General features: G+C 45.6%; 1 protein-coding gene across 1 annotated transcript; it reads left to right on the top strand.

The window, feature by feature from the left end:
* The first annotated feature begins 16,160 nt into the window (after positions 1 to 16,160).
* SLC25A36 (solute carrier family 25 member 36) lies at positions 16,161 to 62,887 on the top strand. The gene is made up of 7 exons (XM_044289234.1): positions 16,161 to 16,547; positions 35,862 to 36,032; positions 41,411 to 41,488; positions 43,789 to 43,889; positions 54,747 to 54,813; positions 57,204 to 57,493; positions 60,172 to 62,887. The coding sequence occupies exons 1-7, from the start codon at positions 16,507 to 16,509 to the stop codon at positions 60,363 to 60,365; spliced, it is 942 nt and encodes a 313-aa protein (XP_044145169.1). The 5' UTR covers positions 16,161 to 16,506; the 3' UTR covers positions 60,366 to 62,887.
* The last annotated feature ends 9,202 nt before the right edge of the window (positions 62,888 to 72,089 follow it).

Raw genomic sequence — 72,089 nt, 5'->3', positions numbered from 1 at the left:
CTCCTGCTCCTAATGATTTATAAGATCCTGTGAGACCTGGAATGTACTATATTGGGCCTCATGCAAACGACCGTATGTATTTTGCGTTCCACAAAAAATACGGATGGCGTAAACAGTTTGGCCATAATAGAACAGTACTATCCTTGCCCGTAATGTGGACAAGAATAGGACATGTTCTATTTTTTTGTGGAAAGGAAATACGGACACGGAATGCACACGGAGTAACTTCAGGTTTTTTTTTGTGAACCCATTGAAATGAATGGTTCCGTATGCAGTCCGCCAAAAAAGAACGGACACCATGTGCATTTGAGGTCTAGTTGTTATTTATAGAACACCGGCCAACAAATACAGAGGCTCTGTGGTGAAATAAAAAACATCAAAAAAAAATATATATAAAAATGAAAAGTGACCCTATTTTAGAAACCACGTCCCTCAGAGAAATTACCAAGGGGAGTAATGGGTATTTATAATACCCCACAAGTGTTTTGCAAAAATAAATGCACGGCAGATGGTGCTAAGTAAAAATTACAATATATAATTTCAGTGCCCAATATGTGTATGCCACATGTGAAAATATCGAGGTACCCTCTTATCAACACCTCAGATCAATAGATTGTCGGCAACACCCTCTAATTCATATGCGTCACATCCAAATACTAGTGCCTCCTATATCATCCATTCCACACCCGTCATGTGTAATGCATAACTAATTAACAGAAACTGATAAGAAAAATAAAGCAAGACATCACATGTTCACCCAGTAAATAAATAACTGATGTCTCTCATGTCTCCTAAGAACAGGCGAGGATAGTCTTGCTCACAAATACGGTAGGTAACTATCTGGCACCTCCATATTGCATGTTCATAGTGGTCACAGAAAAAACGGGGTACATATATTTACCGTCTCAGATATAGACTAATTCACTGAAAGGAATCAACTGTTTAACCACTTCAACCCCCCTAGCTGAAACACCCTTAATGACCAGGCCACTTTTTACACTTCTGCACTACACTACTTTCACAGTTTATTGCTCGGTCATGCAACTTACCACCCAAATGAATTTTACCTCCTTTTCTTCTCACTAATAGAGCTTTCATTTGGTGGTATTTCATTGCTGCTGACATTTTCACTTTTTTTGTTATTAATCGAAATGTAAAGATTTTAAAAAAAAAAGACATTTTTCACTTTCAGTTGTAAAATTTTGCAAAAAAAAAACGACATCCATATATTAATTTTTCGCTAAATTTATTGTTCTACATGTCTTTGATAAAAAAAAAAAAAATGTTTGGGTAAAAAAAAAAAAAATATGGTTTGGGTAATAGTTATAGCGTTTACAAACTATGGTACAAAAATGTGAGTTTCCGCTTTTTGAAGCAGCTCTGACTTTCTGAGCACCTGTCATGATTCCTGAGGTTCTACAATGCCCAGACAGTACAAACACCCCACAATTGACCCCATTTCGGAAAGTAGACACCCTAAGGTATTCACTGATGGGCATAGTGAGTTCATAGAACTTTCTATTTTTTGTCACAAGTTAGCGGAAAATGATGATTTTTTATTTTTTTTTCTTACAAAGTCTCATATTCCACTAACTTGTGACAAAAAATAAAAACTTCCATGAACTCACTATGCCAATCACAAAATACCTTGGGGCGTCTTCTTTCCAAAATTGGGTCACTTGTGGGGTAGTTATACTGCCCTGGCATTCTAGGGGCCCTAATGTGTGGTAAGTAGTTTGAAATCAAAACGTGTAAAAAATGACCTGTGAAATCCTAAAGGTGCTCTTTGGAATGTGTGCCCCTTTGCCCACCTAGGCGGCAAAAAAGTGTCACACATGTGGTATCGCCATACTCAGGAGAAGTTGGGGAATGTGTTTTGGGGTGTCATTTTACATATACCCATGCTGGATGAGAGAAATATCTTGGCAAAAGACAACTTTTCCAATTTTTTTATACAAAGTTGGCATTTGACCAAGATATTTATCTCACCCAGCATGGGTATATGCAAGATGACACCCCAAAACACATTGCCCAACTTCTCCTGAGTACGGCGATACCACATGTGACACTTTTTTGCAGCCTAGATGCGCAAAGCGCCCCCAAATTACTTTTAGGAGGGCATTTTTAGACATTTGGATCCCAGACTTCTTCTCACGCTTTCGGGCCCCTAAAATGCCAGGGCAGTATAAATACCCCACATGTGACCCCATTTTGGAAAGAAGACACCCCAAGGTATTCAATGAGGGGCATGGCGAGTTCATAGAATTTTTTTTTTTGGGCACAAGTTAGTGGAAATTGTTTTTTTTTTTTTTTTTTTCTCAGTCTCCCTTTCCGCTAACTTGGGACAAAAATTTCAATCTTTCATGGACTCAATATGCCCCTCACGGAATACCTTGGGGTGTCTTCTTTACGAAATGGGGTCACATGTGGGGTATTTATACTGCCCTGGCATTTTAGGGGCCCTAAAGAGTGAGAAGAAGTCTGGAATATAAATGTCTAAAAAATGTTACGCATTTGGATTCCATGAGGGGTATGGTGAGTTCATGTGAGATTTTATTTTTTGACACAAGTTAGTGGAATATGAGACTTTGTAAGAAAAATAAAATAAAAATAAAATATATTTCCGCTAACTTGTGCCCCAAAAAATGTCTAAATGGAGCCTTACAGGGGGTGATCAATGACAGGGGGGTGATCAGGGAGTCTATATGGGGTGATCATGGGTTCATAAGGGGTTAATAAGTGACAGGGGGGGTGTAGTGTAGTGTAGTGGTGTTTTGTGGTACTTTAATGAGCTACCTGTGTCCTCTGGTGGTCGATCCAAACAAAAAGGGACCACCAGAGGACCAGGTATATTAGACGCTGTTATCAAAACAGCATCTAATATACCTGTTAGGGGTTAAAAAAAAAAAATAATAAAAAAAAAAATAATAAAAAAAAAAATCGCATCTCCAGCCTGCCAGCGAACGATCACCGCTGGCAGACTGGAGATCCTGTGTCTTACCTTCTGTTCCTGTGAACGCGCGCGCCTATGTGCGCGCGTTCACAAGAAGTCTCGGCTCTCGTGAGATGACGCGACGATGCGTCACTCTGCGCAGAACTGCCGCCTCCGGACCGCGGATCTGCGTTAGGTGGTCCGGAGGCGGTTAAAAAGTAAAAACAACTAAAAACTTTATGTATATTGCTAGTTAAAATCTATTAGTCCCTTGATAGAAATAAATATAAAAGGCTCTGGCGGTGAGGTTTTGTTACTGTGGATACGCTCTGGCTTACTAGATATAGTACAAACAGCCAGCTGACTGTCCACTTAAACTGTGGGGGAGAATTTTCAAACCCCCCCCCCATCATTTGATACACACTCACCAGAGCCTTTTATATTCATTTCTATCAAGGGACTAATAGACTTTAACCCTTTAAGGACCCATGACGTAGCTGTACGTTATGGGTCCGGTCTCTAAACATGGCGCCCGCTCGTGCAGTGGGCGCCTAAGCTGCGTGGTCTCTGCTATTTTAAATAGCAGAGACCCACGGCACATGTATGCCAGGCTGATCACATACATCTTACCTTTCAGATGCCGTGGTCAAATGTGACCACGGCATCTGCGCAGACCGGAATCGGAAGCCGCACGTTTCCGATTCGGCAACGGCGCTCCCTGGCATTGATCGGGTAGCCTGTTACCCTGCGCTAATTGACCAGAGCATCAAGCAGGCTTCCGTGTCAATTAGATGTATGTACCAATAGAGGCCACCAGGTGGCAGGCTTGTATTGGTATAGTGCAAAATAAGTCTTTACTGATGAATATTTACTATCAATAAAGACAATGGGCAATCAAATGATTGCCAGTCATTGACACCCAATGTGACTTAAAAAAAAAAAAAAAGTCTTCACAAATATAAAAAAGATATAAAATAAAAATAAAAAAGTTCAAATCAGCCCCCTTTCCTTAAAATAAAAATACTTAACCAATAAAAAAAATATAAACATCATGGGCATTGCAGAGTGCGAAAACGCCCATACTAATAAAATGTAACTATATTAGTGGCATACGGCAAATGGCGTAGCGGGGAAAAAAAATAAAAACAGCCAATTTGCCATTTTTTTGTCACTTAACTACCCAATAATTTTTTACTAAAAAGTTATCAAAAAGTCACACACACTTAAAATTGGTATCACTGAAAAGAACAGATCGTCCCTCAAAAAATGAGCCCTCACACAGCCCCGTACACAAATACAAAAAAGCTACAGGGGTCAGAATCTGGTTATGAAAATATTTTTTCCTCAAAAAAGGTTTTAATTATTTTTTTACAGTATTAAAACGCAAGAAAAATTATACAAGTGTGGTATCGTTGGAACCGTATTTATTTGTACAGTGTAAACAAATAAATAAGTGTTTTTTTCCCAATTCTACCTCATTTGGAATTTTTTTACAGCTTCCTACATGGTATGCAACCGTAAATGGTGCCATTAGAAAGTACAACTTGTCCCGCAAAAAATAAGCCCTCATAAGGCTATATGAATGAAAAAAAAAAAAAAAAAGAAGAAGGACTACGGGAAAGAAAAAACGAAACCGCAAAAACGGAAAATCCCAGGGTCCTTAAGAGGTTAACCAGCAATATTGTAATGCTCCAACGGGTGTGGACCCGCTGTGCCACTTACCGGTTTGGCTTTGGGCCAAACTTGGGAGCGGAATCTAACCCTTTACACCGCTCCAAGATGCAGAAGCTAGTCTTAGCTGCAGGGGAGACACCAGGTCGCTAACGCAAGAGTGGTCCCGGTTAAGTGGCAGCTGGCGGAGCAGTACACTTGAGAGCAGCGAGGTACAGGAGGATTAGGCAAAGACGAGGTCAGGATACAGGCTAAGGTCGGAAACAGGATAACAACACAGGAACAACAAGCTGGAACCTTCGCTGTAGAATACTACAATATTGCTCAGGCATCACAGGAAGGGCGAAGCACCCTTATAAAAGGTGGTGCCTGGCCGGGATTGGAGAGAAGGCGTAATCAGGGGCGTGCACAAACCCTTAAAGAAACAGGACTTGTGCGGCTCCTACAAGGTGCAACTGAAGCTGTCGCCGCCCGTGACAGTGCAGAAAAGTGGGACCTCTGCAATTCGACTGGGCATGCTCTCAATCAACTTCTGGGCCAATTCCTGACTGATAGCAACCCATTCTTTCATAATCACTTTTTGGAGTTTGTCAGAATTAGTGGGTTTTCGTTGTCCACCCGCCTCTTGAGGATTGACCACAAGTTCTCAATGGGATTAAGATCTGGGGAGTTTCCAGGCCATGGACCCAAAATGTCAACGTTTTGGTCCCCGAGCCACTTAGTTATCACTTTTGCCTTATGGCACGGTGCTCCATCGTGCTGGAAAATGCATTGTTCTTCACCAAACTGTTGTTGGATTGTTGGAAGAAGTTGCTGTTGGTGGGCGTTTTGGTACCATTCTTAATTCATGGCTGTTTTCTTCGGCAAAATTGTGAGTAAGCCCACTCCCTTGGATGAGAAGCAACCCCACACATGAATGGTCTCAGGATGCTTTACTGTTGGCATGACACAGGACTGATGGTAGCGCTCACCTTTTCTTCTCTGGACAAGCCTTTTTTCTGATGCCCCAAACAATCGTATAGAGGCTTCATCGGAGAATATGACTATGCGCTAGTCCTCAGCAGTCCATTAACCATATTTTCTGCAGTAGATCAATCTGTCCCTGATGTTTTTTTTGGAGAGAAGTGGCTTCTTTGCTGCCCTTCTTGACACCAGGCCATCTTCCAAAAGTCTTCGCCTCCCTGTGCGTGCAGATGCGCTCACACCTGCCTGCTGCCATTCCTGAGCAAGCTCTGTACTGGTGGCACTCCGATCCCGCAGCTGAATCCTCTTTAGAAGACGATCCTGGCGCTTGCTGGACTTTCTTGGACGCCCTGAAGCCTTCTTAACAAGAATTGAACCTCTTTCCTTGAAGTTCTTGATGATCCTATAAATTGTTGATTGAGGTGCAATCTTAGTAGCCACAATATCCTTGCCTGTGAAGCCATTTTTATGCAATGCAATGATGGCTGCACGCGTTTCTTTGCAGGTCACCATGGTTAACAATGGAAGAACAATGATTTCAAGCATCACCCACCTTTTAACAGGTCAAGTCTGCCATTTTAACACAATCAGCCTGACATAATGATCTCCAGCCTTGTGCTCGTCAACATTCTCACCTGAGTTTTCAAGACAATTACTGAAATGATCTCAGCAGGTCCTTTAATGACAGCAATGAAATGCAGTGGAAAGTTTTTTTGGGGATTAAGTTAATTTTCATGGCAAAGAAGGACTATGCAATTCACCTGATCACTATTCATAACATTCTGGAGTATATGCAAATTGCTATTATAAAAACTTAAGCAGCAAGTTTTCCAATATTTATGTAATTCTCAAAACTTTTGGCCACGACTGTAGATATGTCAGATTCTTGTGGTCACCACAGGATGCAGAGACCCCTTTCAAAAGGTATCTCCATTCTTCCACTAGCCATCTTGATAGCCAGCAGCTCTCTATCGCCGATGGAATAGTTTATTTCCGCAGAAGAGAAGAGCTTGGAGAAGAAACCACACGTGACAAATCTCCCTTTGGAGTTCTTCTGTAGCAGAACGGCACCTGCTCCAAGAGAGCACGGAGACCTTGAGGACGAGGCCAATTCAGGACGGCTGAGACCTTGTCTGGGTCCATTTGCAGACCACAGCAGGGAACAATGTATCCCAGGAAGGGTAAGGTGGACTGCTTAACCCCTTAGGGACACAGCCTTATTTCACCTTAAGGACCAGGCAATTTTTTGCAAATCTGACCACTGTCACTTTAAGTGCTGATAACTTTAAAACGCTTTGACTTATCTAGGCCGTTCGGAGATTGTTTTTTCGTCACATATTGTACTTCATGACACTGGTAAAATGAAGTCAAAACTTTTTTTTTCTTGCACAAAATAATACCTAATTTACCATAAATTTGGAAAAATTAGCAATTTTCAAAGTTTCAGTTTCTCTACTTCTGTAATACATAGTAATACCCCCCAAAAGTGTGACGATTATACATTCCCCATATGTCTACTTCATGTTTGAATTATTTTGGGAATGATATTTTATTTTTTGGGGATGTTATAAGGCTTAGAAGCAAATCTTGAAATTTTTCAGAAATCCAAATTTTTAGGGACCACTACAGGTCTGAAGTCACTTTGCAAGGCTTACATAATAGAAACCACCCAAAAATGACCCCATTCTATAAACTACACCCCTCAAGGTATTCAAAACTGATTTTACAAACTTCACAGTTATACAACAGGTCCCGGAAGAGATCGTTCACAAATTCTTGAAAAACCGCAGGAGCGTTGTATAGGCCGAACGACATGACCAGGTACTCATAGTGGCCATCACGGGTATTGAACGCCGTCTTCCACTCGACGCCTTCATGGATTCGGATCAGGTTATATGCACCACGCAGATCCAACTTAGAAAATATCTGGGCGCTTCGGATACGGTCGAACTGTTGAAAAATCAGAGGCAGAGGGTACCTGTTGATCTTATTCAGCCCAAGATAATCTATGCATGGACGGAGTGACCCATCTTTCTTGGCCACGAAGAAGAAACAGTCTCCCGCAGGAGAGGTAGACTTTCGGATAAACCCCCTCTGGAGGTTTTCCTTAACATACTCGGCCATAGCCTGAGTTTCTGGCAGAGATATGGATATGGATAAACCCTTCCGCGAGGTGGAGAAGTCTCAGTAAGAAGATCGACCGGGCAGTCATAAGACCGATGAGGTGGTAAGGTCTCAGCCTTCTTCTTACAGAAAACGTCCTCATATGCCACATATTGCGGAGGCAGACCAGACAGTTTCATAGGGACCGGACGAGGACACATTGGGTGAACCACCGACAGGAAGAATGGTACTGAGGACCCCAGCGGAGAATATCCCCGTAAGCCAGTCTAAGATGGGAAAATGCTGCTGTAGCCAGGGCAATCCCGGAATCACTGGGTCCGTGGAATCCGGCAGGACATAGAAAGATATTTCTTCAGAATGAAGCACCCCGATTTAGAGTTTAACAGGAGCCGTGATGAACTGAATAGGTCTGGGCAGGGGTTGTCCATTAACAATAGTTGCCACCAGAGTCTTCGCCAGACGAGTGGTGGATAACTGGCACTGAGTCACCAGGGCTTGATTAACAAAATTTCCAGCAGTGCCGGAATCCAGGAAGGCAGGTACAGATATACTGGATTTCCCAGAGGACAAGAGAACAGGAACAAGAAGTTTGGGAGAATTGTATCTTTCACCTAGGGTCACTTCTCCCATAGAGCCTAGGCGCAGAAGTTTTCTGCCTTCTGGGAATAGGTACGAACAACGTGACCCTTTCCGCCACAGTAGAGGCACAAGTCTTCTGCCTGTCTCCGCTGGCACTCCTGTTCAGAGAGTTTCAGGCGTTCCACCTGCATAGGCTCTTCAGGCGGAACTGCAGCCGGAGTCTGAACAGTCCTCTGGAAGACAGGTGCGAGTTTAGATGTCCGTTTCACCCTTGTGGCTTGAGAGAAACATTCTCGAAATCGCACGTCAATACGTGTGGCCAATTTGACCAGAGCGTCCAGAGACAGAAAGATCCCTTCCCGCAAGTTCATCTTTAATACGGTCACCAAGACCCTCCCAGAATACGGCTTGTTGGGCTTCATCATTCCAGGACAGTTCTGCGGACAGAGTAGGGAACTGAATTGCGTATTGTCCCACTGTCATTGCACCTTGACGCAGACGAAGGAGCGCAGAGGCTGCAGACAAGGCACGACCTGGTTCCTCAAAGACCGTACGGAAAACAGGAAGGTCTGGAGGTTTGCAGTCTCAGGCTGCTTTGCTCCCATATAGGATTAGCCCAGGCTAGAGCCTCTCCAGTGAGCAGAGAGACTATAAAAGCTACTTTCACTCAGTCAGACTGGAACTTGTCTCCAAGTAGCTCAAAGTGGATCAAGCACTGATTCAGGGCAGACTTTCGGATCGCCACTGTAGCGTGAAGGCAAAGGCAGCTGGATAGCAGTTGTGCCATGGTGTGAATACAACGCAACAGGATTTGCAGTAGTTTCTGGGACTTGTGGTACGGCAGGAGCAGGTATAGATAGCGCGTCCAGACGGGCAGATATCGTGTTCAGACACTGCAGCAGAACATCTTGGCGTTCGCTCTGGCATTGTAGCTCTTGGTATAAATCTAGCAACACAGGTTTGGGCTTGCCAGCGAGGTCCATGGCCTGAGCAAACTGCAACGCTCCAACGGGTGTGGACCCGCTGTGCCACTTACTGGTTTGGCTTTGGGCCAAACTTGGGAGCGGAATCTAAGTGTTCCCCTGGTTTTCACCCCTTATCCCGCTCCAAGATGCGGAAGCTGGTCTTAGCTGTAGGGGAGACACCAGGTCGCTAACGCAAGAGTGGTCCCGGTTAAGTGGCAGCTGGCCGAGCAGGCCAGAATGCCCCAGTGCAAACACTGGGGATACAGGCAGGTGAAGCGAGCGGTCACTGGATGGAAGGAGCGCAGCAGCAGAGTCAAATGAAGCAGAGCCGAGTTGGTGATTTAGCAGAGCTGGAGCTGTTAGAACAGCTCAGCTGAATAGCTCAGGTGCAGCAGGAGTAACAAGCTGAACAGCAGACAGAGGCGTTGTCGACAATCCGAATCATACACTTGAGAGCAGCGAGGAACAGGAGGATCAGGCAAAGACGAGGTCAGGATACAGGCTAAGGTCGGAAGCAGGATATCAACACAGGAACAAGCTGGAGCCTTTGCTGTAGAAAACTACAATATTGCTCAAGCATCACAGGAAGGGGGAAGCCCCCTTTAAAGGTGGTGCTTGGCCGGGATTGGAGAGAAGGCGGAATCAGGGGCGTGCACGAACCCTTAAAGAAACAGGACGCGTGCGGCTCCTACAAGGTGCAACTGAAGCTGTCGCCGCCCGCGACAGTGCAGGAAAACAGGGTCCGGAGCCTGCAGAGGAGAGGAGGAGCCTTGTGTGCAGTTCGACTGAGGTACATAGCAGGCTGCCAGCTGCCATTGGTACAAATATAAATAAAGTTTTGTTGTTTTTGCTTTTTAAACAGGCGATTCCTTTCAGTGATCATGTTCATAGTGGACAAGATATTTCTCCTGTATGCACCCTAAGAAAGCAACTAACCTACTGAGAATCCATCTTAAATGTATAAGGATCCCACAAGGAGAAGTAAATAATCTACATGGCATAATGGATATTCCTGTAGTTTTTTAGTTTTGGATGCTTCTTGCATTACTGACTAGTTAAAGACTCACAATTACTGAAGACTGAAGCATATAGTCTAAAAAAATAAAATAAAAATAACTAATCAAGACTAAGGCTGAGTTCACACGGGCGTGTCCGGATTAGGTCCGGATGCGTCCCGGTGTATTGCGGCAAACCCGCGCGATTGGGTACGCAATTGCAGTCAGTTTTGACTGCGATTGCGTTCCGATGTTCAGTGTTTATCACGCGGGTGCAATGTGTTTTGCACTCGCGTGATAAAAAACCGACTGTGGTACCCAGACCCGAACTTCTTCACAGAAGTTCAGGTTTGGGTTAGTTGTAGTGTAGATTGTATTATGTGATGTACCATGTGATTGGAGCATGTGATCTGACGTCACCAAAGGTCCTTTAGCCGACAGCTCATCAGAAGAGACCGGGAACTGCGCGATGAAGAGGACAAGGTGAGTTAATTTATTTTTTATTTTTTTAACCCTCAATTGCCCTTGTACTAAGCATTCTGTATTCAGAATGCTATTATTTTCCCTTATAACCATGTTATAAGAGAAAATAATACAGTGAATAGACTGTCACCTAGCAACCATGAGTGAAAATCGCACCGCATCCGCACTTGCTTGCGGATGCTTGCGATTTTCACTCAGCCCCATTCATTTCTATGGGGCCTGTCCTGCGTTACAAACGCAGAATATAGAGCATGCTGCGATTTTAAAGCATTGCAGAAGTGATGCGTGAAAAAAATCGCTCATGTGCACAGCCCCATAGAAATGAATGGTGCCGGATTCAGTGCGGGTGCAATACGTTCACCTACCGCATTGCACCCGCGCGGAAATCTCGCCCGTGTGAACTCAGCCTAACTAAAACATCTAAAGATCAGTCTCTCATTCAGTCCCCAGTCGGGGATTGCGATCTAAACCTATGAATCCATTCAGATTCCTTCTGAAGGATTTTTTGGTCCCAATCCCCTTTTCTTGGCGATGGGGGAATTACTTCCAAAACTGAAAATTTAAGGACCCCGAGGGTCACCTGCATGTTTCTCAATCACATGGTTAGCTACAGGAGTAGTATTATTTTTATAGATATCAATAATGTGTTCACATATCCTTCTTCTCAACTCCCTAATTGTCTTCCCAACATAGGGCCAGATTTATCATTAGCTCAAATCAGAATAATGGAGTGCAAAAGTCGCAAATTTTAGTGCAATCGCTAAAACCACATTTATTACAGTCTTAAAGGGCCGATCATAAATCTGACTTGGCTAAAACTGACTTTAGCCATATCTGAAAGTGGAGTGAGCTGTCAGAGTAATGATAAATCTGGCCCATAGTCTTTTGGACAGGAACATGGACAGATATAAACACCTCTACTCTTGCAGTTTATAAAGTCACGTATTGCAAAAGTACGCTTTGTTGCAGAGCATGTGATTGTTTTTAACACGGATATAAACTCACACGCTTTGCATACCCCGCAGCGAAACATGCCCACCGGTCTGCAATCCAGTCATGTGCCAATGCCACCTGGGGACACATAATGGCTAAGTACTAGGCGGTCTCGTAGACTTCTCCCCCTAAGATAAGTGATGCTTGGATAGGGGGGAGACAGAATTTGACTAATCGGGGTCCCTTAAAAGAATAGGCCAGTATTTATTCAAGATTGTTTTGATCTCCACATTAGCAACATCATATGTGGAGATCAGACGAATAAGTGCCTGTCCCTGTTCCGGTGGTCTTTTAGGGGTGAGAAGTGCAGTCCTGTCCTGTGTCACGGCATGTTTGAAAGCATTCAGCAGGATTGTTTGCGGATATCCTCCATCTACAAATCTCTTATAAAGCTTTCTGGCCTCTAGATGAAATTCCTCAGGATTTGAGTAATTCCTACGAACTCTTAGGTATTGCCCCCTTGGAATGCCTCTTTTTAAGGCCGAGGGATGGTAGCTATCCTAGTGCAGGATGGAGTTTGTCGCTCTTTCCTTCCTGAAGATTGGAGTTGTTAGTCTCTCCTTGTTTACATACTTTCACATCAATGAATGTGATACATTTGTCTTGAATCTCATAGGAAAACTTGAGACCAATCTAATTCATATTAAGGGTGTCCACCAAAACCACAGAAATAAGACAATAATGCACTTAGTAAAGTAGATGCAAGCACTATATATGGACAAAGTCCTCACTCTGATATGATAATATCTGAGACACTTAGTCAATATATTTTGATCCAAACACATCTAAGCCCGCCTACCGAACGCCAAGGTGGTCTCAGGTCAGGCGGGTCCTACGCTAAACCTACCTAAGCCGTTGGGCTTCTATGTCCACCATGCTGACAAACTCCCCCCCTACTTCTGTTCCACAGTACAAAAATATCATCAATGCATCTTGTCCAGAATTATATTTTTTCACCCCACCTAGACGTCCTAGACGTGGTGATCAGCATTGATCACAGCATATAAGAGGTAAATACACCAGCACTGGAGTTCTCAGCTGGCGGATACAGCAGTGGCATGTCAGTAATGGCTAGGCCCCTGTCCCTGATTGAGTGAGCACAGTTCGTGTGCCCGCCCGATCAGTGTGCCACACATGTCGGGAAGGTGTTAAATACATGTTTTATGGATGCCAGACAACCCCTTTAATATTTTGAACTGAATTCGGTGGACAATGGGCAGTGAGTTAAAGAACTGATAGATGGGAGAGGCGGATTAATCGGGCAGCAGAGTTGAGGATAGATTGGAAGTTGTTGCATAAGGCTTGTTTCACATTTGCTGATCCCGCAGGCCGGGAGCAGCCTTCCGGATCCGGCATTGCCAGAAGCTACCAGAATGCCATACAGCCCCATCTATACTAATAAAAACCCTGTGTGCGTACTCAGGACTGGTGTCCGTGCCGATAATTGAAGTGCACATGCACGGCGTCCATTCACAGCCACGCCGCCCACACCTCTTCTCTCGACTTTGCCCCAAGTCACCCCCTCGCTCTCAGCCCCACAGACTCCGCGGTCACATGACCCCGCACTTACCCCTCAGCAGGCAGCTCAGGCTGCAGACCAGCAGTCACTTCAGCATGGCACCCATGTCTGCGTGTGGCCCCTGTACATCACGAGCATGTGCCTCAAAGCTCAGAGCTCTCCCGGCCCTAGCTGACGCTCAGGACCCTCCATGCTGCGTCACATTACCTTAACAATGCATTAACAAAAAAATCGCAGCTATCCCATGTGGGGTACTGCACCAGCACGTTTCTATGATGTAGGCAGCGCGATGACCGTTCAGAAGAGGCCAGGATGCCATTGGTGCATCGTGGGACTGACAGCACGTGAGTATATGCGAGTATGCTGACTGCACTAAATGCGGAGCCACTACACTCAGGGGGCACAGACAAGGTGGCATTATATATAAGGGGGAATAGACAAGGTGGCATTATATACAGTATAAGGGGCATAGACAAGATGGTATTATATATAAGGGGACAGCACAAGGTAGCATTATATATAAGGAGCATAGACAAGGTGGTATTAGATATGAGGGAATAGACAAGGTGGCGTTATATATACAAGGGGACACACAAGTGCCAGCCGTCTCAGCCACAGCCACCAGTCAGTGGCAGCAGTCTCAGCCACAGCCACCAGTCAGTGGCAGCAGTCTCAGCCACAGCCACCAGTCTCAGCCACAGCCACCAGTCAGTGCCAGCAGTCTCAGCTACAGCTACCAGTCAGTGCCAGCAATCTCAGCCAAAAGCCGCAGCCAGCAGTCCAGCCAGCAGTCTCAGCCACTATTCACTGCCACCAGTCATAGCCAATGTGGTCAAGTTCCCTTGCCATTTAATATAGACTGTTCCTACTAATGTTTATGCACTACTGTTCTAGCACCCGTTATTGTAACGGGCTTAATGTCTAGTAGTTAACTATAATAGGGTCCGGCAGTGAACTGGCAAATATGCTGAGAATCGTCTGGACAAATACCGTTGCATTCAGTGGTTTTTTTAGCTGGCCGATTCCCAGCATTCTATGCCAGAACAGCCTGCCAGCAGTATGAGACAAGCTTTAGTTATGCTGTAGTTTTTGACTTCTGGACCAGGGGTTAGCAGATTCCGGCACTCCAGCTGTTGTGAAACTACAACTCCCATAATGCTCCATTCACCCCTGTGGTTGTTCTGAGGACAGCCAAGCAAAGTAGCAAGCAGGAAGTTTTACAAAAGCTGGAGTGCCTGAGGTTACGGACCAACACTGCATAATAACAGGTTGAACTAGAAGGACTTCCCACTAGAATCTGTCACCTCCCTGGAGCACTATTAGGTGCAGTATTAAAATAACATTACTGCTCCTGCTGAGTCAGGGTCACAAATTCTCATTTCCCCCGTTTGTGCACCTACAACGCCCCGCTGTAATGCACTGGGAGCTCTCATAAGCGGCACTTACATAATGGAGACCTTTAATTACTGTATATTACAGCAGCGCACTGCCGGGGAACATGACGGATGAACATAAAATGAAGTACTGCTCCTGAGGCTGCAGTGTGACATGTCACATTCGTGCCACTTGTCTGCAGCACTTTTATCGCTGTGATCTGGCTGTAAAAGCACAAGCAAGAACTGTCACAGGCAACGTGCTCTACGATAGCAAAGTCTCCTGACTAAGGCCTCATGCACACGGCCATTGCCATATTGCGGCCCACAATATGCGGGAACTGGCCGTGTGCAATACACAGCTGTGGTGCGGAACCCCACGGAGTGCTTCTGTGGGGTTTGTCAGTGCCTCCGCACCGCAAAAACACAGGACATGTTCAATTTTTTTGACATGCAGACAGATCACGGACCCATTCAAGTTGAATAGGTCTTGATCTGTCCCGGCCACCGCACTGACGTTGCCCGTGCATTGGGGACCGAAGGAACGGCCACGTGCATGAGGCCTAAAGCTTCTTTCACATTTGCGTTTTCCGATCCGGCAGGCTGTTCTGACTGAGAGCAGCCTGACGGATCCCGCATTGAGGGACACAACCGGAGTGCCGTCCAGCCCCATTAACTATAATGGGGTCCGGTGGTGATCCAGCAAACATGTTGAGAATCGCTGGACAAATACCGCTGCACGCAGCGTTCTTGTCTGGCCGACTCCCAGCAGTGTGAATTAAGTCTAAAATTCAAACAGAGATGGATCTTCTGCAGTTATCGCGCCAGGCTCACCGGGACACCACTGACCACCATGAGATGCAATGTCTCCGGGTAGCCCAAGCCTAATGGCGCTCCGGGGAGCGGAGGTTCCCTATAACCTCCTACGCAACGTGAGACAAGTTACACAACCCTCAGAAATGCTCAGTAGTAAACCGACGTCCTCCCTGAACCCGGCCGTGGGAGCAGACATTACCCAGTGTAACCAGTCATCAGCACGTGTCCCAGTGCTCTGTAGTAACTGGTTTATCAGTATGACTGGCATCGGGCCAGAACAGAAACCCCAATCACTGGAGGTGCAGCAATTCCCAATACATGACTGTACAAGCCTGCCCCCCATTCTAGGTAACCCCACTGATCAGACACTGGTGGCCTGTCTGTGTAACACAATGGTATGAGGTCTCCCAGGAGAAGGGTAGCATGGGGCAGCCATTCTTCACGCTGGCTCCTCACAGTGCACACGCACAGTAGCTGTCGTAGTGTCTTCTCCAGAGCTGGCCAGCACATAGAACGCACGACCTGTGAACTTCCAACACGGCGGCCAATCTGCCGCTCTGCCTGGCCACGCCCAGGGCTTGGCAATGCATGCTGGGATCTGTAGTCACTCAGTCCCTGTGACTGGTATAACGAACATTCCTCACACATCTATCCCTGCGGGAGCCAAGTCACGTGGGTCGCAGCTGCGCCGCGACGTCACTTCCGCCGCAGCTCCCAGCCAATCAGCTTGTGTTTATGTCGGTCTGCTGAATATTCATGAGGCAGAGAGGGAGCAGGCGGTAGAGGGGAGCGGTGAATGCAGGGGACGGTGTGATCCTGGCAGGACCCTGGGAGGCAGGCTCTGTGTGTGAGGTCAGGACAGGGGGCTCGCTACAGCCTGTGTAGGCGCCATTCTGCTTTATATACACTGAGCGGTCTGCTGGTGCGGAGCCTCCAGAGCTGCTGTTTGGTGGCATGCCAGCGGGCCTACATCTCCGGGCTGTGGGCTGACGTACGGGACATTGCTTCCATCCGCGGTCACCAGAGACGGGCAGAAGACTCCCCCGGGACCCTGCTCCCTCCTTCTGTCTGCAGGGGAGAAGAATGAGAGAGAATGAGCCAGAGAGACACCCTGGTGCATCTGTTTGCTGGAGGGTAGGTACCTGCTTGTCACTTACCTTGACAGGTGGAGGGCCAGGCGCCCATGACATCAAGGTGACATGTACTGATGTCTGTGCTACTCACCGCTCCGATCGTCTTCCAGCTTCTCCGCCATCGGCGGCTCCAGCTTTTCCATTAAGGCCTTTCGCACAAACTTGTCACTGAAAAGTCGACCGTTTCCCCTCAGTTTTGCTTCCGAGTCTTCCACTAATCCGTAAGCTTTTTTCCCCCCGTGTTTTTCACGCACCTGAAGGGTAAGCCGCCACCACCGTATCTTTAATCCGCGTGCTATCGTTTGTGCAGGTAATGCATTGACCTATTAATTTCTATGGGGCCATGCGCACATCCGTTTTTTTTTTGTTTGTTTTTTTGCAGGCGCTGTGCTTCCATTGGATTGCAGACGAGAATAGTCCTCTCTATTGATGGGAGTGAGGAACACGCTGCACCCGGAAGGTGTCCGTATCTTGCCGATCTTTTGGTTTTCGGACCCGGCCGTGTGCACGAAGCCTAACGCACGGCATCTCCTAGTTAGTGCAGAGCAGACGGTCCGCGCGCTGTCCCTTATTTTTCACTGGCCCCTCGAATTGAACGGACTATAAAGGCAGATGGTTATGATATTATAGATTTCAATGGCTCTTAGTATTGCGAGAACCCCTTAGCATGTTTGGGCTATATGGAATTATGACACAAAAATGTAGGTACACTCAAAATGCACCTCTCACCCAGAGGAACTGGGAGAGTCCAAACTTGGCAGCTCTGGGGTCTTCCCAGACTGGGAAACGCTATTGATGTTATTTATGGATGAATATCCCCATCATCCGTATCATTGGAGTAGTCGGCTGATTGTGTATTTTCTGTTTTACATTTAGTTGCTCTTCTCTTTATTCGTAGTATGCATTCGCACCATGAGCTAGCAACACTTCTAGGTCCATAACGACGCGGCAGTAGTGCAGCGCTGGTCTCTTCCCGCCCTTACGGACATACAGTAGACTGTTGGGGGTCTGCAGGTTAAATCTGATACAGAGGACTCGTCAAGGGCCACAGCTGTGCAACCGACCAGTGTCCTACATGAGTCCTGTAAGGACTGAGCCCGTCACGTTGGAGCAGGTAACGGACAACGAACAGGGCTGATGTATATGGTCGGTTCTTAAAGCTTGGGAGAAGGTCCAGAGCTCTGACTGGTACCAGGTGGAGGCCGTAGCCCTTACTGCCCTTGTGCCGATCCCCATTATAGCTGCTGGCCTTCTATCTAGTACAGCGATTTACCAAAACTGGTGCAGAGGAAAGTGTAGTCACCAATCGGATCCTAGCTCTTATGTTTAAGAGATTCTTTAGGAAATGAAATGACTGGTTGCCGTGGGTAATGCTACTTTCACACTTGCGTTTGGTGCGGATCCGTCTTGTATCTGCACAGACTGATCCGCACCAATAATGCAACCGCTTGTATCATTTCATAACGCATCCGTTTGCATTATTCATTCATATTGTGTCAGTCAAAAACTGATCCGTCCCCATTGATTTACGATGTAAGTCAAGACAGTTAGGCTTTGCATAGTCAGATGGTCACCAAAACGCTGCAAGCTGACCATCTAAAAAACGCAACGGAGACCAAACGCAGCCAAGCTTATGCATTCTGTACGGACCTGTATCCATTCAGAATGCATTGGGGCTGAACTGATCCGGATCTCACAAGCGGACCCAGAAATGCCAGTATGAAAGTAGCCTTACTTCTAAGGTTCCTGTGCCCTTCTTTTAGTAAAGTGACGCTCCACCTTGGTACATTAGGGGTACTTAGTGACTTGCACTGAAGTGCCCTCTGTTGTCCTGGAGAACTTGGATTAGGCGGCAGCAGCATAGCGAGGGTATTGGCAGCCGTACAGCAGCACGAGGGCAGTGCCCTGTCAAGTGTTGTAATAGCGCTGAATCAAACCACATTGTTACAGAATACTGCTCAGTGTGTGCCAGGATTTGTCCTGCAGATACGTCTCCGCTTAGGACTTCAGGACTGATGGTTAAAACCTCCAGTACAGAGAAGACCCTAGAAGTCCTCTGGTCTTCCTCTCCGTGAAGCTGTAACATGTTCTTTTCAGCTGTTTCTTCATGAATAGGTGAATGGGAAATCTCTTTGTTATGTGGCCATACAGCTGCTGTCACTACCTAGCTGGAGAGGACGGGGCTTCAGGGCTCTACGAAAGCTGACCACATATGCAGGAGCTGTTCTGGTGGGCCGTTGGTTCCCTAAAACCGATGGATTTAAAGTCTGTTTCACGTGGCCACAATCTGGTAACGTTTTAGTATCCGTAGTACTACCACTATACTGAACTTTGAAAACCACATGAGGTCCCCGTGTTATGGCGTAACCCAGACATTAGAATTTGACCACATAAAACTGGCATACGGAATGGTGAGGCAGGAATTTAAATAACTTAAAGGGGTTTTCCAAGATTTTGATTCTAATGACCTATCCTCAGGATAGGTAATAAGTATCTGATCGGTGGGGGTCCGACATTGGGGACCCCCGCTGATCAGCTGTTTGAGAAGGCACCGGCACTCCTGTGAGCTTACCAAGCACAGCGCCATACATTGTATAGTGGTTGTGCTTGGTATCACAGCACAGTCTCATTCACTTCTATGGAGCTGAGCATGATACCAAGCATAGCCTCCATACAATGTATGGCGCTGTGCTTGGTATGCACGGAGAAGGGCTCGACGTGCCTTCATAAAACAGCTGATCAGCGGGTGTCGGACCCCCCACCGATCAGATACTGATGACCTGTCTTGAGAATAGGTCATCAATATAAAAATCTCGGAGAACCCCTTTAATTAATGCTCTTTTGTTAAAGGGGTTGTCCGGGCGTTTACTTTTTTGTAATCGTACTCCCCTTACCGATTCCAACTCTCGTTAACATGTTGCTTTGTCTTTTGCTGATTTCTGGTCCCTCCTGACACGCAGGTAATGGCCACTCGGGTTGAGAGGGACCAGGAGGTAGAGACCTACGAGTAGAAGTGAGTATTAATATTATTACTTCACAGCCAAACTGCACCTTTTTAAAATATGAAGAAGTTTAAGGACTTCGACAAGAGCAGGATGTAATAGCAAGCACCGCCACTACAGCGTTGTCCGTGCTCTGCATCTCCGGCGCCGACTTCAGTCTCACTGATCAGCAGGGTGTCAGACCCCCACCCATCACCTAGTGATTTCCGGTCCTCAGGACAATAAAAACCCCTTTAAGGGAGTCTGTCACCTTGGACAAGCCGTATCAAGTATGGCACACCAGCCCCAGGCTCCATATCTCTAGTTTCTGGCTCTGTGTGCCCCTATACCATGAGGTTTGTGGGCGCACAGGTCACGTCCACAAATGGGCTCAGTGCTGAGGACTTGCCACCCTGGATTTTTGTGTGACAGATCGGCAGCGTCGTACATTACCAGCAACGTGACTGAGCTTTTAGCAATTCTTATTCACATGCTGCAGCCAAATAATGTCGGTAATTTAAATTAACCCCTGGTGCAAGTTTTTACTCTGCGAATCAATTTTTACTGCAAATTTTCAGTGTGGATTTCAAAGTATAAACTGGAAAACAGTATACTTTAAAGTGTGCGTAAAAGTATAGATAAAGTTTATTGAAACCTACTGGAAATGTGATTACATAAATTTTTCTAATGTGCTTTCTTTTTTTTTTATTTTCCTGATGCAATAGGTGCCTGAACCATTGTGCTTTAGAAGCCTGTACACCACTGTGCATGGAAGTACGGACTGAGCGAGGCATTGCTGCTCCACTAAAGCCTGACCTAGCGCGCACAGGTGAGGGAGCAATGAGCGCTGCGCTCGCTCTGCTAAATCCCTGCAGGCCAGCGGTGCAGAGTTTGAGCTCCTGAGCTTGCTCTGCTGAAGCCTGACATAGCCCATCTGTGCCAAGCTTTAGTGGAGCAAGTTTATCTTACCCGTGCCGTGGTAGTGCGCTTGCACTGAGGCGCACACCCCCGAAAGTCACGAGGGTTAAGGCATTTTCCCGAAGTAAGGATTTGTGTTAGAACACCGGCCTTTACAGCGCCCAGTGTGGCAAGGGGAGTAGGTAGTGTGGGAGTGCGGGTTCTAAAGCACAGTACACACCTGAACTTCAGGCAGCTATTTCCCTAGGAAAAGTAAAAAGTAAAATAATTAAAGCGTATTAGAAAAAATGAATGTAATCCCATTTAATACAGTTTATAGGTTTAGGTACACCTTAACTTGTGGTGGGTGCTTCAGATGTAGACAATATCTCTCGGGGAATGACTATGGAAGCCTGTCCCCTGTGATGTGGGAGTGGAAGCTGTATGGCTTTTGGCAGACTATTGGCTACATCTACACGACGACATGAGTCGCGCGACAGTTATGGCACAACTACCCTGCAATATTTGTAGCGCGAATCTCGAATGGATTTTTTGCGACTGTAGCAGTGCAACACCATAGACTATCATTATAAAAAATTGTTGCTCGACATTAGTGCGACAAAATGTTGCGCACAACAAATGTCGTCGTGTAGACCTAGCCTTATTCCACAAGGGGAACACGGCTGTTGTCAGATGTTACCTGGAAGTGTTGAGATTTATATATGTAGTTGTTCTGTGTCATGGGAGATCCAACCCTTATAGAACTGATTCTCTTTGGATAGTCTGCAGACCCCCCCCCCCCCACAGAATGATGCTGCCACAGCTATGCTTCACTGTAGAGATGTATTGGGCAGGTGATGGACACTGCCTGGTTTCATCCAGACTGACACTTAGAATTGCTGCAAAAATGTTCAATCTTAGTTTCATCAGACCACAGAATCTTGTTTTTCACAATATGAGAGTCTTTTAGGTGCTTTTTTGCAAACTCCAGGTGGGCTTTTATTGTCTTTTACAGAGTAGAGGCTTCTTTTCTGGCCACCCTGCCATGAAGCCCAGATTGGTGTGCTACCTTCTGGAAGTTTCTCCCATATGCACACAAGATATTTGGAGCTCAGCCAGAGTGACCATTTCATGCTTGGTCACCCCTCGTTCTGAGGCCCTTCTCCCCGGATTACCTTGGCTACTTTCACACTGGCAATTTGGCTTTCTGTTTGTGAGATCCGTTCAGGGCTCTCACAATCGATCAGTTTTGTCCTAGTGCATTCTGAATGGATAAGGATCCGCTCAGAATGCATCAGTTTGCCTCCGATCAGTCACCATTCCGCTCTGGAAGCGGACACCAAAACACTGCCTGCAGCGTTTTGGTGTCCGTCTGACGAAACTGAGCCAAACTGATCCGTCCTGACACACATTGTAAGTTAATGGGGACAGATCAGTTTTCTCTGCCACAATCTGGCACAATAGAAAACGGATCCGTCCTCCATTGACTTTTGATGATGTTCATGACTGATATGTCTTGGCTATGTTAAAGATAATACAAACGGATCCATTCTGAACGGATGCAGACGGTTGTATTATCTGAACGGATCCGTCTGTGCAGATCCATGACGGATCCGCACCAAATGCGAGTGTGAAAGCAGCCTTAGTATGGTGCGGCAGCCAGCTCTAGGAAGACTCCTGGTTGCTCTAAACGTCTTTCATTTGATAATTATGAAGGCCCCTGCGCTCTTGGGATCTTTCAGTGCAGCAAAAAAATGTTTTTGTACCCTTCTTGAGAGCTGTGCCTCCACACAATCCTGTCTCTGAGCACTACAGGCAGTTCTTTCCTTCTCATGGCTTGATTTTTGCTCTGATATGCATTGTCATCTGTGAGATCTTATATAGACAGGGCTGTGTCTTTCAAAATCATATCCAATCGGCTGGATTTACCACAGGTGGAGTAGAAAGATCTCAAAGATGATGAAGAGAAACGGGACGCCCCCAGAGCTAGATTTCTAGTTTCATTGCAAAGGAACTATGTATCTCCATTTTTCCTTTATAATAAATTAGCGAACATTTCTAAAATTCTGTTTTTACTTTCACTTTCATTTTGTTTTCATTATGGGGTACTGAGTGCAGAATGACGGGGGTCAACTTCTCAATTCTGGTATTATTTTAGCACAAGGCCGCAACATAACAAAATGTGAAAAAAAGTGAAAGGGTCTGAAGACTTTCTGAATGCACAGAGATAGTCTGCCCTACTGCAGCATTTGTAGAGTGTCTCTATCATCACTTGCATGGAAAGACCTGGGGCATCCTTGGAAATCATCAGGATTAGGCCTCATGCACACGACCATTGTTCTGGTCCGCATCCGAGCCGCAGTTTTTGTGGCTCGGGTGCGGACCCATTCACTACAATTGGGCAGTAAAAGATGCGGACAGCACTCCGTGTGCTGTCAGCATCCGTTGCTCCGTAACATGTCCTACTCTTGTCCGTTTTGTGGACAAGAATAGGCATTTCTACAATGGGCCGCCTGTTCCGTTCCGCAAATTGCAGTCAGTCTGGCTACTACCCGTTAGGGGTGTGTCCCTGCACAGTCTGCCTCTGGTAGTACTGATTGGATAGAGTGAGACTGTGCAGGGACACATCCCAGCTGATAACCCCCAGTTGTACATTTATTCTTGGGAATAACAGAGGAATTACATAGCGTATTCATAAGAATAGATGCTGCAGAACAGTCATTCCATGTGGAATACAATTATGTAGTACAGAGATGTCCAGCTGTTACAAAACTACAAATCCCAGCATTCACGGACAGCCTACAGATATCGGAGCCTGTTGGGAGTTGTAGTTTTGCAACAGCTGGAGGGCCGTAGGTTGGGCATCCCTGATGTAGTAAAACAAAGATTAAGGAGTGGTGACAAGACTTTAAAGGGGCTTTCCAAGATTAATATCCATATCAGATCAGCGGGGGTCCAACGCCGGGCACCCCCCACTAATCGGCTTTTTGAGAAGGTTTCAGCGTTGAATCTGATATTGATGACTTGGGGCTCTTTCACACTTGCGTTGTCCGGATCCGGCGTGTACTCCACTTCTTGGAATTACACGCCAGATCCGGAAAAACGCAAGTGAACTGAAAGCATTTGAAAAAGGATCCGTCTTCAAAATGCTTTCAGTGTTACTATGGCACCCAGGACGCTATTAAAGTCCTGGTTGCCATAGTAGTAGTGGGGAGCGGGGGAGCAGTATACTTGCCGTCCGTGCGGCTCCCGGGGCGCTCCAGATTGACGTCAGAGCGCCCCATGCGCATGGATGACTTGTCCATGCGATCACGTCATCCATGCGCGTGGGGCGCCCTGACGTCACTCTGAAGCGCCCCGGGAGCCGCACGGATGGTAAGTATGCTGCTCCCGCTCCCCACTACACTTTACCATGGCTGCCAGGACTTTAGCGTCCCGGCAGCCATGGTAACCATTCAGAAAAAGCTAAACGTCAGATCCGGCAATGCGCCGAAACGACGTTTAGCTTAAGGCCGGATCCGGATCAATGCCTTTCAATGGGCATTAATTCCGGATCCGGCCTTGCGGCAAGTCTTCAGGATTTTTGGCCGGAGCAAAAAGCGCAGCATGCTGCGGTATTTTCTCCGGCCAAAAAACGTTCCGGTCCGGAACTGAAGACATCCTGATGCATCCTGAACGGATTTCACTCCATTCAGAATGCATTAGGATAAAACTGATCAGGATTCTTCCGGCATAGAGCCCCGACGACGGAACTCTATGCCGGAAGAAAAGAACGCAAGTGTGAAAGAGCCCTTAGGCCTCATACACATGACAATCGGTGCCCCGTGCCCGTATTGCGGGGCGCAAACAGCGGGTCCTCAGTATACAGGCACCAACCTTGTGCAGCTCAGGCTGGATGATAAATTTAGTGCATGGCTAGACACTTTTGTCTAATGTTGCACAGCTTTTACCCAAATTTTGGTGCAAAACTGCATCTTGGTGCTTTTTGTAGCACAACTGATTGATTGTAATTGGTGAGTAAGTTGCTGCATCCACAAGATCATCCCTTTAGCGTGCCTTCACACGTTGCAGACTTCTCCGCGACAAAATCCACAGTTGTTTGTTGCGGATTTTGTGTGTGAATAACTTTAGGGATTTCTGTACAGACAACAGCTACATTGAGATGAATGGAGACATTTGGCTACAGGAAATCCTCGACAAAACTTTACTTGCGTTCTGTTTCGCTGCGGATTGTTAAGTCTGCAACAGAACGGAGGTATTGACACTTATCATCCCCATAGGCTGACATGGTGGATGTCTTTATGGTGCGTATTTTGTTGTGGAAAATTCCACATGTGAAGGCACCCTTCATACGGCGGCTTTTTAAGCGGAATTTAAACTCAGACAGCCACACCAAAACCCTCTGACGGCCCCGTCCTCTCTGTCTCCCATACATCTCAGGAAGGCAGATAGGATGTGACTGTTGGTGGGTGGGCTCTTAGCTAAATTTCTGCGGCTGACCATGCTTAAATTCTGCTTAAAAAGACGCTATGTGAATGTCCCCTTGCACTGCACCTGTAGTTCAATGGTTAAAATCAATCGGTCATGCTACAAAAAGTCGTGCCAGTATGGGGTTCATTTATTAAGGGACTTGCAAATATTTCATTAAATGAAATTTGACCGGCCGTGCGGGTATCTGGTTGCACAGCCGGTTTCATGGCATGTTTGGGGCCAGGCAAATTTACTAACATGTACACATGACTTGCCTTAGATTTACCTAATTTATGATGAGGCGTGCACCTTGTCATGAGTTAGCTGAATCTTACGCAGCGCAGGAGGGAATCTAAGGCCGAACGCTAATATGTAGCTAGCCTTAGTAAGTGTGCTTCTTTTTTTCTTTTTTTTTGTATTTGCTACGTGCGTCTTTTAATTGAGGAAGAATTAATGACTTCAGTCAGATATCGCAGTAATAAATAGCGCTGGACTATCTGAAAGGGATCTGCTGTCACTGGTGGCTAGGAAGCCGTACTTGCTATGGCACTGCCATCCTGCCTTTAACCACAGGTCTGTTTTTTGTTGGAGAGCTGTTCCTCACGTGTTTGAGGGTAAATATCTCCTGCGGCTGGTTGTGTTGTCACATTGCTCCATAGTAGGGGAAAGGTCACAGAGCAGGAGATCTCAGAAGGAAGAGGAATGACTTGTAGACGCAGCTTAGTCCCGTCAATGGCCGTGCAGCACGGGCGGTCAGATTTAATGGCCAGCCTGACGTTACCCAAGGACACGTCTAAACGTCTCCTCAGCTGGGCTCGGGCCTGCTCCTGGTGTAGTTGTCATCTCTCTTGTATCGCACGGACATTGAAGTCACCTTGCCGAAGAATTCCTGCTCTTTATCTGAAGGATTCATTTAATAAAGAACTTCACCAGGGCAAGGCCGCATGTGTTAAGTTTTAGGTGTATCTTTCCCCAGGTAGGTGCACTTGTCTGAAGGGAGGTAAGGCTTGGTGGTTGCTGTGCACCCACTTAAAAGGTTTTTTTCAACATAATTGAAAGTCTTGGGCAACCCCTACAGCACCTTAAAATAAAACCTTTACACACTACGCTGTTTCTGTGGCGATGGACCAGTACTCCCACTGCAGAATTGCCTTATGAAACCCTAAGGCCTCTTTCACACGGGCGTCAGTTTTTTTGCCCGGATAAGAGCCGGGTGCGTTGCGGGAAAATGCATTGTCATGTGTTGCACTCGCGTGAGAAAAATCGCGCATGTTTGGTACCCAAACCCGAACTTCTTCACAGAAGTTCGGGCTTGGGATTGATGTTCTGAAGATTGTATTATTTTCCCTTATAACATGGTTATAAGGGAAAATAATAGCATTCTGAATACAGAATGCATAGTAAAACAGTGCTAGAGGGGTTAAAAATAAAATAAAAAATAATTTAACTCACCTTAGTCCACTTGATCGCGAAGCCGGCATCTCCTTGTGTCTCCTCTGCGCTGAACAGGACCTGGGGTGAGCTGCTGCATTAAATACCGGTTAAGGACCTTTGATGACGTCACTCCGGTCATCACATGGTATGTCACATGATCTTTTACCATGGTGATTCACCATGGTAAAAGACCATGTGATGACCGGAGTGACGTCATCAAAGGTCCTTAACCGGTATTTAATGCAGCAGCTCACCCCAGGTCCTGTTCAGCGCAGAGGAGACACAAGGAGATGCCGGCTTCGCGATCAAGTGGACTAAGGTGAGTTAAATTATTTTTTATTTTTTTTTAACCCCTCTAGCGCTGTTTTACTATGCATTCTGTATTCAGAATGCTATTATTTTCCCTTATAACCATGTTATAAGGGAAAATAATAATGATCGGGTCTCCATCCCGATCGTCTCCTAGCAACCGTGCGTGAAAATCGCACCGCATCCGTACTTGCTTGCGGATGCTATGCGATTTTCACGCTTCCCATTCACTTCTATGGGGCCTGCGTCGCGTGAAAATCGGACAATATAGAGCATGCTGCGATTTTCACTCAACGCACAAGTGATGCGTGAAAATCACCGCTCATGTGCACAGCCCATAGAAATGAATGGGTCAGGATTCAGTGCGGGTGCAATATGTTCACCGCACGCATCGCACCCGCACGGAAAACTCGCCCGTGTGAAAGGGGCCTAAGAATTAAAATTCCACATCACACGAAGAAACAACTTGGTGGGTCAGCTCTAGCTGCAGAAATGGTGGCGGGTGGCCCATTGAATGGTGGCTAAATCCACATACACATCTGCAGCATTTACAGCTTTAGGCCTCTTGCACACAACCGTATCCGTTTCGCCGATACCAGCCTGTATTTCCATTTTTTTGCTCTGTTATAGGAGAAGAATAACGGAAAAAAATAAATGGAAGTGCCGGTTTTGGCGCATAACTGGTAGAAACGGACCCTAACAAATCCTATACTATGGGATCCGTTCAGTTTCCTTTCAGCATAATTTTCTTACATTTTTTTTTTTTTGGGACAAAAAGTCCAGCACGCAGGACTTTTCTCTCCGCTATTTTTGATGACCTGTGACGGAGGCCTCGAACACAGCCTGTGCCGTCTAGTATGCTCCTACTTATCGGCACTCTCTGTCCTCAATACTGTGAGCATTATTGCAAATGTTTTATTGATCCCAAATCCTAAGTTTGTGTATCCAGCTCCTGTGCAGATTTTTGTGTCTCCATGGTTACCCGTTTGTAGACTGACCTTGCAATTCTGTGGTCCTCCGCTTCATCTGCATCTCTCTTCCTATATAAATATAGCATTTGACAGCATACATTTTCTCCAGAATTCTAGCTATCGTGGTATGAAGATGGCTTTAGCCAAGCGGGGCATTGAGCGTAACAGAATATACCGAGGGCAGCGCTGCGGTCGGCTTGTACTTTGTCTTCTCTGTTATTGAGATATAGTGGATGCATGTTAATAGCTTAACAAAGGGCGAAGTATTGAACCTTTGCACAGATATTTTGGAGTTAGGTATGTGCATGGCCTGTGCTCTCTCTCACTCCCATAGACTTCAATGCACTGTCCTTAGAGACCAATACTGCTTTTGACCACTGCCTCAGCACTTGTCAGACATATGACATATCCTGTTAAGAGGACCCTTCTCCTGACATGCTCGTTTTAATAGCTACATGCATTCATCATGTAATACCAATTCTGGAGCATCTGTTCTTATGGCTCTATGTTGTGCCATTCCTTTATTATTTCTACTAGAAGTTATGAATGAATTGTTAGCAGTCTGCAGTAAGGGTACAGAGGGGAGGTAACCAGATTTGGGGGGGGGGGGGGGGTGTACCTGCACAGACTGAGAATGGCAGCACTGATCGGATAGAGTCTGTGCAGGTACACCCCCCCCCCCCCCCCAAACTGGTTACTCCCCTCTGTACCCTTACTGCAGACTGCTAACAATTCATTCATAACTTCTAGTGGAAATAATAAAGGAATGGCACAACATAGAGTCATAAGAACAGATGCTCCAGACTTGTTATTACATGGGGAATGCATGTAGCTATTAAAACAGACATGTCAGGAGTGGTGACAGATCCTCTTTAATAAGTTTGGCCAGTATTGCATGCGGTATTGACAATAGTATGTTCATGTCTTTTGTATTTGAACTGTGTAGTGATGGTCTCACATTGGGTTCCAAAATTGACTGACCTGTCCATGGACCCTCCCAGTCTTCACGCCATAGTCCTGTTTTGCCATGGTGGCTCCCTGTGGTTGTTTAAGGTTAAGGGTCCTTTTACCTGGCCAGTGATCGGAAACTATCACTGCTCATAGACCAGGGATGCTCAACCTGCGGCCCTCCATCTGTTGTTAAACTACAGCTCCCACCATGCCCTGCTGTAAGTTGATAACTGTCTGAGCATGCTGGGAGTTGTGGTTTTGCAACAGCGGGAGGGCCTCAAGTTGGGCATCCCTGTCATAGACTAATAAAAACAATCTTATATTCGGTTGTTTGTCCCCATAGCCACAATGATGGCAACATGTAGCACCAACTGATCAGCACTCAGTATTGGCCAGAAATCTGTGTCAGAGGAGACTGCGCAAAAGTCATTATATGTCTCTACTAAATTGGTGGGGCTGCACTCGCTGTCCAATCTGTGAGGTGCTTCAGGGGAGTGGATATGATCCCCCATAAACAATAGGAAGAGAAGTACCACTGCACACTCGGGGTTAACATGCAAGTAAAAGTCTTTTATTGTGACATATCCTCCAATGAATACATTGGTAGATCAGGAAGAATACCTGTTTGGGACTCCAAATCTTGACGTTTTGGTCACGTAAGTCCCAGGAGAAAATCGGAAGTGAGTAAGGAGGACCCCCGTGGCACAGCGTGGAAGCGCTGCGGGGGAGGCTGTAGGCCAGGACAGTATTCAAGTCTGTATCGACTTCTGGAACCTTTCTTCGTGAGAGGCCCAGGAGGGCAGATGTTTGTGACCATGGCAGGCCTGGTGCCAAGTCATACTTTCTCCTTTATTTTTCATATCTGAGATGCTATGCCGCCTGGGTGCCCATATATGAACAGAGGTTTCTACTATTGGCACAGTCCGCAGGCGAATGAAGCGCTTAGTTTAATTGCTTGGACTCGGGGTCTTGCTGAGCGATTGCACTTTTTCCTTCTTTTTTCTGCCCTGTCACATCAGCAGTTCCTGCCAAAACCCCTCAATACGAGAGCTTGTTTGTCCCTTAATTGGGGCCTGTTGTTAGTGGACCCAGTTATTGTTCAAGCACACGTCCTGGGAGTCATTGAGCGTCTCTCTGGACACTGCGCCCATTAGGAGCCTTGTTGCCCCTGTGTCTGCCAGTTAATAGAGGGCACGCGTTTGTCCCATATGCTTCTGCCAAGCATCCCAGCGCTTTCTGCCAAGGCGCCTGGTACGAAGCTGGACAAAAACCCTTTGCTTTCACACTGGATTTCTATAGGTTAACCCTTTCCCTGCCAACACTTTTCCTTACAGGATGATACTTCAATAGCCAAGGACGTATCTTTATATGTCTTTGTTACTCATGGCAGGATCTTGGGCAGAGATATCAGCCTGGTCTTAAATTGGTTTTAAATCTGACAATCTAGGCGTTAAAGGGGTTCAGTCATCAGATATGTCGCAGGAAATAAATCCAGCAGAGCAATGACTGTGGAGCTCTCTGGACCCATGTGCGGTACTGGGCTGGTTCTGGCTTTGTTAGAGAGTATTATGTCGGTTTTACTCTTTTTTTCCTTTAATCCCGGCAGAAGCCCCCTGGTAACTGGCTGTTCAGGCAGCCCACCTCAAGGAGGCCGGGGGTTCCAGAAGAAGGATGCCGTCCTGTCATAAAGTGGTATCATACCCTAGTAACATGCCATTACTTGCAATATGGAAATGCCCCTTTAAATCTCTAGGATGGCCTGTATTTTTTCCTGAATGTTCTCTTGAAATCTTTCTGCTGTATTTCTGCCTTGGAAAGGCTCTCGGCTGGCACAATGGCAGCACTGTTTTCACTTACCTCCTCCAGATTTATCCAATCAGAGGTGGGTATTGTCACCCCCGCATCCCTATAAATATTTTGTTTCAGAACAAGGATTTTATTACTTTCTTTTTAAATTAATGTGGAAAATAGTGACTATTTCTGTGTTTTCCTTCTATTCGAAAAGGAAAAGCTAAGAATGTACAGCCCGTTTATGGTGGTATATGTGCCAGTTTCGAGGTGCTTTTAGTTTTATTTTGTTTTTCATTTATTTTTTATTTTTTAGACCCATTTAAAGGAGTTGTCTTACTTCCCTAAATGGCATTTACTATGTAGAGAAAGTTAATAGAAGGCACTTGCTAATGTATTGTGATTGTCCATATTTCCTCCTTTGCTGGCTGGATTCATTTTTCTATGACAGGCGTGCTCAACCTGCGGCCCTCCAGCTGTTGTAAAACTACAACTCCCACCATGCCCTGCTGTAGGCTGTTCGGGCATGCTGGGAGTTGTAGTTTTGCAACAGCTGGAGGGCTGCAGGTTGAGCATGCCTGTTCTATGACATTATACGCTGTTCGTTTCCATGGTTACGGCCACCCTGTAATCCAGCAGCAGTGGCCGTGCTTTCACACTATAGGAAAAATCTCCAGCCTATGTGCGCTCTTATGGTCCAGGCCACCAGTGAGGCTGGCGCTTTTTTCTATGGTGTGCAAGCATGGCCACCGATGCTGGTTTGCAAGATGGTCGTAACTATGGAAATGAGCAGTGTATAATGTGATGAGAAAGTGGGACAACCCCTTTAATGTCTCTGTGTATTTTCAGTGTGTTCTGGCATGTTTTATTTTCCTGTTTTTATCTTTTCCACCCCCTTTCTAATAAAATAAAAAAAATCATAATTTAAAAAGAGGGTGCAGGGAACTCACAAATATGGCACGTTGTCCCAAATTGTGTTGATTTATGTTATGTCTTATCATTGGGCCATTAATTAAGGGTCCATTCACACGTCCGCTATTTCGTTCCTCATTAAGCGGAACGAAATTGCGGACCCGCACTTCCTGGTCCGCAATTCCGTTCCCGAAAAAAAATAGAACATGTCCTATTCTTGTCCGCAGTTGCGGACAAGAATAGGCATATTCTATAGTGCCGGCGATGTGCGGTCCGCAAAATGCGGAACACACATTGCCGCTGTCCATGTTTTGTGGATCCACAAAACACACACTGATGTGTGAATGGACCCTAAAGGTCATACTAAGGCCTATTGCACACGACCGTGGTTTTGTTCCGCATCCGAGCCGCAGTTTTTGCGGCTTGGATGCGGATCCATACACACTCCATGTACTGTCCGCATCCGTTGCTCCAGTCCATGGTCTGCAAAAAAAAAAATAACCTGTCCTATTGTCCGTTTTGCGGACAATAATAGGCAGTTATATCAATGGCTGTCTGTGCCATTCCTCAAATTGCGGAACGCACACGGTCGCAATCCGTGTTTTGCGGATCCGCAATTTGCGGACTGCAAAACACACAACGGTCGTGTGCATGAGGCCTAATTCTTCTAAAAGTGTTCAGCTATCCCCCTGACTTCTGCATGCGCCGACTACATGAGTAGACTGAAGTACGCCTCAGCCAGCAGCTTATCTTCCTGAGAACAGAAGGATCAGACATTGAATTTGAACATGCCTGATCCTTTTTGGTTGGCTGGTTCCTTTGAAATCTGCTTTTCCTCATGTTTCATCCAATCCTGGACTAGTAAAACAAAACAGCTCATCAGTTCTAATGTTATTTATCTATGGCCACGTAAAATCCACATCTCTGGCAAAGTGATTTACTAATCTGTACCTACTCTTACGTTGTTCATTGTGTTATTCCAAGTTATCCCCTATCCACAGGTCTAAATTCCCCTTAGACCAATTGAGGGTCAAACTAGTTTGACCCCAACCGGTCAGCAGAATGTAGGCCTCGTAGCCTGTGGGCACCCCTGAAATGAATGGGACGGCAGGTCGTGCATGTGCACTGCCACTCCATTCATCTCTACAGGACTGCCAGAGACAGCCGAATACAAGCAGCAGTGCTGTTGCTCGACCTACTGCTCCATGAATTTTGAGGTCATTTGGGGGGAATAGGGTTTCTTTCTTGTGATTTATTGAGGTCCTAGTGGTCAAACCCCCAACGATCTAATAACCGAAATACCTTTTTAAAAGAACAAAAAGCCTAGAAATAAACGGGAGATAAACATGCCCAGACGGGCTCAGAGGCCATGTGCCGTTTGTGGACACATCAATGCTGGTTGTGCCCCCTTTTGGTTTGGCACAGAACGCAAGTCGTTTTGTTTTTTTTTTGCCTTAAAACTTGCCCAGGCAAGTCGTTTTGTTTCCTGCTGATGTCTACCAGATGAAAATAGTAGCTGTCTAAGGGCCCTATTACATAGGCAGATAGAGCAGACGATTGTTGGGAGGGAAGCGTTTCCTCCTGTCAATCGCCTGCTCCCTAGAGGAGGAGACTGCTGCTAATGCATGCAGCAATCTCCTCCTCAGTATAGGGACGAGCGGTCATTAATGCATTACTCTTCCCTATACTGACCATTGTTTGACGGCATCAGAGCGCCTATTATAAGGCATGATCTGCTGCAGACAAGCCAGGATTTGTTAAAAAATCACAATTGCCCGCTAAACAAGCTCATTCATTGCGTAATCGTGGCAGTATAACACTGCCAGATGATCGATAACAATAATCTGCCTGTGTAATAGGGCCTTGAGTGTTGAGATCTAGAGAAGAGGCAGAACTTAAAGTTTTTGGGAGCTCATTTGCTTTCAGAAATATGCCTATATTAGGCGTATTTATGGCATGCATTGCGTAGCAATCTGTGACTTTTCAGTGCTCACGCCAGGTCTAAAAAACGTGGGCGAGGAAGGGGGTGGGCAAACAGATGACATCCATGTGCCGTATACATTTTTTTTGTGACAACCCCCCCCCCTCCCCCACACACAGAAATGAATGGTTCGACGTGCAGTCTCATTCATCATTTTCTACACCCGTTTTGCGTGTAGAAAACGATCTAAATGTAAGCCAGCAAGGAAGCTTGCTTACTTTTAGACCAGCGCCAGATATGCCAAAGTTATGTAGAGGCCAGCGCCTATAGATAATTTTGGCGGATTAACTGCCAGCGCAAGGAGTTATTAAGACCATTGTCTAAAAAGCCGGTCTTAACAAATGACCCCCTTTGTCTCCTATTGCAGTGGCAGATTGTGCAGCCTGTTACCTTACTGCCAGACGCTGTGAATAGGAAGTCATTTGGCTAAACTAGGGCACATAGCAAAATTAATTATGGGGGAGATTTATCAAAACTGGTGTAAAGGAAAACTGGCTTGGTTGTGGAATTAGATTGGTTGCTATGGGCAACTAAACCAGTTTTCCTTTACACCAGTTTGATAAATTACCCCCCTTTCTCCATTGTTTTTTGCATTTTATTAACTTTTTTTTATTTTTTATTTATTTATTATATTTTTATGCAAAAAACAATGGAGAAAGAGGGGAGATTTATCAAACTGGTGTACAGGAAAACTGGTTTAGTTGCCCATAGCAACCAATCTAATTCCACAACTAAGCCAGTTTTCCTTTACACCAGTTTGATAAATCTTCCCCTTTCTCTATTGTTTTTTGCATTTTATATATTTTTTTTAAAGTTGACAGTCCTTTTAAGTTGCTTCGGGTTGCATGATATCCCCTTATATATACACTGGGGTACAAAGAAATGTACCTTGTTAGCCAGCCAGAATGTAGGCACGGTTCTGTGATGATAAAATGTGTGTGTGAGCGTCACATCATTATTTTATTGCATTCATGTGAAATGTTGCTCGTTTTCCCACCAACCTGTTTTTATCTGACAATAAAAGGAAACCTTTTATCTAAGGATCTGATTTTCTAATGGAGTCTTGGTTCTTCATGTCCGACTTGTGCTCTTTGCTGGACCATTAAACACCCGGCCGTCATTGTTTTTTCCAGGAGGCTGGTGTCATTTGTACCTTAATGAAGTTCTCGGAGCCCATTCCAGATCTAAGTTCTCATTTGTTTCATTACCCATTCAGCCATGCGGCTTCCATTCCTAAAATGTGCCTTTCTGCTGGGGCCCTGCTGACCGGTATTGCAACGTTTCCCAGACTTGTATAACTGCACATATTGTAATGAAAGGGAAAAAAAAACAAAAAACACTATTGAGAAGCCAAGATCCAAACGTAAAAAAATTCTACTTACAACACATTCTATACTTACAACATGTGTTCAGTAACTTCCTTCCTGGATGCTCACTTTAAAGGAATTTTCCGGATTTCTTTTTATTTAGTAAAGGAAGCGGAGAATGTAGTAAAAAAATAAAAATAAAATGTCTACCCTGGTGAATCCTCCTCCGCTTCAGTGGTCCCATAAGACTCTGTTCACCATGATGTGCTGTACATGCGCACATGACAGATGCAGACAATCACTGGCCTCATAAAACCCTTTCTAAGGTCGGATTTTTAGGGGTTTTCCAGGATTTTATAACTGTTGACCAATCCTCTGGATAGGTCATCAGTACCTGATCATTAGGGGCCCGACACCCAGAACCCCAGCTGATCTGCTGTTTGAGAAGGCGCCGGTGCTTGTTTGGGCGCCACGACCATCTATCTGCAACCACGCGCAGTGCCTTACAATGTATTGCGGCTGTGCTTGGTATGGCAGCTCAGCCCCATTCACTTCTATGGGGCTGAGATGTGCCTGGACCACGTGACCAATGAATGGGACGTCACTGGCCTAGTGAAAGCTGTGAGAGGGAGCGCAGGTGCATTCTCAAACAGCTAATCGGCGGGGGTTCTGGGTGTCGGACCCCCACCATTCAGATACTGATGGCTTATCCAGAGGATAGGTCATCACTTATAAAATCTTGGAAAACAGTGGCGCTTACTCAGGACCTGAGTGGACACCATTGCTAGTGCTGCTGTTTTAAACAGGCACCCGCCACCAGTGTCTGTTATGGGAGACAGCTGTGATCGGACATTTACCACTCGGATACTATACATCTCAGGGGTCATGTATCTGGTGTTGACTAAGGCCTCATGTACACGACTGTTGTGTTTTGCGGTCCGCAAAACACTGATGGCGTCAATTTGTGGAAAGGCACGGACAGCCATTAATATAACTGCCTATTCTCGTCTCCATAAAACGCGGACAAAAATAGGACAGGTTACTTTTTTTTTTTTTTTTTTTTTTGCGGACCACAGAACGAAGCACTGGATGCAGACAGCACACGGAGTGCTGTCCGCATCTTTTGCGGCCCCATTGAAGTGAATGGGTCCGTATCTGAGCCGCCAAAACTGCAGTCTGTGGACCAAAACAACGGCTGTGTGCATGAGGCCTAAATAGTACCCCTAATAGGTTGGCCAAGATAATCCAAAATGTTTTAAATTTTTTATTTTATTTTTTCTAACGTTTTTGCTTTTCCGATTTTTCTCTTTGCAGATGTGGGGGCACTGTCGGTGCCATATTGACCTGCCCTTTGGAAGTTGTGAAGACGAGACTACAGTCCTCATCGGTGACTTTCTACATCTCTGAAGTTCAGCTCAACACAGTGAATGGCGCTAGCGTTAACAGAGTGGCAAGAGTGTCCCCGGGACCACTGCATTGTCTCAAGTATGAAACCCATTAGTGACAAAGCTGTAACAAATGGAAATGCATCTATGTGAAATCTAGTCGGGTCCTTCACAGGAATTGCATTGTTTAGCCTTAAAGGGGTTTCCCAGCGTTTTGATCTTTAACTAGCCCCAGGACCATGTTGTACCTAATGGGGGGGGGGGGGGGGGGTTCTCTCCTTCTCCACACCGTGCCATTCCGGTGTCCTTCCTCTGTTACACCATCTCCGGCTCCCAGTCTGTAGACATCCGGACAGGGTCACGTGTGCCACTGCTGCCGATGACCAGCTTCACCAGTTATGTGTCCTCAAGAGACATGTCGCTGCTGGGTCATGTGCTGCTTGGGAACATGACAGCATCCAGATGTGAGGCTTCACATCACACGCCTGGGGCTGGGAAAACCCTTTTGAGAGTAAAATCATATTTAAGAAACTTTGATATAGATTACCTGAGAAAACTGCTCTTTCTTCACTTATCAGACTTTTCTCCTGCTCCATCAATCCCACCTCTCCCCACCAAAACCAGTAAGGGTCCTTACACACAAGCTGACAGAGCTGTGCAATGCTTGGGAACAAAAGTTCATAGGAAGGTGTGTTCTTGGTTATTTCCCACTTGTTAGCTGAATTTACAGGGATGTATGGAGATGAACAATCGGTAATATGATCGTTTCATGATTTGTCAACAGCATTTTGCTCGTAAAGAGGACGACGTGCCGCCAACGAACAGGGATTTGAAGTGCCACATAAAAGATGTGATCACTTGACAGAATAGCGTTGATAGCGTGATCGGCAGCAGCTTAAAGTGGTTGTCTCATCTCGGACAATGGGGGCATATCGCTAGGATATGCCTCCATTGCCTTATAGGCGCGGGTCCCACCGCTAGGATCTGCACCTATATTGGGAATGGAGCCCCTCAAAGTAGTGGCTGGAGGACTCCGGTCCGGCCACAAACAAGCCCTTTCCCTATAGAAGTGAATGGGAGCGTACTGCGCATGATTGGCCACCGCTCCCATTCACTTCTATGGGCCCAACGGAAATGGCCAAGCCAGCGCTCCACACGTATGCAGACAGCCGTGTGCTGTCTACATCCGTGAGGACATTCTGCAAATTTTATTATTTTTTGCAGACCTATAGAAATGTATGGGTCCACATGTGATCCGCAAAAGATTAGGATTGGACACGAACCAAAACTGTGGTCGTGTGCATGAGGCCATACTCTCATTTCACTGCTTAGATCGTTCTTCAGTGACGATGTCAGGTTACATCTTCAGAGATGCACTGGCTAGTGTTCTGCTTGACTCACATCTAAGCTGCTCAGTTCTGCTGTATAACGTCCTCCATTTCTTCTGCTGTGTCTCACCATGTGCTGCAGAGAGTTAGCAAGCAGAATCTCCCGATTTCAGATCTGTCTTGCAGAGGGGAAACCTCAAAAAATTTGAGATAGAATTTATATAGTGCTCAGATATATTATCCTGAAAATATAATCGGAAGCAACAGAAGTAATAATTTGCAAGTTTTTTACGCCACAAAAATGGCGGAAATGTTTTGATGAATGTGCCCCATTCAGTTTTGTGCATAATAAATTAATTCTTTTATGTTATCTTCTAAAGTCAAAGTATCTTTACAGCGGACAGGCAATCTGTGGGCGAACTGACGTGCCCTAAATTACCGGTTGATGGAAAGGTAGTAAATTACTTCCGGAGGTGTTGAATCGTGGCCAATGAACCACCTTAAGCTGGTTCTCCTTTATAATGTTGCCCCATATAGTTAAATCGTCTGTGAATGTTTTTGGTTTGTTCTGTTTTACTAATTTGTTTGCTTTTCAGCCTGACTGGAAGTCATTAGAGATGAGAGGGATGTGTGATATCCTGCTGACTTCACTTGTACTTGTTTTTATATATTTTCAGGCCTTGATCTATTTAGATTACGGCCACACATAGCTGGTGCACTGCGGATTCGGCATATCTGGCTGAAATCCACCGTGACAAAATGCACACAAAATCATGTGGATAAATCTTCATGCACACAACCATATTTATGTATAAATAGAGATGACGTTCCTGTTGCATCCATTTTTTTTTTTTTGGGGGGGGGGGGACCCACTGACTTCAATGGGTCCATAGTCTCCTTTTTGCGGCCAGGAATAGGACATATTCTATCTATTTGCAGAGCAGACATATGGATGCGGAATGCACACAGATTATCCATATGTTCGTTTTGCAAAAGATAGAACATGTTTTGTTCTCGGCTGTAAAATGCGGACCATGGACCCATTCAAGTCAGTGGGTCCCCAAAAAAATAAAATAAATTGTTGTCACACGGACATCATCCGTATTTATATATACACAAGGTCGTGTATATATACACAAGGCCTTATCCTGTGGATTTGTCACAGATTACACAATTTGCATTGTAACAGCTAAAGTTTACTGCAGAAAGTTATATGCAGATTTCAGCAGGGAAAATGTCTGCAGTGTGTGAATGAGACTTGTGAAAATCTCATCCAGTTTGTTACTAGGGCAGTGATAGTGAACCTTTTAGAGACCGAGTGCCCAAACTGCAACCCAAAACCCACTTCTTTATCACAAAGTGCCAACACGGCAAGTTAACCTGAATACTACAGTCCAATATAGTATATCTTCCATGTACTTTATCACTTAGCTATAATACCTGACTACATTCAGTGCGCTGTCTGTGCTGTTCATAGTGCGTCCTGCGCTGATGAATGGCAGGAAAAGCCTAAGGCATATTGGAAGACCTTAGACTTTTTACAGGGCGCGGGTGCCCTCAGAGAGGGCTTTGAGTGCCGCCTCTGGCACCCGTGCCATAGGTTCCCCACCACTGTACTAGTGTAAGCACTGGATTTTCCGCATGCAGGTCCCCTAGGGAAAATCCACCACAATTATGCTACATGTGGCCGTACCCTTATAGTGCAGTACATCGGCAGAATGCGCCTAGGCTATATAGTATAGCAACTCTCCAGGACTGTGGTCTGTGACGACCACAAATCTTCTTAGCTTTGTTTATTCTGTCATGTGTGTGCACTGCCTGTGACGTGCATGCGGTGCCTTAGCTCTGCATCTGTGGCTCTCCAGCATCATCAACGTAATTTGGAAGGATTTTATATAAATATAGCATATAATAGAGATGACGTCTGAGCAAGATGTCATGGGAGATGTAGCTCCTTCCTACAGCAATTTCTACAGTCAAGTTGGGGGGTGCTGGGAATAATTGCATATGTTTGCTGGCGTTCCTCTATTTATCCCCTTTTGTCTTCCATATTTTTTATGTCCAAATCTAATTTGAACTCTCCCAGCAACAGTTAATGTGCTAAAATAACAAAAGAAATGATAAATTTTTTCTCTCCTGTGGCTTCCTGAGCAGTGCTCCCGACCATCGCATCTGTGTTTGATTTCCTGGGTGCAATGTGAAATTTTTTACATGTTGCGTCCCTGCTGCAACCAATCACTGGCCTCAGCAGCTGTGTGCAGTATACTGCTGAAGCTAAGGATTGGCTGCACGGTTACTTGGTGTGCATGGGGCGTTGTCGCTGCAGCCAGGGAGAGGGGAATTGTAACCTTCTAACTGTCTACTATTACTGCCCACCACTACCTTATCTGCTCTACGTGCAGGTGGAGGCTTAATATTGCTACCGTGACTTTAAAGGATCAGTATAATACAAGCACCAATGTGTCCAACGGAATATTGAGATGGTTGCAGTCCAACATGCCTGATCCTTCTGCTGTTGGGATAGAGTGGAGACGCCTCTATACACATTGGATGGTTTGGCTGACTTTCGTATAACCTTTTAGATGTTGCCCTAATGTATTATGTAGAAAAGCTTGAGAACACCCCAGCCTCAGCTTATCGGCTACAGAGACCTTCTGGAAGATATGACTAGCTCTGCATTTATTGTGCAGGGGAAATGGAGATCATTGGAAATGTTGGCTCTGGCTTGTGCTGGGGGTTCTCAACATCTTTGACTATATACAGGGCGGCTGTAGACAACCAGGTAAACAGCCGGTGGGCCTTGTTCACACTGAGCTCAATGGTCCTGGTAAGAGCAGTATGTTTTGTGCCAGAAGTAGTGCTGGATTTCATTACAAAAAGGTCTCCATAACAATCATGTGACAATATCAATAAGCCCTTATGCACAAGACTGTATCAGTTTTGTAGTCCTCAAATCATGGATCCACAAAATACGCATGCAATCCGTGTACTGTCCCCTTTTTTTTTTTTTTTTTTTTTAAGACCCATTGACTTCAGTCGTTCTGTGTTCTGCATTTTGCGGACATGTTTTATATTTTATTTTTATTTTTGCAGAACGGACATATGGATGCAGAAAGCACCTATATGTTCTATGTGCCTTCTTCATCCGTGCGTCAATTCTACAAAAAGATGTCCTATACTTGGCCACAAAATGCGGACCACGGACCCATTGCAGTCAATGGCTCCGCAAAAAATGCAGATACAACCCGAACAGAACAGTATCCATGTTTTACAGATTTGAGTTGGATGTTGGGTTTCTCAAAACTACTGAGACCAGCTTTATAATCTGAATGTACATTTGATCCATGCAGTCATCAGTAGCTTTACTTCCCAGCCCCAGAGTGTTTAATCGCAGCTCATCTCTAAACAGGCATATTCACATTCCTAAAGAGATCCAAGCACGTGTCACATTAGTCTATAATTATGTAACGCAGAGCTTCCATGCTTCTCACATCAGTGGTGCCGTCACATTTTTGGGAGTGGTACTGATAAACACACGTGAAGCAAGAGGATAAAGTTCTGAAATCAACACGTGGCATTTGTAGCACTCATGTCGGCTGACTCCACTGTAAACATGCACACTCGGCAGAGCCAGTCTTGCGTGGATGTATTTCAGTGGTTACATGGCACTACGTTGCTACAGACACCCCATCATTGGCTTATCTATCATGGGAACATAGGATCAGACATGCCTGGGGGACGGCACAGAAGACGCCATTCCGATCAGCAGCTGACCCTGCCAAAATTACCAGGTTCAAATATTTTTACCGTATTTTTCTTTTTCTTATTTTTTTTTCTTCACTTTATGTGTATAAAAAAAGTCATCCATATTTTTTGTGGACCACAAAATACTAAAAAAAGCCATACGGTTGTGTGCAAGAGGCCTGACTCTGTGGCTTAGCAGGGAGATATGGATGTTGCCCAGTATTACGCCATGAATCGTAGTGGGTGTGGAATGACAAGGGGTCCACAAAAGCATGTCTGACCGAAATGCCAAATGGTTTTATAATTAGCAAAACAGATGATAAAAAAGGAAAGCCCTGTTTGCAGAGGTTGCTTTGTATGTGGCCCTTTCTATTGTCTGCTCACTCTCCCTGTTTTTGCTTTGTAGGATGATCTTGCAGAAGGAGGGTCCTCGTTCCCTGTTCAGAGGTCTGGGCCCTAACTTGGTGGGGGTGGCTCCGTCCAGGTACTGTCCAGAGCGATCAGTATGTGTATAGACTGCCTGCATTATGTGATCCGCCACACGGCTCAGCTCTGACCTTACTAACAGAACTTTGCTCTGAATACCTTTGTCTAAATATAGCGATCACGTTCACACAAGGAAAGAATAATCTTATTGCAAACCTACACCACTACCCTGCCCTAGCATGGCTATAGAAGCATGGATGCCAGCCTTATTCAAGGCCGCATTCATGCCTGGCAGGTATTCTATAGACATATTATGACCATTTGATAGATGTCAGTGTATAGCACATAAATACTGGCTGAGTACTTTTAGTCAAGCCAGTTAATTACTGTCAGTGAGTATATTGCTATTGCGCAGACATCAGCAACCCACCCCGTAGACACAACCCCTCGAGTTCGGCTGTCAGAGACTACATTTTAACTACGCATATTAGGAATGTAAAGCTCTACATGTGCCCCCGCTCTTAGGCCCGCTTCACATATATCAGTTGTGCCCTGGATAGTGCCGGACAGAAAAGCACAGCATGCAGCGTTTTTCTGTCTGGCGCTATTTGGCCTTCAACATCATTAGTGATGCGCCGGATGGGAATTGTAGTGTTTTTCCTGCTGGTGAATCACTTTGTTGCCCATGTCCAAGAGAATCTGGGGAATGGTAGTGAGCATGTGTGAACACCGCCTCTGGATACATGGAAAATCTGAACCGGAAGAAAAAGAACCAGGGGGCTGTTAGAATAATAGCAAGACACTGGAGGTTTGTGTTGTAATGATTCAAATTGAAAATGTGTTACATTTTTCATGACCTAACTAGGTAAATAAATAGTTTTTCATGGTGCCAGACGTTGAAAGGTTCCTTATTATGTGGTTTCCACTAGGATCCTTTAGGCTGGTTTCACACAGGCGTTCCGGGAAAAGGTGCGGGTGCATTGCGGGAACACGCGCGATTTTTCCGCACGAGTGCAAAACATTGTAATGCGTTTTGCACGCGCGCGAGAAAAATCTGCATGTTTGGTACCCAAACCCGAACTTCTTCACAGAAGTTCGGGCTTGGGATCGGTGTTCTGTAGATTGTATTATTTTCCCTTATAACATGGTTATAAGGGAAAATAATAGCATTCTTAATACAGAAGGCATAGTACAATAGGGCTCCTTAATCCACTTGCTCGCACAGCCCGGCATCTCTTCTGTCTTCTTTTTTTGCTGATTGCAGTCAAAGGACCTGTGGTGGCGTCACTCCGGTCATCACAGTGATCTTTTACCATGGTGATGGATCATGTGATGACCGGAGTGACGTCACCACAGGTCCTTTGACTGCAATCAGCAAAGAAAGAGACAGAAAAGATGCCAGCTACGCGAGCAAGTGGATTAAGGTGAGTTAAAAAAAAAAAAATATATAATTTTTTTTTTTTTTAACCCCTCCTGCGCTATTGTACTATGTATTCTGTATTCAGAATGCTATTATTTTCCCTTATAACCATGTTATAAGGGAAAATAATAAAATGATCGGGTCTTCATCCCGATTGTCTCCTAGCAACCGTGTGTGAAAATCGCACCGCATCCGCACTTGCTTGCAGATGCTTGCGATTATCATGCGGCCCCATTCACTTCTATGGGGCCTGCGTTGCGTGGAAAACACACAATATAGAACATGCTGCGATTTTCACGCAATGCACAAGTGATGCGTGAAAATCACCGCTCATGTGAACAGCGCCATAGAAATGAATGGGTCAGGATTCAGTGCGGGTGCAATGCATTCAACCGCATTGCACCCGCGTGGAATACTTGCCCGTGTAAAAGGGACCTTACATTTTCATCCAATTCTTCTGTAGGTTTCTCTTTAGCTTACAGTGAAGGCAAGGCTATGCCTGTTGCAATGAGATCTGATCTGGACTTGTATAGTAACAGACCCCTGGGATATTTATGGCCACCATTAATGTCAACTGAACCTGCCACGTCCATTGAAACCAGATGACAATCTGATGCAGGAAGTCCCTTCTAGAGGCGTCCGGCAGTGGCTTTCTCCCCATTCAGGATGCATAGCAAACATGCCTCTGTATGGGGCAGTCAGGAAAGCTAGCTGTTGGCTAAGATGTATGGCCAGCTTTCTTCAGCACTTGCTAAGTAGCCAAATGTTATCTTTGGGATGTCGCTGACAGTCAAGATGGCCTTCTGCCTCCAGCATTGCATTACCCTCAAGCTGTCAAAATGCAGCGGGTGATCCTTCACATCTCAGGTTCCCAGTCTCATCCTGCAGAGATCACAAGTCCAGGCTGGTGACCTGACACTATGCTTCTCTTTCTGCAGGGCCATCTATTTTGCAGCTTACTCAAGCTGCAAGGAAAGGCTGAACCATGTGTTTGCTGCAGATTCCACCCAAGTGCACATGGTCTCTGCGGGGGCAGCAGGTATGTATCCTTACTTGTGAGTGATGCCTTAGCCTTAGAGAAGATGTATCTCTGGGTACATTGACCAGCCTCACATTGATGGCCTAGTTACTGCTTAGTGTTCTCTAATACAGACTGATGATGATTTTCTCATTTCTGTATACTATCATTGCTACTTTATTCTTCTTTTGGGATTTTCTACATTTCCCTGAATAATGTCACTGATGTCCCTTTTGGTTTAGCTATATTTTTTAATACACGTAGCTTTAAAAGAGGATAATTGAATTCCAATAGAGCTGTAAGAAAGCATCCATCTTGTCCATGCAGTCTTCCAGATGTTGGTCCTTATTGCATATTGGTCGCACTGAAATGATTTGTAATCTTCAAATAAATGTAACATTAGATAATGGGTGCTCGAGTTAAAGTGGATTTCCCACAACTGATATGTGTTACCTATCCACAGGACAGACGATTAGTGTCTGATCGCTGTGGGCCCCACCGCTGGGACCTCCACCGATCACTAGAATGGGAGTCCCGAGCCTCCCTCTCCTACTCGCTGCAGTGAAAGGCGGTTTGGATGGAGTGCCTGCCTCTCTATGTAAAGTATAGGGAGTGACGGAGACGGCAGAGCGGGGTGATCAGCTGTTTCTTTCAGCCCCATAGACTGGAATAGAGCAGCATTAAAACTCCTCCTCACCGCAGATTAATAAAAGGGATATTCCAGGACTTTAAAGGGGTTGTCTGCTTCTTTTATATTGATGGCCTAAACTTAGGATAGGCCACGGATATCCAATCGATGGAGGTCCGACACCCCGAACCCCACGATCAGCTCTGGCAGTGAAAATAGCTAGGGGACTACACGGCTCCATCCAGTGTGTAGCAGACTGCAGAACAGCTGACCGGGGGGGTTCGGGGAGTCGGATCTCTGCCAATCGGATATAAATGGCCTATGCTGAGGACAGGCCATCCCCTTTTAATACTGATGACTTGGCTTTAAGATGGCTCACTAATGTTAGATCGGTGGAGGTCAGATTACCAGAAGCCCTCCTGATCACTTGAGCGGGACCGAGCTTGCAGTATACTTTGTGGCCACAGTATGGAGAACTGTGCTTGTACCATAGCACTGCTGCTCCTGCAAATTGTGTTTACTTAAAGGGGTGTTCCAGGACTTCAGCATTGATATAAGATCGGCGCCCTTTAAGTTACTGTAGTTGGGCCAACCCAATGGTGATAGGCTTATATGCCGTCATTATAATAATGGAAGTAGGTACAGCAGTGTGTTATGGACCTGACAGTTTGCTACTTATTTATAGGACCGTGGCCTAGATCCTGAGCAATGATTGCTCTGTCCTGTATATGGCCATATAGCTGCTGTACACAGATGGATTTCCTCTCTTGTTGGATATAGCCTGCCCATTATACAGGCAGGTTATTAAATCGTCTTCTCACTCCATTTTGTTCTACTAGTCAGTTAAGCCAAATACTTTCCCCGCTCTCTCTTAAACCGTAGTTTGAGATATTACAAAAGGCAAATCAATGCTTTAACTTTTCCTACAACCGCTTATGGCCATAAACATTAGATACTTGTTAGCACATCGTCCATTGTGACAAGATCTGCAGGAATCCAAATATTACTTAGGGTGGCTTCACATCCCGGAGGATTCCTGGCGTATACCTATGACTGAAGGCTGTAACGTATACCACAGTGTAAGCATACAGTGGGATACGTTACTGACACCTCCCCTCCCCCCTCTGTAACAGTATTGGGCTTCTTTCACCCTGCCGTTTTGGCTTTCTGTTTGTGAGATCCGTTCAGGGATCTCACAAGTGGTCCAAAGTGGATCAGTTTTGCCCTAATGGATTCTGAATGGAAAAGGATCCGCTCAGAATGCATCAGTTTGCCTCCGTTCAGTCTCCATTCCGCTCTGGAGGCAAGCAGCTGCATGCAGCGTTTTTCTGTCCCCGATGTGGTGCGGAGCAAGACAGATCCGTCCTGGCACAAAATGTAAGTCAATGGGGACGGATCCGTTTTCTCTGACAATAGAAAAAGGATCCGTCCCCCATTGACTTTCAATAGTGTTCATGACGGATGCATGCGGTTGTATTATTGTAGTAAAAGCGTTTTTGCAGAATCTGGATCCGCAAAAGCGCTAATGTGAAAGTAGCCTTACCTAGCGGCAGGGAACACAGAACAGAGGGGAGTCACATGATTATCCTCGTCATGGCCCCTCCCCCTGCACTGCGTGTCCGTCTGCTTGTGTTAACCCTTTCCCCAGCCAGTTCTGAAGCTCACAAGCTGCTGTACTGCCTTCAGGCTCTGACTGCACCTCCTGTCAGCATCCCCCCCCCCCCCCCTCTCCATGCAAACACTGCCAATCATGATTTCAGCGTCCTGCCAGACACTCGGGTCGCAGCAATAGTGCGGAGCGGACTCCTGCACAGCCCTGCCAATAGGAGAATAGCAGATGGCTCCTCTCCTTGCCGGCAAGGCTGCACTGTGTACCGTGCTCCCTCTGCTCTCTGCCTCGGGGACATCCTTTGGCAACTGTCCATACATGGGCAGTGACGTCACAGGATTTCTCTAAGGGCGCATTTAAACGACCATAGTGTTTTGCAGATCTGCAGAACACAGATACCGGCTGTGTGTGTTCCGCAATTTGCAGACCGCATATGGCCGCAACCATAATAGAAAATGCCTATTTGGACAAGAATAGGACATGCTCTATAATTATTTATATAATTTTATTTTTATTTTTTTATGAAGCCGCGGAATGGAACCACGGATGCAGACAGCACACGGTGTGCTGTCTGCATCTTTTGCGGCCCCATAGAAATGAACGGGTCCACACTCATTCCGCAAAATTGCAGAACTGATGTGGACTCATATGGCCATCTGAATGAGCACTAAGGCATCCATTTATCAAGGGCCAGTGACGGATGGCATCAGTCACCCTTAGACTAAAAACGTGATGTGAACCCACCCTTGTATTAAAGAGGTTGTATGGGCATAAACATTGATCCCTGACACCCCCACTATCACAAGGACATGTTCTTACAGAATCTGTGCTGCTACATATCATAGGTTGTGTATTGTATTATGGCTAAAGGGCAGCTCATCCTCAAAAGTACCAGACACAACCTATGGATGATGCCTACCTTGTAACTGATCGGTGGAAGGTCCCAGCGGTTGGACCACATACCACAAGTATTTGAAGAGAGTCTGTCCCCTCCATATGGCCATATTCAGTGCTTACATTGCCCTATAGCACACCTATACATGAATGTAATGGTACCTTTTGTCTTTGTCTTTACACTTGCGGAAGCTGGAAAAATGAACTTTGATTGTTATGCAAATGAGCCCTCGCAAGTGCCCAGGGGCGGCGTTCACTGTGTTGGTGCCCAGGCTGCTCTGCCTTTTTTCATTGTTCCCCCGCCCCAGCCTCTGCATATGCCCGCCCTCCTATTCCCTTGCGTCATCCTAAGGTCCGGCCGAGATCCCGCGACTGTGCACTGCCTCGCCGGGCCAGAGCATGCGCACTGCGATGCTCATTGTGGGCATTGCATCGCTTTAACTACTGCGCATGCGCCGGCGGTCGCCAAATTGCCACTGGTTTTGCGCTGTTCGCCGGAGCATGTGCAGTAGTTAAAGCAATGCCGTGCCAACAATGGGCATCGCAGTGCGCATGCTCCGGCCCGGCGAGGCAGTGCACAGTCGCGGGATCTCGGCCGGACCTTAGGATGACGCAAGGGAATAGGAGGGCGGGCATATGCAGAGGCTGGGGCGGGGAAACAATGAAAAAAGGCAGGGCAGCCTGGGCACCAACACGGTGAACCAACCCTGGGCACTTGCGAGGGCTCATTTGCATATCAATCAAAGTTCGTTTTTCCAGCTTCCACAAGTGTAAAGACAAAGACAAAAGGTACCATTACATTCATGTATAGGTGTGCTATAGGGCAATGTAAGCACTGAATATGGCCATGTGGAGGGGACAGACTCCCTTTAACAGAACTAAGAAAACTTGTACATTTTAATTCAATTGTCTTTTTCCATAGAAATGTTTTTTTTGTTTTTTTTACGTTCTTTGAATTGTTTCAACTGTACATTTTAAACAAAATGTCAAACTGATGTGAAACAGAAGTTCTTATTGATCCTTCCCGGAATGATTTCCCTATTCATATTTTTATTTTTTAATTTTTTTATTTTTATATATATTTTCATTTTTTTTTAGTTCTGGTTTTCCTCTTATTTTCAGTCTATATGTTTTTTTTTTTTCCCCACCTTGTAGTAATTTTAATTTTTTTTCCCCCCCTTTTGTAAGTCTGTACATTTTATTTTGTGAAATCCTTTCCGTGGGTTTCATTGGTACGCAATGTTGTGGACCACTGCTTGTTGTTGCGATACAGAAAAGCCTGTGTCTATTTTAGGCGTTTACTGTACATTTCCACTGTGAAAGGCGCGAGATTGTGTCATCTCATGCTCGCCTCCTGCAGGTCTCGTCCTGCGGAAATATGGACTAAGTTAACCCTCGTGAGTACTTGACCCAGCTTCTCTCTGCAGCCAAAAGCGTAAGAACAGCACATTGGAATTGTAATTGCCTTTGTATGGGGATCAAACAAAGAGCGTTGAAAAATGTTAGGAGATGCAGATAGTTTTTGTATTGTGATCCAGATGTATGAACTTTGACAGTTATTTTGTGTGTGTGTGTGTGTGTGTATGTGTGCACGCAAGCATGGTACATAGTCATCAGTCCATAGTACTGCATAGACTGTTCCTCTAGCAATTCGTATTGATGCATTCATTGACGTGTGATATACATAGCTGTATTACACTGACATGAATTACCTTATTAGATTTGTTTTTGTATTTTAAGCCATTCACTAATTTAACAAGCCTTATGCTTTGTGCCCATGTGAAGATGTGTTCTACCAAATTCTGCTTCTGTGGCCATAGGAGTAATTATTATAGGCCTTGCACTGCTTAGAGGACCTTTCACCTGGAAAAACATTGTGAACTAAGTATCATGACATATAGAGCGGCACCAAGGGATCTCACTGCACTTACTATTATCCCTGGGCGCCGCTCCGTTCGGCCCCGATGTCCTCCGGTATCTTCGCTCACTTGGTTATAGTAGGCGGAGACTTGGGGGATTTGGTTATAGTAGGCGGAGTCTGCCCTTGTTCTGCTGGGCGTCTCCTCCTAGGTTTTTTTTTTTTTTCTCCCAGGCTGTGAGCTGTGCGCTGCGATTGGCCAGCACTACAGCCTAGGAGAAGGAGACGCCCAGCAGAACAAGGTCAGACTCCGCCTACTATAACCAAGTGAGCGAAGATACCGGAGGGCACAGCGGCCGAATGGAGCGGTGCCCAGGGATAATGGTAAGTGCAGTGAGATCCCTGGGTGCCGCTGTATATGTCATGATACTTAGTTCACAATGTTTTTCCAAGTGAAAGGTCCTCTTTAAAGGTCTCCTACTCTCGAAGGTATCTGCTTTGCAATCCGTAAATCATGAAGCCACAAAGCGCAGATACTGTTCTTGTGCATTCCGTACTTTCCCGTTTCACACATCCCGCATAACGGACAAGAATAGGACATGATCTATTATATATATATATATATATATGCGGGGCCGTGGAACAAACATACAGATGTGGACACATGGTGTGCTGTCCGCATCTCTTACAGCCCCATTCAAATGAATGGGTCCATAAAAATGTGGATTGGATGCGGACTGAAAATGCGGTCACGTACGTGAGACCTAAAGGGGTTATTTGCTTTAAACAACTGGCTCTTTCACATAAGGTCACCTGACAATTAGCTAGTTTTGGGTAATATGAAAAAAACACATTAAGCCCCTAAAAATAGGTTGTCTGCCACCTTTTTAGGCCTCATGCACACGACTGTTGTTTGGGTCCGCGTCCGAGCCGCCGTTTTGGTGGCTCGGATGCGGACCCATTCACTTCAATGGGGCCGCAAAAGATGCGGACAGCACTCCGTGTGCTGTCTGCATCCGTGGCTCCGTTCCGCGGCCCCATTAAAAAAAATATAACCTGTCCTATTCTTGTCCGCGCTTTGCGGACAAGAGTAGGCATTTATATTGCCGGCGCCAGTTTCCTTCCGCAAATTGCGGAAGGCAACACGGGCGGCTTCCGTTTTATCCGCAAAAAACAGAACGGTCGTGTGCATGAGGCCTTAGTTTGTTGCATAATGGATATAGTATCCAAAGGTGTGAGGCCATATAGTTGTATGACCCCCCTAGTTTACAGTAAAAATGCTCTGCTCTCTTGAATGGGCTGGCCTGCAATGCTAGTCACTGACACAATCATATGGACTGGATAAACAGTGAAGGGGCCACTGCCCACGTTGACTGCTGGTTGCCAATGAGAGAAGGTCTTGGAGGTTGGACCTCCACCCAATTATTCATTGATGGCAAATCCTAAGGATGTTCCTTCAGTGAATAATCTGCAAACCCTCCCCCCTTTTACCTTAAAAACCATGAGGAAACCGCAGCAAGGAGGGGTAGTTTCTTCGGAAATAGTGCAGCTTATGGAGAAGGACTGGAGGGAAGCAGTTTTTTTTTATTTTTATGCCCTGTCTATGAAATTGAAAGGGAACCTGTCAGGAGTTTACCGCTTTCTCAGCCACAGGCAGCATAAAATCTTTGGCAGGTTCCTTTTGTTACAAACTGCTTTGTGTTCCTCTGAATGTGTGTGGCGTTTCAGAGAAAACCTTGTGTAAAAGAAGAAGCCGGGGAGAACGATCATGTAGGCAGCTCCCTGCCAGCTTCTCCCCTCCCGGCTTAGCATGACTGACAGATGCCTCCCTATTTGAGTATAGGGAGAACCTTCTTAGTCTAGCACAGCCTGGCAGGGTTCTCCATCCATGCCTGGCACGTTCAAGGCTGTGTTGTCTCTGAAATGCTGCAGCTTTCAGGGTAACAGAGGAGCCTGCTGGGATTTCATGCTGCCTGTGGTTCGGGCAGCATGAGTCTCCTGACAGGTTTCCTTGATGTACACTACAGCAGCAATGATCTATAACCGAAACCGAATTCTAAGTAGGTCCTATTCAACTATTTAAAAAATTTAGATAATACAAACTTTTAAAATGAGTCCTTTTTAAGATCCTAGTATCTATGTGTGAGCTTGTATAAGGTCTCCCTATTGCCTTATCATGTCTGCTATACAGCTCATTACAACTTCACGTTGGCCAGCGTTTTATTTGCAGACAATCGGGGACGGTGACATTTTCAGTCCGCTTGCCAGCTTAAGATATTATCAAGTTAATATTTGTGTGTTCTGGGCTCAGTCCCATTGGACACTGGGCCAAAATCACAAATGTATTCTCTTGTCCGAGCATTACAGGGCAAACTCATTGTGCAACTTTGTGACCGAGAATAAGCTTGGACAGCTCAGTAAAACAAACAGCGATTTCTGAACTGCGGTGTGGTGATTGATCAGTTTTGGTACGGCTGAGCATATTAAATTTTTCTCCCATATACATTATATAGAAAAAAAAAAAAAAAAAAAAAAAATATATATATATATATATATATATATATATATATATATATATATATATATATATATACATATTTTTTTTATATTGGCAGGTGATTTTACCAGTTAACTACAGACCTCCATAACATGTCTGTAAGCATTTTGAATAACTGGAGCCCAGTGCAGCCCATCTCTCGCCCTAGTGAGTATCTTATAGAGCAGTGTTTCTCAAGTTCAGTTAGCCACCAACCAATCTTAATTTAGGGCATATTCCATAGAGGGAGAATCCATGTCAATTCCTGATGCACTGACCCATGCAATATTAAGGATATCCTGAAAATCTTAATTTCCTCCATTGGGGGTACATATACATTGGGAGGTTTTCCCATTGTTTAGTGGTAGATAATGCATATGGTGCCATTTGGCACCTATTGGGGGTAGTTTTTGCACTCCAGAATTCTAGCATAAAAAAGTGGCAAAATAGGGTTCTGCATCTTCTTGTGCTTGCTTCCATTACTTGCATTTTATACCTTTTTTATTCCAGTTTTTAAAACTGGTAGGAAAGTGGCTGTGTTTAGCCTTTTGAGCTGATGGAAACCAGAATTATCAACAGCAACTTTATTTTTATTTTTTTTAAGTAGTGGTGTAGAAAGTACTGTAATGTCATAGGACAGACTTGGGCCTCATGCATACGACCGTATGTATTTTGCAGTCTGCAATAAACAGATCCCTAAAAAATACGGATGACGTCCGTGTGCATTCCGTATTTTGCGGAACGGAACAGCTGGCCCCTAATAAAACGGACACAGAAAGAAAACACATTTGTGTGCATGAGGCCTTAAAGGGTTATTCCAGGGTTTAATTATGGATTTCCTATCCATCAATATCATATAAGGGGGGGGGGGGGTCTGACACCCTGCACCCCCACTAATCGGCTGTTTAGGAGTAGCTCCAGCAATGGAACTCCACAGCTAGGTCATTGTGCACTTTTCTGCACCCATTGAAGTGAATAGGAGCAGCTCTGCAGTTACAAGCTCCATCTGCTACACAGTGACAGGCTGTCGGACCCCTGGCTATCCGATATTGATGGCCTGTCCTGAGGGGACAACCCATTTAAAGATGTGCCAAATTTATCAGACATTGTGCAGTGTTTGGTAAATTTGGCGTAATTTACAGCAGCGTAGACTCCTCCAGCAAAACGGTCTAAAAATCCCCCGCATGATAAATCTGCCCCACTGAGTCCAATGGTAAAAAAAAAAAAATATCTAGCCCTGCACAGCCAGAGTAGGAAGAAGCCTCTGTGGGCGCTGGAATTACTGCCTCTAGCATGCATTTTCATACCATTTTTTTTTATAAGAAAGAAAATGATTGTCCCTGGAGTTAAAATATTAAAATGTTAGGTTATGGCTAGAACATCCTCATGGGCCAAATCATCTGGTTTACAGCCTGTCTTCATGAATGCTTTGATGTGTGAATGGTGGCTATGTCTGGTGTATGAACACCATGGAGTCTCTGTTTCTCCGTCCACCTGGCACTGCATGAACCGCACTTTATTTCTTTCTAGATCTGGACATTGCATTATTATTGCCACATCTTAAAAAATAACCACATACAAGTCATCTTCTTTCACATTTTATTCTGTTGTACTCTTCTTAATACTGTACTGGAGACGCAGAGCATGTGTGCCATGTCTTGGGGCAGCAGTAGGATGGCTAGGCTGGTGAAGGGGAGTATTCCTAAACTGTCCACTCTCTAAGCTTTTACCATGTATCTCCACTCAGGATATCTGGTTGAGTTCACGCTTACTATAACCTCAGCTACCATGGTATCCTTTAACAGTTTACTACCTTTCATTACTTCTATACCCCCCCTTTCTGGAGTAGTACACGTTGAGAACTTTTAATATAAGGGCAGTAGAATTCCCTTTTTGGTTGTATTTGTTTAATCCTTTATCTGGGTCTTTAGAAATTTCACTTTGAAGATTTAAGGTTGTATCTAAAGTGACTCTCCATGTTCCTGTGACAGCACCTTCAATCCTCTGCTCCCAGCGGGCATCATCATGTTGATCTATATTGATGATGATGATGCTGATGCCAACACTGCCCTGCAGGAGTGAGGACTAGAAGAGATGGCACAAAGACCAGAAGGTGAATCGGATCATGCATCATTGACATAGAATTTCTTGGATCCAGATAAAGATTCTATTTTTTATTTATTTTAGAATTTTTATATTGCCCTTGAAAGTTTTTCAAATAACTTGAACGGGTAGTCTCACTTCAGCAAATGTCCTTTATCATGTAGAGAAAGTTAATACAAGACCCTTACTAATGTATTGTTATTGCTCATCCTTTTCTGGCTTGATACATTTTTGCACTCTCTCTCTGGTAGCTGGGACCACGGGAGTGCGCATAGGCCAGTGCCTTTCCCTGTAGTGTGCAAGCATAGCAACCACTGCTGGATTGCAGGGTGGTCATAACCCCTGAATACGAGGATTGCAAGGGAGGCAATATGGGCAATCACAATACATTAGTAAGTGCCTTGTATTAAAGGGGTTGTCCGGGTTCAGAGCTGAACCCGGACATACCTCCATTTTCACCCAGGCAGCCCCCCTGACTTGAGCATCGGAGCAGGGCAAAGGCATTTTCAAAAGTTCCGGTGACTTACCGGGCTCTCCATGGGGCTGCCAGGAAGCCCGGTGACGTCACCTGTACTGATGGGTGGCCTTTAGCACTGCCCTAGCCAGTAAAACGGCTTGGGCAGCGCTAAAGCCCGCCTATCGGAGCCAGTGACGTCACCGAACACACTGGCTGGTGGAAGCTTCCGCCCGGCAGTGTGTTATTGTAAAGAAAAGAGCCCGTGCCCTGCGCGATCTAGTGCAGGGCAAGGGAGCGCATCGGAGCATAAGATGCTCCGATGCCAACATCAGGGGGGCTGCCAGGGTGAAAATAAGGGTATGTCCTGGTTCAGCTCTGAACCCGGACAACCCCTTTAGCTTTGTCTACATGGTAAATGCCACATGCTGAGAGACCACCGCTCTAAAATATCCCAGTTGAAGCAACACATTCCTGCCTAGAGTCGTGTACAGTTGTAGCTTTGTCTTACGACTTTGTTACAAGTTTTAGAATGATTGTTATTTTGTAAGAATACCGCATAGTAGATAAGGTCACACTTTTACTGTCGGGTGGTGGGTCCTTAACGGGGGTTAGTATAGAAGTAGATTTATTGTTAGACTGAGAACTTTGCATCCCCTAGCCTTAAACCTTTCTTGTCCTTTTTCTTCTGAAGCTCTGTAGAATCTCTTTCACGTCATTATTGCATGTTGTGATCTCTGACTGGTTGGTTAGTTTTGGCTTAATATGGAATAATGATTTAGTGTCATTTATTTAGGCTTTACTGCAATAACGGCCACCAATCCCGTCTGGCTAATAAAAACACGGCTGCAGCTGGATGCAAGGTAAGATTAGCTGCCTAGCTACAAATGTCACTTAGTAAGTATGTATTATACCCTCTTTAGCTTCGGTACTGATAGTGAAAGCTTGAATTAAAACGTGATTGGTTTTTGGAAAAGACTTCAATATATAATGCATTCAGAAAGTCTTCAGACCCATTCACTTTTTTAACATTTTGTTGTGTTGTGGCCTTGTGCACGCAGTACCCCATAATGAGAAAGCGAAATTTATTAAAAAGTCAAAACTAAAATTTTGCTTGGAAATAAGTATTGAGGCCCTTTGCTATCATCTTTTGAGATGTTGCTACTCCTTGATTGGAGTCCACCTGTAGTTAACTCAGTTGATTTAGACATGATTTGGAAAGAAACGGCCCTCTCTATATTAGGTCTCACAGCTGACAATGCATATCAGAGCAAAGACGAAGCCATGAGGAGAAAAGATATGCCTGTATAGTTCAGAGACAGGATTGTGTGGAGGCACAGATCTGGAGAAGCGTACAAAAATGTCTGCTGCAACGAAAGTTCCCTGGAGTACAGTGGCCTCCATAATTCATAAATGGAAGAAGTTTGGAGCAACCAGAAATCTTCCCAGAGTTAACCATCCCACCAAATTAAGTGGGATTTATGGCAGAGTAGCCAGAATAAAGCTGCTCATCACTAAAAAATAAATAAATAATGAAAGTCTGGCCGGAGTTTGCAGAAAAGCAGATAAATGGGACTCTCAAACAAGATTCTCTGGTCTGATAAAACAAAGATTGAAATTTCTGGCTCCAATTCCAAGCGTCAAGTCTGGAGGAAACCAGGCACTCATCATCTGCCCATTACCATCCCTACATTGAAGCATGGTGGTCATTCTGTGGGGTAGCTATTTAGTGGCTGGGACAGGAAGACTGGTCACGGTTGAGAGAAAGTTGAATGGAGCAAAGTACAGAGATATTCTTAATTAAACTTGCATCCAGAGATCTCTGGATCACAGACTTGGGTGAATGTTTACCTTCCATTAAGATAGTGACCCTAGGCACACAGCCAAGACAACACAGGAGTAGCTTGGGGACAACTCTGTGAGTGTACTTGAATGGCCCAGCTAGAACCCTGACTTGAACCCAATCAAACATCTCTGGAGAGACCTGAAAATGGCTGCCCACTGACGGTCCCCATCCAACCTGACAGAGTCTGAGAGGATGTACAGAGAACAATGGCAGAAAATTCCCAAAGTCAAGTGTGCACACCTCGTGGCATCATCCCCAAGAGACTGGGGGCTGTAATAGCTGCCAAAGGGGCTTCAACTAAGTACTGAGTACAGAATCTGAATACTTATCTCAATGCAAGACATTAGTTTTTCCTTTTCAAAAAATGAACAAAGATTTCAAACCGTTTTCTCGTTCTCATTATAGAGTTTGGAATGATGGAGAAAACCTGATAACATAACAAAATGTAGAAAAAAGTGAAGGTCTGAAGACTTTATGAATGCATTGTACATGGAAGCAGAAATTGCCTAAGGTTATAGGCATAAAAAGTATTTGCTTGAATCGAACGCATGGATATAATTTTTTATTTTTATGAAGGAGATGCACCAGGGGCAATAACTTCTCCAGCAAAAAACGCATTGCAAATGGTGAAATGTGCAGCATAAGGCCTCATGCACACGACCGTTGTTTTGGTCCGTATCCGAGCCGCAGTTTTTGCGGCTTGGATGCAGACACATTCACTACAAAGAGGTCGCAAAAGATGCGGACAGCACTCCTTGTGCTGTCCGCATCTGTTGCTCCGTTCCGTGGTCCACAAAAAAATAAATAAAAATAACCTGTCCTAATCTTGTCTGTTTTGCGGACAAGAATAGGCAGTTATATCAATGGCTGTCCGTGTAGTTCCGAAAATTGCGGAACACACATGGACGCCGTCAGTGATTTGCGAACCGCAAAACACAACAGTCGTGTGCATGAGGCCTAAATCTGGATTTGCAATCTGCACCTCAGGTTAATTCCCCCTGCAGATTTTTCAGCAAGGTGTGGATGAAATTTGGTAAAATGTCATCCACTTGACTGGTACTGGTCTCACTTCTGCAACACGAAATCCGCAGCATATCCACTATGTGTGAGCATACCCAAAAAGTTTAATTATCTCGTAGGCACTGGTGGACCAGTCAGAAAGTACTCTGCTTTTCTCATGGTGTCAATCACCGTAACAGCAGCTTTTACTGCCAGCTTCTTGATCATAAAGGGCCAAGTACAAAATGAATACCTTGGGGAAATCAGGGATCCTACAATGGTGTGGGAAAGGTATCGCCTGCGGTTCTTCAGCGTGATCTGCTTCCGGTTGTAATTTAACTTGCATATTTCTCAAATATTTTTTATTTTTGTATTTTTATTTTTTTTTTTTATTTTTTTTTTTTATAGAGACCGAGGTGAAAGACGGATGAGTGCTTTGGAGTGCATCCGCAAAGTGTACAAGACAGATGGCTTGAAGGGTTTTTACAGAGGCATGTCTGCCTCCTATGCCGGCATCTCTGAAACTGTTATCCACTTTGTTATTTACGAAAGTATTAAACGCAAATTGCTGGAACATAAGATTGCATCAACTATTGATGATGATGACGAGTCTGCGAAAGAAGCTTCTGACTTTGCTGGACTCATGATGGCAGCGGCAACCTCCAAGACATGTGCCACCTCAATAGCCTACCCTCATGGTGAGCAAACGTACACGGCGTAATCTGCTGCTTCATTTCTATATCTCGTACTAACAGTCTAGCTAAACACTGCCTCCCTGTGGCCATCTTTGAACATGTTGAGAAACGCAAACATAACCAAAGTAGAAGAATCCTTTTATTTTCTATGTTCTTAAAACGCTTCTATGTTCTTAAAACTCTAAAGACATGAGATGTTAGGTGGATTGAGTATTAATCATCCAGTAGTTATGGCCCATATGATTACCAACCTGCAAGAAGACAAAGAAAGGGTATCAGAGGCAAAAATGAGAGGTTGTAAATGGTATTCATTTATAACATCTGAGAAGTCCTAAAAATGTCATCGAAGGACCACGTTAGTAAAAGTACACTGATTGGCAGAATAAAAGAAGGAGATGTTGGAATCGAATAACACTTTATATGTCCGAATGTTATGATACATCATTTATCAGCAGCACACCCTACATCCACCACCGTGGATCTTTTTATTCCGTGGTGCTCGCAATGTTGGGCCCTGGTTCATCGGTCCCAGGTATCAATAATAAATTAAGAAAAACAGCTGCACTCTTTTGCAAATCCTTTGTGTGGTTTCCTAGCTGAACATAGCGACGTTTCGACTATACAAGTCTTGTATTAGAGACAAAACCCTGCTATGTTTGGGTAACCACACAAAGGATTTGCAAAAGCGTGCAGCGGTGTTTCTTCATTTATTGATGATATATGTAAGTGGTTAGAATATTAGAGCGAAAGGATACGTTTATTGGGGAAAACTGTACAACTGAAAGGAGGCTCAAATACCCGTTATTAAGCATAATAACCATTTTTGGTTTTTTTACCCCCTGCTTTCCTAGAGCCATAACTACCACATTTATGTAGTTTTTCTTGTGTTTTAATTAATAAATTAAAACTTTGGAGAAAAACAAAATAGTTTTTTTTTTCTTCGCTCCCCCAAACTTCTACAGAGATGTGTGAGGGCTCATTTTCTGCTGGACGATCTGTATCATTTGTATGTGGAATGTGTGTGACTTTTTTTGATCACTTTTTATTCATTTTATTGGTGGAGAAGAAGCAATAAAAAAAACTGCGAATTAGCCATATTCTTTTTTCCTTTAAAGGGAACCTGTCACCTGGATTTGGGGTATAGAGCTGAGGACATGGGCTGCTAGATCGCCCCTAGCACATCTGCAATACCCAGTCCCCATAGCTCTGTGTGCTTTTATTGTGTAAAAAAAAAACTATTTAATACATATGCAAATTAACCTGAGATGAGTCCTGTCCCTGACTCATCTCATGTACAGGACTCCTCTCAGGTTAATTTGCATATGTATCAAATCGGTTTGTTTACACAATAAAAGCACACAGAGCTATGGGGACTGGGTATTGCGGATGTGCTAGATGCCATCTAGCAACCCATGTCCTCAGCTCTATACACAAAATCCCGGTGACAGGTTCCCTTTAAGTCATTCACCATGTGGGGGGCATATTTATTTATTTTATTTATTTAGTTTTATATATATTTTAATATATGGATGTTTTCGGATGCAGCGATAACCATGTTTAACATTTTTTTTATTTTACCCTTTTGTGACCGGGCCTAAAAAAAAAATCCTGATTTTTGTGCAAGTGACCCTAACTTTTTTTTAAATATATATATATTTTTTTTAAACATTTTTGGGGCCTCCAAGTGGACCCGAACATAGTCATTTTGTAATTTGTATAAAGTAATGGAAGTAAATCCATTACAATACACAAATATATTGGTATATTTCAATGCAGTGCTTAATTGAAATATACCAGTAATAGGCCTAGAAGCCTAGTACAGGTTCTGGTTTATTACTGCAATGGAATGCCTTCCTTGATCTCAACCCGGAAAGTGCTCGCTTCTGAGTTGTTGTTTTTTTGCCTTTCAGATGCTGTGGTCACATTTGACTGTCATCTGAGGGGGTTAAAAGTCTGTGATCGACATTAACATTGATTGCAGACATTAGCCCTGGATGTCTGCTGTATGAAACGGCAGACACCCGGTAGTTATAGAGCTTGCTCCGCTCTGGAGCTGGTGCCATCTTTAAAGACCTGACATCTGCTGACCATGTACTGCGAATGTCGGAAAGGGGTTAATTTAAAACGGTATTCACATCTAAGGCCCTTGTGGCTGAGATGGGAATAACCTAAGTTAGCACTGGCCAAGGGTGGCCAGAGTTACGGGAACATCCGAGCTGGCTGTGCTCCACTGTTAGCATAACTCCCATGAGTAACAGCGGACCACAGCCCATTCAGCCATTTTTGTAACTATACCTATTCCTTGCAGGCACTCACTCAGGTTAGTCCCAGTTGGCACAGAACTAAAGTCAGGCTGTACTCTAACTGCACTTGGGTAGAGGACATCTTTGCAATGTATTTTTACGCCTGAATGTGAAATTCCTCTGTAATTCTACTTAATTTATACAATTCTAGCTATCTGCTGACACCACTAGAGGGAGCTTAAGAAATTAGTCTTTATTATCGAGTTTAATAAAAACTTTGTGCCTGAAACTCCTGAGCTATGAAGAAATATCAAGAAATTAATCAGAACAGAAACTGCATAATGATTAAAGTTGACCATTAGACCATGTTACAATCTGTTACTTTGTGTTGATGAACTTCCTATTATAATATGAAAATTTTTCTTCTCGTTTGTACAGAGGTCGTACGGACGAGGCTACGGGAAGAGGGGACAAAATACAGAGCTTTCTTCCAGACACTCTCATTAGTTGTGAAGGAAGAAGGTTATGGTTCCTTGTACCGTGGTCTCACCACGCACCTGGTTAGACAGATTCCTAACACAGCGATAATGATGTGCACCTATGAAGTCGTCGTCTATCTACTTAATGGATAGCAACCCGGTGTGCTGTCTTGTCTGTGAAGAAGATGGGAGACCAAAGGAGCATACGTGGACCAGAGAGCACCTTCTGAAAAATGGTGACAACAAGCAAATACTCCATCACGGAGTCTATCATAGCTGCTGCTGGAAGTGCTCATGCCGCCTTCATTATGTGTGGTCTTTGGCCGCTTGTGCAATTTTATAGACAGAGGGGGATGTTGGGGGAAACCTCATTCATTTCAGAGTTGCCATTTCCCCTTTAACCAGTGCAATGTATTGAGCTGTTGAAAGTATGACATTGATGATGAGATTGGAGTTGTACACATTTATCCTTGTGGTTTACAGTGTACAGAGCTAGAACGATCTTCTGATCCCTGTGCATACTGTAATCCCAGCAAAATACTCAGCATATGCCATCCACATCTCATGTCTACCTACCTGCTGTATATCAGGTTTCTCCATCAAAAGAGATGTTTGAACAGCTTGAAATAATTATTATAGAGATTTCTTATTTATGTATTCTGCAACCCGTATTGAAATTATTATGTTTTGGGGTATGTTTTCTTGAGTTGCTGGTGCTTGTGCATCAGCTCCCCGTGTGCACTTCATCCCATCCCAAAGCAAGGCCTTTTTAGTTCACATCTTCTGTCGTTCATCAGACGCCCTCTTCAACCAACTGTTGCATTCACGGTCTTTACCCCTGCAAAGGTCACACTCCACTTGGCATATAATAAAATAAGACAATATATATACTATGTACTGTGAAAGTATGCAAAAGGAGGTCTTGTGATGCTGCCTTCTCTCTGCTTAGCCTCCTGGCCTACAGTGTCGAAAATGATATTTCATGTCTTGCTAATTTCTTCCACACAATAAGGTATTTGGGATTTTTAATAGCAATTAAAGGGGTTGTCTGCCTTCTGACATTGGTAGCATATCGCTAGGATATGCCATCAATATCAGGCAAGTGTTGGTCCCACCTGAAACTATCTCTAGAATGGAGGCCCCAAAGTGAACAAGAGCTCACAACGCCTGTGCCGTCTCCCTCTTTTCATTTCTGTGGAAACTCCGTAAATGGCTGAGTTCTGGCAATCCCATAAAAGTGAGTGGAGCAGCAGCCATGCTTTTGCGGTACAGTCTCCATTAATTTCTGTGGGATTTCCAAAAAAAGCTGAGCGCACACGCTTGGCTGTTTTCGGAACTCCCATGGAAGTGAATGGAGAGCACACTGCTTGCATGGTGTGCTCTCGTTCACTTTAGGAGCCCTGTTCTAGAGATAGGTGTAGGTCCTAGAGGTGGACCCCCACCTGTTTGACATTGGTGGCATACCCCTTTTAAGGTTGGTGCTCAAGATTCTCTTGATGCATTTTTATCACTGCATTGCACCCCGCCATCCCCCTTTTGAATTCAGAGGGTCTTAAATTACTTCATACCTTGTTTAGGAGCCTTTGTGTTTATTCTATCACATATAGCCACTCGTTAGAAATAGTTCATATTGAGAGTCCGTATAGCTGACATTTTAGTCACCCCATACATTTCTTGATACAAAATTGTCCAGATAAGCTGTGAAGTTTCATTTACTATCAAAGAAGAAAAAGTTGTCTGTTTAATACGGTATGTATTTGATTTACAGTTGCCAGTTATCTGGTTCACCTCGGTCTGTCCATGAGTCTATAGGCCTTCTGTTCCCCGTCGAAATCCCAACCTGCAAATCAGTCACTGCATTACAACACCTGCTATAAAACCACCCATTACCGCAGCATGATCGAACGCTTGGGTGTGAAAGAATATTTATTCCAAGGGTCAAAAGTTATTTCTAAATGCTGGGTATATACATGGGCTAAAGTTTTCTCTGTACAGATAAAAAAAAAATCCTTAGAATTTATTTTAAGCCTTTTCACTTGGACAGTGTCTAGAATGGTGCTGCTATAGGGTTCAGGAGTATCTACCTTCTTTTGGACCTTGTACCCTCTGGCATGTAGCTGCGTGTGCAAGGAGGGTACCATGGTTTTTGGAATGCATCCATTAAAGTGACAACTTTTGTGGAGCCATTATCAAATCATGGACCAACCTTAAATGCTGGTTAAAGAGGTTGTACAGGATTAGAGAAACATGGCTGCCTGTTTTTTCAAAAACTGCTCCACATCGGTCAGCAGGTTGTGTGTCGTTGCCCCGCTTACATCAGTGGAGCCTAGGTGCAATTCCAGAACAAGTACTTCTTTTTGGTAGATGGCAGCTATGTTTTTCTAATCCTGTAGAACATATTTAAGCCCAGTCCTTGCTGCATTTAGTTTTTAAATCTATTCCAGATGCACCATGTTGGACACTTCCAAAGTGTGGTCAGAAACAATAGCCAGGTTATACCCTAAACATTTGCAATATGGTTGAAGACTGTAAATGCATTGTTTGCTCTGCTTGATCCATCCTTATTCCATCTTCAAAGCTTTTATTCCAAGCAGATGAGACTCTCCGAATATTCTTGCTTGTCTCTTTTCATACTGTAACAAGAGTTCATTATTAATAAAGAAAATTGTGTTGTATCTGCTTCCCAGCTTGGTATTTCCTTGGTTGGTTAACACCATGTATCAACTCCTCCAAGATTTACTAAGTATATTCCTGGTACACATCCATATACCAGTTTTTTGATCCACAGGTCTAAGTCATGGCCATGTATTGCTCCTCTGTGCAATTCCAGTTATTCATACCCCAGCCCAGAAGAAATGCAAGAAGGCTGAAGATTTCTGCATCTCATGGTGCATGCTGTGTTTTTTTTTTTTTTTTTTTTTTTTTCCTTTTGGGATTTCATATGAAACTGGGACCTATGGAGATACCGTCTCCACATAGAATTGTACGTGTGTCATCTTATGTCTATGAACCTCTATGGGTTTATATGGCCCCTATGTATGAGCCCTAAAGATTGGGCATTTGTGCTTTTGACCTCCATAGAATTGGCACGCTGCCAAATTCGGGGACAACAGAGCCTTGGATGCTAACCTGATTTCTTCCTAGGGTTCGGCAATCAACATCACAGCAAAATGATTGTCTTGTCCCTTATTTGTGAAGTTTCATGGTAGGACTAATGTGAATGAACTGTTATGGAAGTAGCAGCCACAAGCTGCAATAATATACAGGGTGACCCATGAAAAGTAGTCCACCTCCAGCGATAGAATGACAAGATGAATGAATGTGTTTAGTTTTTTTAATTACCCCAAGTCACAAAGATGCTGTTGGGCATGTCGGATTATGTCGGCTGATACTGCTTGTGATGCTGCGGATGGCGTTTGTGATGTTGTCCTTGAGTTCATCCAGGGGATCTGGATTGTTAGCGGACACTTTGTTTCACATTTCCCCACAAATAAAATTCACATGTGGACTACACTGGGGGAACGTGGTGGCCATAACCCCTTGCTCAAAGTTCACTCCTCCATAAACAGCTATGAGCCCGTGCCTGTGAGTTCCCTGAGGTGCGGCATGTTGCCCCATCTTGGAAAAAGCAGGAGATTTTTTTCTTCTGTAGGCAGTATCGGCCAACATAATCCGACGTGCCCAAAGCTGCATAGATGTGAACGGAGACCACTGTCAGCATCTTTTGTGACTTGTGAGTAATTTAAAAAAATAATCCACTTGCTCGTTCCTCTTGTCATAGTATCGCTGGAGGCGGGCTACTTTTTCATGGGTCACCCCCTAGAAACTAGGGATGAGCAAACTTACAGTTTGCAAGTTTGGGTTCTGGGTGAATTCAAAGGATATAACTGAATTCTATGAGTGAATGCTCCACGGAAGCCTTTAAAGAGGCATTCTGTTTTGTGATGACGGAATTCACCCCAAACTTACAGACAGGAAGTTCGCTCATCCCTAGTAGAAACCATACTGTAACAAGGAAAAAATAGTACATGTTTAATTGGTGCTGTCCTTCAAATGATTAACTGTTGAGGGGCATTCATTCCATTTCTAAGTTACCTTTTTGGGGGGGGATTTTTTTCACACAAAAAAAAAAATGTTGGTACACAAATCTATATTCCCTACATCAATACTGCAGTTTTTTCTCCGGCCCAAAATGCTGAACACTTGCCGGATCCAGCATTAATTTACATTGAGATGTATTATGGTAATGCCGGATCCGGTACTAAGTCTTCCCGAGAAACTAATCCGGTTTCCGGATCTGCGCATGCGCAGACCTTTTAAAAAAAGAAGAAAATAAATACCGGATCCGTTTTTCCGGATGACAACTGGAAAGACGGGTCTGGTATTGTAATGCATTTGTGTCTGGATTGCCAGCCTCAGAACTGCCTGTCGGAATCCTCTGCTGCAAGTGTGAAAGTACCCTTCTCCTAATGCGTTCTGAATGTAGAGCAATCCGTTCAGTATGCATCAGGATTAGAGTTGAGCGAACACCTGGATGTTCGGGTTCGAGAAGTTCGGCCGAACATCCCGGAAATGTTCGGGTTCGGGATCCGAACCCGATCCGAACTTCGTCCCGAACCCGAACCCCATTGAAGTCAATGGGGACCCGAACTTTTCGGCACTAAAAAGGCTGTAAAACAGCCCAGGAAAGAGCTAGAGGGCTGCAAAAGGCAGCAACATGTAGGTAAATCCCCTGCAAACAAATGTGGATAGGGAAATGAATTAAAATAAAAATTAAATAAATAAAAATTAACCAAAATCAATTGGAGAGAGGTTCCATAGCAGAGAATCTGGCTTCCCGTCACCCACCACTGGAACAGTCCATTCTCAGATATTTAGGCCCCGGCACCCAGGCAGAGGAGAGAGGTCCCGTAACAGAGAATCTGTCTTCATGTCAGCAGAGAATTAGTCTGCATGTCATAGCAGAGAATGAGGCTTCACGTCAGCCACCACTGCAACAGTCCATTGGCATATATTTAGGCCCAGCACCCAGGCAGAGGAGGGAGGTCCCGTAACAGAGAATCTGTCTTCATGTCAGCAGAGAATTAGTCTGCATGTCATAGCAGAGAATGAGGCTTCACGTCAGCCACCACTGCAACAGTCCATTGGCATATATTTAGGCCCAGCACACACACAGGCAGAGGAGAGAGGTCCCGTAACAGAGAATCTGGCTTCATGTCAGCAGAGAATCAGTCTGCATGTCATAGCAGAGAATGAGGCTTCACGTCAGCCACCACTGCAACAGTCCATTGGCATATATTTAGGCCCAGCACACACACAGGCAGAGGAGAGAGGTCCCGTAACAGAGAATCTGTCTTCATGTCAGCAGAGAATTAGTCTGCATGTCATAGCAGAGAATGAGGCTTCACGTCAGCCACCACTGCAACAGTCCATTGGCATATATTTAGGCCCAGCACACACACAGGCAGAGGAGAGAGGTCCCGTAACAGACAATCTGGCTTCATGTCAGCAGAGAATTAGTCTGCATGTCATAGCAGAGAATGAGGCTTCACGTCAGCCACCACTGCAACAGTCCATTGGCATATATTTAGGCCCAGCACACACACAGGCAGAGGAGAGAGGTCCCGTAACAGAGAATCTGTCTTCATGTCAGCAGAGAATTAGTCTGCATGTCATAGCAGAGAATCAGGCTTCACGTCACCCACCACTGCAACAGTCCATTGGCATATATTTAGGCCCAGCACCCAGGCAGAGGAGGGAGGTCCCGTAACAGAGAATCTGTCTTCATGTCAGCAGAGAATTAGTCTGCATGTCATAGCAGAGAATGAGGCTTCACGTCAGCCACCACTGCAACAGTCCATTGGCATATATTTAGGCCCAGCACACACACAGGCAGAGGAGAGAGGTCCCGTAACAGAGAATCTGGCTTCATGTCAGCAGAGAATCAGTCTGCATGTCATAGCAGAGAATGAGGCTTCACGTCAGCCACCACTGCAACAGTCCATTGGCATATATTTAGGCCCAGCACACACACAGGCAGAGGAGAGAGGTCCCGTAACAGAGGATCTGGCTTCATGTCAGCAGAGAATCAGTCTGCATGTCATAGCAGAGAATCAGGCTTCACGTCAGCCACCACTGCAACAGTCCATTGTCATAAATTTAGGCCCAGCACCCAGGCAGAGGAGAGAGGTCCCGTAACAGACAATCTGGCTTCATGTCAGCAGAGAATTAGTCTGCATGTCATAGCAGAGAATGAGGCTTCACGTCAGCCACCACTGCAACAGTCCATTGGCATATATTTAGGCCTAGCACACAGGCAGAGGAGAGAGGTCCCGTAACAGACAATCTGGCTTCATGTCAGCAGAGAATCAGTCTGCATGTCATAGCAGAGAATGAGGCTTCACGTCAGCCACCACTGCAACAGTCCATTGGCATATATTTAGGCCCAGCACCCAGGCAGAGGAGGGAGGTCCCGTAACAGAGAATCTGTCTTCATGTCAGCAGAGAATTAGTCTGCATGTCATAGCAGAGAATGAGGCTTCACGTCAGCCACCACTGCAACAGTCCATTGGCATATATTTAGGCCCAGCACCCAGGCAGAGGAGGGAGGTCCCGTAACAGAGAATCTGTCTTCATGTCAGCAGAGAATTAGTCTGCATGTCATAGCAGAGAATCAGGCTTCACGTCACCCACCACTGCAACAGTCCATTGGCATATATTTAGGCCCAGCACCCAGGCAGAGGAGGGAGGTCCCGTAACAGAGAATCTGGCTTCATGTCAGCAGAGAATCAGTCTGCATGTCATAGCAGAGAATGAGGCTTCACGTCAGCCACCACTGCAACAGTCCATTGGCATATATTTAGGCCCAGCACACACACAGGCAGAGGAGAGAGGTCCCGTAACAGAGAATCTGTCTTCATGTCAGCAGAGAATTAGTCTGCATGTCATAGCAGAGAATGAGGCTTCACGTCAGCCACCACTGCAACAGTCCATTGGCATATATTTAGGCCCAGCACACACACAGGCAGAGGAGAGAGGTCCCGTAACAGACAATCTGGCTTCATGTCAGCAGAGAATTAGTCTGCATGTCATAGCAGAGAATGAGGCTTCACGTCAGCCACCACTGCAACAGTCCATTGGCATATATTTAGGCCCAGCACACACACAGGCAGAGGAGAGAGGTCCCGTAACAGAGAATCTGTCTTCATGTCAGCAGAGAATTAGTCTGCATGTCATAGCAGAGAATCAGGCTTCACGTCACCCACCACTGCAACAGTCCATTGGCATATATTTAGGCCCAGCACCCAGGCAGAGGAGGGAGGTCCCGTAACAGAGAATCTGTCTTCATGTCAGCAGAGAATTAGTCTGCATGTCATAGCAGAGAATGAGGCTTCACGTCAGCCACCACTGCAACAGTCCATTGGCATATATTTAGGCCCAGCACACACACAGGCAGAGGAGAGAGGTCCCGTAACAGAGAATCTGGCTTCATGTCAGCAGAGAATCAGTCTGCATGTCATAGCAGAGAATGAGGCTTCACGTCAGCCACCACTGCAACAGTCCATTGGCATATATTTAGGCCCAGCACACACACAGGCAGAGGAGAGAGGTCCCGTAACAGAGGATCTGGCTTCATGTCAGCAGAGAATCAGTCTGCATGTCATAGCAGAGAATCAGGCTTCACGTCAGCCACCACTGCAACAGTCCATTGTCATAAATTTAGGCCCAGCACCCAGGCAGAGGAGAGAGGTCCCGTAACAGACAATCTGGCTTCATGTCAGCAGAGAATTAGTCTGCATGTCATAGCAGAGAATGAGGCTTCACGTCAGCCACCACTGCAACAGTCCATTGGCATATATTTAGGCCTAGCACACAGGCAGAGGAGAGAGGTCCCGTAACAGACAATCTGGCTTCATGTCAGCAGAGAATCAGTCTGCATGTCATAGCAGAGAATGAGGCTTCACGTCAGCCACCACTGCAACAGTCCATTGGCATATATTTAGGCCCAGCACCCAGGCAGAGGAGGGAGGTCCCGTAACAGAGAATCTGTCTTCATGTCAGCAGAGAATTAGTCTGCATGTCATAGCAGAGAATGAGGCTTCACGTCAGCCACCACTGCAACAGTCCATTGGCATATATTTAGGCCCAGCACCCAGGCAGAGGAGGGAGGTCCCGTAACAGAGAATCTGTCTTCATGTCAGCAGAGAATTAGTCTGCATGTCATAGCAGAGAATCAGGCTTCACGTCACCCACCACTGCAACAGTCCATTGGCATATATTTAGGCCCAGCACCCAGGCAGAGGAGGGAGGTCCCGTAACAGAGAATCTGTCTTCATGTCAGCAGAGAATTAGTCTGCATGTCATAGCAGAGAATGAGGCTTCACGTCAGCCACCACTGCAACAGTCCATTGGCATATATTTAGGCCCAGCACCCAGGCAGAGGAGGGAGGTCCCGTAACAGAGAATCTGTCTTCATGTCAGCAGAGAATTAGTCTGCATGTCATAGCAGAGAATCAGGCTTCACGTCACCCACCACTGCAACAGTCCATTGGCATATATTTAGGCCCAGCACCCAGGCAGAGGAGGGAGGTCCCGTAACAGAGAATCTGTCTTCATGTCAGCAGAGAATTAGTCTGCATGTCATAGCAGAGAATGAGGCTTCACGTCACCCACCACTGCAACAGTCCATTGGCATATATTTAGGCCTAGCATACAGGCAGAGGAGAGGTTCATTCAACTTTGGGTAGCCTCGCAATATAATGGTAAAATGAAAATAAAAATAGGATTGAATGAGGAAGTGCCCTGGAGTCCAATAATATATGGTTATGGGGAGGTAGTTAATGTCTAATCTGGACAAGGGACGGACAGGTCCTGTGGGATCCATGCCTGGTTCATTTTTATGAACGTCAGCTTGTCCACATTGGCTGTAGACAGGCGGCTGCGTTTGTCTGTAATGACGCCCCCTGCCGTGCTGAATACACGTTCAGACAAAACGCTGGCTGCCGGGCAGGCCAGCACCTCCAAGGCATAAAAGGCTAGCTCTGGCCACGTGGACAATTTAGAGACCCAGAAGTTGAATGGGGCCGAACCATCAGTCAGTACGTGGAGGGGTGTGCACACGTACTGTTCCACCATGTTAGTGAAATGTTGCCTCCTGCTAACACGTTGCGTATCAGGTGGTGGTGCAGTTAGCTGTGGCGTGTTGACAAAAGTTTTCCACATCTCTGCCATGCTAACCCTGCCCTCAGAGGAGCTGGCCGTGACACAGCTGCCTTGGCGACCTCTTGCTCCTCCTCTGCCTTGGCCTTGGGCTTCCACTTGTTCCCCTGTGACATTTGGGAATGCTCTCAGTAGCGCGTCTACCAACGTGCGCTTGTACTCGCGCATCTTCCTATCACGCTCCAGTGCAGGAAGTAAGGTGGGCACATTGTCTTTGTAGCGTGGATCCAGCAGGGTGGCAACCCAGTAGTCCGCACAGGTTAAAATGTGGGCAACTCTGCTGTCGTTGCGCAGGCACTGCAGCATGTAGTCGCTCATGTGTGCCAGGCTGCCCAGGGGTAAGGACAAGCTGTCCTCTGTGGGAGGCGTATCGTCATCGTCCTGCCTTTCCCCCCAGCCACGCACCAGTGATGGACCCGAGCTGCGTTGGGTGCCACCCCGCTGTGACCATGCTTCATCCTCATCCTCCTCCACCTCCTCCTCATCCTCGTCCTCCTCGTCCTCCAGTAGTGGGCCCTGGCTGGCCACATTTGTACCTGGCCTCTGCTGTTGCAAAAAACCTCCCTCTGAGTCACTTCGAAGAGACTGGCCTGAAAGTGCTAAAAATGACCCCTCTTCCTCATCCTCCTCCTCCTCCTCCTGGGCCACCTCCTGTTCCATCATCGCCCTAAGTGTTTTCTCAAGGAGACATAGAAGTGGTATTGTAACGCTGATAACGGTGTCATCGCCACTGGCCATGTTGGTGGAGTACTCGAAACAGCGCAACAGGGCACACAGGTCTCGCATGGAGGCCCAGTCATTGGTGGTGAAGTGGTGCTGTTCTGTAGTGCGACTGACCCGTGCGTGCTGCAGCTGAAACTCCACTATGGCCTGCTGCTGCTCGCACAGTCTGTCCAGCATGTGCAAGGTGGAGTTCCACCTGGTGGGCACGTCGCATATGAGGCGGTGAGCGGGAAGGCCGAAGTTACGCTGTAGCGCAGACAGGCGAGCAGCGGCAGGATGTGAACGCCGGAAGCGCGAACAGACGGCCCGCACTTTATGCAGCAGCTCTGACATGTCGGGGTAGTTGTGAATGAACTTCTGCACCACCAAATTCAGCACATGCGCCAAGCAAGGGATGTGCGTCAAATTGGCTAGTCCCAGAGCTGCAACGAGATTTCGCCCATTATCACACACCACCAGGCCGGGCTTGAGGCTCACCGGCAGCAACCACTCGTCGGTCTGTTGTTCAATACCCCGCCACAACTCCTGTGCGGTGTGGGGCCTGTCCCCCAAACATATGAGTTTCAGAATGGCCTGCTGACGTTTACCCCGGGCTGTGCTGAAGTTGGTGGTGAAGGTGTGTGGCTGACTGGATGAGCAGGTGGAAGAAGAGGAGGAGGAAGCCGAGAAGGAGGAGGTGGCAACAGGAGGCAAAGAATGTTGCCCTGCGATCCTTGGCGGCGGCAGGACGTGCGCCAAACAGCTCTCCGCCTGGGGCCCAGCTGCCACTACATTTACCCAGTGTGCAGTTAGGGAGATATAGCGTCCCTGGCCGTGCTTACTGGTCCACGTATCTGTGGTTAGGTGGACCTTGCTACAGATGGCGTTGCGCAGTGCACACTTGATTTTATCGGATACTTGGTTGTGCAGGGAAGGCACGGCTCTCTTGGAGAAGTAGTGCCGGCTGGGAACAACATACTGTGGGACAGCAAGCGACATGAGCTGTTTGAAGCTGTCTGTGTCCACCAGCCTAAATGACAGCATTTCATAGGCCAGTAGTTTAGAAATGCTGGCATTCAGGGCCAGGGATCGAGGGTGGCTAGGTGGGAATTTACGCTTTCTATCAAATGTTTGTGAGATGGAGAGCTGAACGCTGGCGTGTGACATGGTTGAGACGCTTGGTGACGGAGGTGGTGGTGGTGGTGTTGGTGGTACATCCCCTGTTTGCTGGGCGGCAGGTGCCAACGTTCCTCCAGAGGCGGAGGAAGAGGCCGAGGCGGCAGCAGCAGAATAGGCCGAGGCGGCAGCAGCAGAAGAGGTAGCAGGGGGAGCCTGAGTGACTTCCTTGGTTTTAAGGTGTTTACTCCACTGCAGTTCATGCTTTGCATGCAGGTGCCTGGTCATGCAGGTTGTGCTCAGGTTCAGAACGTTAATGCCTCGCTTCAGGCTCTGATGGCACAGCGTGCAAACCACTCGGGTCTTGTCGTCAGCACATTGTTTGAAGAAGTGCCATGCCAGGGAACTCCTTGAAGCTGCCTTTGGGGTGCTCGGTCCCAGATGGCGGCGGTCAGTAGCAGGCGGAGTCTCTTGGCGGCGGGTGTTCTGCTTTTGCCCACTGCTCCCTCTTTTGCTACGCTGTTGGCTCGGTCTCACCACTGCCTCTTCCTCCGAACTGTGAAAGTCAGTGGCACGACCTTCATTCCATGTGGGGTCTAGGACCTCATCGTCCCCTGCATCGTCTTCCACCCAGTCTTGATCCCTGACCTCCTGTTCAGTCTGCACACTGCAGAAAGACGCAGCAGTTGGCACCTGTGTTTCGTCATCATCAGAGACATGCTGAGGTGGTATTCCCATGTCCTCATCATCAGGAAACATAAGTGGTTGTGCGTCAGTGCATTCTATGTCTTTCACCGCTGGGGAAGGGCTAGGTGGATGCCCTTGGGAAACCCTGCCAGC

This window comes from Bufo gargarizans, chromosome 4, assembly GCF_014858855.1.
Source record: "Bufo gargarizans isolate SCDJY-AF-19 chromosome 4, ASM1485885v1, whole genome shotgun sequence".
NCBI lineage: Eukaryota > Metazoa > Chordata > Amphibia > Anura > Bufonidae > Bufo > Bufo gargarizans.
The sequence above is the reverse complement of the archived record's forward strand: the minus strand, read 5'-3'. Positions and strand labels throughout refer to the sequence as shown.

Excerpts from the sequence above, each read along its gene's own strand:
- SLC25A36 (XM_044289234.1), top strand. The coding sequence starts at position 16,507 with ATGAGCCAGAGAGACACCCTGGTGCATCTGTTTGCTGGAGG. Across the intron at positions 43,890-54,746 it reads GGTCTCTGCGGGGGCAGCAG|GCTTTACTGCAATAACGGCC; the intron begins GTATGTATCCTT and ends TCATTTATTTAG. Across the intron at positions 57,494-60,171 it reads CTCAATAGCCTACCCTCATG|AGGTCGTACGGACGAGGCTA; the intron begins GTGAGCAAACGT and ends TCGTTTGTACAG.